Source organism: Suncus etruscus, chromosome 6 (genome assembly GCF_024139225.1).
Source record: "Suncus etruscus isolate mSunEtr1 chromosome 6, mSunEtr1.pri.cur, whole genome shotgun sequence".
NCBI classification, from domain to species: domain Eukaryota; kingdom Metazoa; phylum Chordata; class Mammalia; order Eulipotyphla; family Soricidae; genus Suncus; species Suncus etruscus.
The window spans coordinates 53798544-53870632 of record NC_064853.1 but is presented as its reverse complement, the minus strand read 5'-3'; the positions used below and the strand labels follow the sequence as shown (position 1 = coordinate 53870632).

At 40.2% G+C, this 72089-nt stretch overlaps 1 protein-coding gene and 1 pseudogene across 3 annotated transcripts; one reads left to right on the top strand and one right to left on the bottom strand.

Moving 5' to 3' along the window:
- Positions 1-15365: 15365 nt before the first annotated feature.
- HNRNPR (heterogeneous nuclear ribonucleoprotein R) lies at positions 15366-58066 on the bottom strand. Of its 3 annotated transcripts, none has more exons than XM_049774755.1 (11): positions 57947-58066; positions 54513-54681; positions 52183-52301; positions 51478-51585; positions 44775-44888; positions 29263-29439; positions 27173-27308; positions 22900-23105; positions 17409-17558; positions 16783-16904; positions 15366-16648 (listed from the first exon to the last, which is right to left on the bottom strand). In XM_049774755.1, the coding sequence occupies exons 2-11, from the start codon at positions 54667-54669 to the stop codon at positions 16036-16038; spliced, it is 1902 nt and encodes a 633-aa protein (XP_049630712.1). In that variant the 5' UTR covers positions 54670-54681; positions 57947-58066; the 3' UTR covers positions 15366-16035. The 3 variants fall into 3 exon arrangements, with proteins under 3 accessions (XP_049630712.1, XP_049630711.1, XP_049630713.1); XM_049774754.1 differs by having other exon boundaries at positions 54513-54678; positions 57947-58051; XM_049774756.1 differs by lacking the exon at positions 54513-54681 and having other exon boundaries at positions 57947-58060.
- An 11273-nt stretch (positions 58067-69339) lies between these two features.
- On the top strand, positions 69340-69577 carry LOC126011757 (60S ribosomal protein L39-like; annotated as a pseudogene).
- Positions 69578-72089: the final 2512 nt, after the last annotated feature.

Genomic DNA, 72089 nt, shown 5'->3' with positions numbered 1-72089 from the left:
TTAGTTCTCCATACCACTGAGTTTAGGGTTGAACATACTGTCTGTCCTCTTTAATGTGTAATTCTAGATCTTGAAGGCATGCACGCACATAAACACAGGTTGGTAAATGAAGTTCTTCCAACTCTTCCACCATACGATCTTGAAGACTACAGAAGGGCTGAAATAAAATATTAGATGATGGAAATAGCTCAATATATACTTTTAAAGTGATTTTCATAACTAGTAGTATGGTTTTATGAATAAAATATATTATATTATATATTATATATGAATAAAATATATTAAGAAAAAGCTATACTTATGTGAGAAAGTGGGAACTCAAAAAATGAAGTGTAAATTTGTCTAAGCAAAAACTGGGCTTTCTTAAAGACCAAAATCCAATGATAATCTAACTTTTTTGAAGGAAAAAAAGAAAAACAAATGGGGTCGGAGAGATAGCATGAAGGTAAGGCTTCTGCCTTGCATGCAGAAGGTTGGTGGTTCGAATCCCGGCATCCCATAGGTCACCCAACCTTGCTAGGAGCGATTTCTGAGTGTAAAGCCAGGAGTAACTCCTGAATGCTGCTGGGTGTGAGTCAAAAAAAAAAAAAAAAAGAAAAAAAAAGAAAAGAAAATTCAATGACATTAACACACACACAGCATACTTTTTGTAATCCACTTTAATGGAGAAAATAATTTACCTTAAATTCAAATTCAACTGTCATTTTACGCATAACACAAATTTTAAGTAAAAATTATTTAATATTTAACATTTAGTTCTAATTTCAAATTGTTAAATTTATTTCTAATCTCAGTTTGACAAGACATCAGGAGACAAGTTTGAATGGTCTACAAAAAGCTCTGCTAAATTGGAGATGTGGCAAATAAGAGCATATGCCTAGCATATACAAGTACTGAGTTCCAACCCTGCAAACACATTCCTCCCAACCCTGCTCCACACAAGTGGAAATGCTCCCACTCAAGGAAAAAAAATAGAAAGGTAGTGCCACTTTATAGATAAATGTATCCTAGCTTTATATAACGAATTACTTCATCTCTATCTCTAAGCTCCTTATTTATAATGTAGGGACAATACTATCCAGAGAAATAATTATAGGATACACAGAAAACAATTCTCAACGAAGAGCTTGTGTATATAATATTCGCATAGTAGATACTAAAAAAATGTCTGGTGGGATGAGGCCGGAGAGATAGCATGGAGGTAGCGTTTGCCTTGCATACAGAAGGACAGTGGTTTGAATCCCTGCATCACATGTGGTTCCTCGAGCCTGCCAGGTGCGATTTCTGAGCGTAGAGCCAGGAGTAATCCCTGAGCGCTGCTGAGTGTGACCCCAAAAAACAAAAAAAAACAAACAAAAAAAGTCTGGTGGGGCCAAAGCGACAGGGTGTTTGCCTTGTAGGTAGTCAATCCAAGGTGGCATGGTGGCAACTCATATGATCCCTTGGGTACTACAAGGAGTTAATCCTGGGTGCAAGCCAGGAGTAAGTCCTGAGCACCATAGGTGTAGATGATTTGTTTCCCATTACTTTAAATATTTTCAAAGTAGGGGCCGGAGTGGTGGCACAAGCAGTAGGGCATTTGCCTTGCGCACACTAGCCTAGGAAGGACTGAGGTACGATCCCCGGCGTCCCATATGGTTCCCCACGCCAGGAACGATTGCTGAGCACATAGCCAGGAGTAACCCCCTGAGCATCACCAGTGTAACCCAAAAACAAACAAAAAGTATTTTCAAAGTAAAGTTTGAGTTGAAAATCACTACTGGAGACTACTTTCCTAGTCCTTTGTATTAAACACAGCTATTTCTTCTCTTTGGCATCACTCCCTATAAATTGACCTTAATCTATAAATCATTTTTAAAAGTAATCTTTAAGATTTTATTTATGTGCTGCCTTAGCTTTTCACTGAAGATAGTGCTCTAATATAAGAATGTTAATTCACCCTTCCTTACCAAAGTTAGTTGTTTTAAAAGTTCCCGGGGGTGGGAGAGTAATATTTGCTCAGCAGTCTGATCTTTTTGTTTGATCTATTCTTTTTTTACTTTCTACCCATTACTTAAAACTTTTTTTATTTTTTTTTTTTTTGGTTCTTGCGTCACACCTGGTAGCGCTCAGGGGTTACTCCTGGCTCTAAGCTCAGAAATAGCTCCTGGCAGGATCGGGAGTCCATATCGAATGCCAGGATTCGAACCACCATCCTTCTGCATACAAGGCAAACACCCTACCTCCATGCTATCTCTCCAGCCCCCAAACTTTTTTTTTTATTTTGGGTCACACCCAGAGACACTCAGGGTTTACTCCTAGCTCTGGGCTCAGATGTCGCTGCTGAAAGATTCAGAGGACCATATGGGATGCCGGTATTGGAACCACCGTCTGTTCTGGATTGGCTGCTTGCAAGGCAAACGCTCTACCACTGTGCTATCACTTTGGCCCCCATTTCTTAAAACTTTTTAAAGCCTGTTTTTCCTTTTCTATTTTTTTTTTACGGTTTTTGGGCTGTACAATTTTGAGCACTCAGCAGTGCTCAGGAGTTATTATTCTTGGCTCTGAGCTCAGAAATTGCTCCTGGCAGGCTGGGGGGACCATATGAAATGCCAGGGATCAAATCTGGTTCCATCCTGGGTTGGCTGTGTGCAAGGCAAACGCCTTACCTTTGTGCAGAGCCTGTTTTCTTTCTTTTTTTTTTCTTTCTTTCTTCCTTCCTTCCTTCTTCCTTTCCTTTCCTTCCCTTCCCCTCCCTTTCCTTCCTTCCTTCCTTCCTTTTTCTTTCTTTCTTTCTTTCTTTCTTTCTTTCTTTCTTTTCTTTCTTTCTTTCCTTCTCTCTCTTTCTTTCTTTCCTTCCTCCCTTCCTTCTTTCCTCCCTCCCTCCCTTTCTCTTCCTTCCTTCCTTCCTTCCTCCCTCCCTCCCTCTTTCTCTTCCTTCCTTCCTTCCTTCCTCCCTTCCTGCCTGCGTTCCTTCCGTCCGTCCGGCCTTCCTTCCTTCCTTCCTTCCTTCCGTCCTTCTCTCTCTCTCTCTCCCTCTCTCTCTCCCTCCCTCCCTCCCTCCCTCCCTCCTTCCCCCCCTTTTCTTTTTGTGTCACACCCAGCAGCGCTCAGGGGTTACTCCTGGCTCTACGCTCAGGAATCGCTCCTGGCAGGCTCGGGACCATGTGGGATGCCGGAATTCAAACCACTCTTTCTGCATGCAAGGCAAACACCCTGCCTCCATACTATCTCTCCGGCCCCCAGAGCCTGTTTTTCTTAACTCAGATATTTTTTCTTGGGAACCTAAAATATTAAAACATTTATGGTGAACAGTTTTTAATCCAACTTCCCCCAAAAGTAACAGGATATCATTATAAAATGTTGATGGTATCTTTTCTACTGAGGTCTAAACCCTAATGCCCCTACCTGCCACTTTGTTAAAATGTAGTCTAGAGACAATGGTATCAACTAGGAGTATTATCAGAAACACAAATTCTTGTGCTTGGGCTAGATAGTACAGGGGGTAGGTGTAGGGTACTTGTCTTGACACAGTCAACCTGGTTTTGATCCCCATCATCTGATATGGTCTGCCTAGTTAAGCCAGGAGAAATCCCTGTGTAAAAGCAGGAGTAAACACTGAGTATTGCTGGGTATTAAGACTCCTAGCTCCCAAAAAAGGGTAGGCTCTTACTCTATCTCAACTCTAATGAATCACAAGTATATTATGTATGTTGCTTTGCTTGGAGGCCAGACCTAGCAGTGCTCAGGAGCTGGTTACTCCCAGCAGAATGCTTGCTGGTCATTTTTAATCATTAGTCATTTTTAATGACTATAAGTGACCAGGATTATTAAGTACTAGGATGAACCCCAGGCCACTCTAGTATGGAAAACATACGTTCCAGCCTTTTCAGTTTATCTTCCCTGCTCAAAATATGATTATTTGGGTGGGTGGGATTGTTTAGGCTATACCTATCAGTAATTTTAAGTACGCAGGCTTCAAACTAGGGCCACCCATGTACAAGAAAAACATCTTAACTACTGTAAAAAAAAAAATGCCCTTAAAACAAAACAAAAAAAAATTTCCAGGGATTACTACTTATACAAAGTTTAAAAAATACAGTATAGGGCCGGAGAGATAGCATGGAGGTAGGGCATTTGCCTTGCATGCAGAAGGATGGTGGTTCGAATCCCGACATCCCATATGGTCCCCTGAGCCTGCCAGGAGCAATTTCTGAGCATAGAGCCAGGAGTAACCCCTGAGCGCTGCCAAGTGTGACCCCCCCCCAAACAAAACCCAAAAAAACAGTATAATAAATTTTAATCTGAAATGACTTGAAAATTAGCTACCAGAAATTTTAATAAAATTTTAGCAAGTGCAACGTATCATTTACCTATTTTCATGTTTTGAAAAACTAACTAAAGAAACTGGTTTTGTGGCTTAGCACTAAAATGCATGATTTGAATATGAACTACTCCACTTTCCAACACAAAACATCAAGTAAAAATTTTTAAGAAAACAAAACCTTAATACACCTTTATCATACTTCAAAATTTAGTTTCAACTTTATTCTTTGTATTAAAATAGTTCAAATAGGGCCGGTGAGGTGGCGCTAGAGGTAAGGTGTCTGCCTTGCAAGCGCTAGCCAAGGAAAGATCTCGGTTCGAACCCCCGGCGTCCCATATGGTCCCCCCAAGCCAGGGGCAATTTCTGAGCGCTTAGCCAGGAGTAACCCCTGAGCATCGAACGGGTGTAGCCTGAAAAACCAAAAAAACAAAAAACAAACACAAAAAAATAGTTCAAATAGTTTTCCACCTAGAATACATTTAATAGTGACTAATCTGGTATGATTGTGCTTAACAGAAAGTAAAGAAAGCTTTAATATATGATAAAACAAAGCTAAAAATAGACTATCTAGTCATATCATTACTTGTCAGAGCATACCCAACTCCTCTCAACAAACCAAATTCAGATCCTTTTTAGCAAAATATAATAAATGCAGCATTATGAGTTCAAACAAAAAACAGTATTGCTAATTTTTTTAATCAAGAGATTATTTTAAAAATACTAACCTTTGCTTAATTTATTTAAAAACCTAAGCACTGGAGCCGGAGAGAGAGCACACTGGTAAGGTGTTTGCCTTGCAAGAGCCGACCCAGGACCAAAGGTGGTTCAAATCCCAGCATCCTACATGGTCCTCCATGCCTGCCAGGAGCGATTTCTGAGCAGAATCAGGAGTAACCTGAGCATTGCCTGTTGTGGCCCAAAAACAAAACAAAACAAAAAACCTACGCATTGGGACCGGAGAGATAGCATGGAGGTAAGGCATTTGCCTTTCATGCAGAAGGTCATTGGTTCGAATTCGGGCATTTCATATGGTCCCCTGAGCCTGCCAGGAGCGATTTCTAAGCATAGAGCCAGGAGTAACCTCTGAGCGCTGCCAGGAGTGACCCCCCCCCAAAAAAAAAAAAAACTCCCCAAAAAACACCTAAGCATTGCTGAGAATAACTTGGTCATACCCTTAACACAAGAGGATGGCTCTTATTAAAAAAAAAAAAAAATGAACATGGGGCCAGAGCAATAGTAAGGTGGGTAGGACATTTGTTTGATCCTCAGTACCCCATATGGTACCTGAGCACTCACTTCCAGTGGTGGTCCTCAAATGCAAATCTAGGAGTAAGCCCAGAACATCACCAGCTATGGCACAAAAAATCATCTAAGCCCCCCCCCCCCCCGAAATTTGCAGAATTAAAAGTGCTTGACTGCTATTAAAAAAAAAATCACCCCCCACTCCTGAAGATCAGTACAGAACTGTCTTTGTCTACTAAAAAAAGAACCTGGCATATTGTCTTCAATAATGCAATATTTAAGAAATTATTTTTCCTTTACATACCTAATACCAAATCTTTTGTCAGTGCAACTATACTTGACAACACTGATCAGTATTAACCCTTTTGATCAGAAATTTTTTTTTTTTTTAGGTTATAACTAAAAATAGTGAGTATTAAAAATTCAAGTACTCAGGGGCCGGAGAGATAGCATGGAGGTAAGGCGTTTGCCTTTCATGCAGGAGGTCATCGGTTCGAATCCCGGCATCCCATATGGTCCCCTGTGCCTGCCAGGGGCAATTTCTGAGCCTGGAGCCAGGAATAACCCCTGAGCACTGCCGGGTGTGACCCAAAAAAAAAAAAAAAAATTCAAGTACTCAGGGACTATTACAGGGATAACTGATCAGATGCTCAAGGCAGTGCTCAGAGGATGACCAGGTGCTAGGGATCAAGCTGAAGATGCAAAACTTACATACTAATCTGTGATCTATCTCTCGAGTCCTGGGTCAGAATTTTATATTCATTAAGCTCACTGCTGGTTTTGTTTTGTTTTTTAAGGGTATGGCCAAATTGTGAATGTCATGAAAATTATCTAACAAAATCTGGCTACTTTTGCTTCATTTTTTGGGGCCATATCCTGTGATACTCCAGGGTTACTCTTGCCTGGCATTCAGAAATTATTCCTGGTGATACTTGGGGGTGGAGGAGCAATATGTGGTTCCAGATATTGAATTCCAGTTTGCCATGTACAAGGCAAATATCATACAGGCCATACTATCTCTGGCTACAGACTAATTTTTTGTTTTGGGGCCACATCCGGTGACACTCAGGAATTATTTCTGGCTCTGCACTCAGAAATTGCTCCCGACAGGCTCGAGGGACCACCTGGGATGTTACGAATCAAGCCTGGGTCCAGCCTGGGTGGGCCGTGTACAAGGCAAATGCCCTACCATTCCTCTCCATTCCTAACAGTTCACCTTCAGCACAACTTATGTGAGTGGCACTAGAACGTGTGACTGCTCACTTTCCCCCTGTAAATGATTGTAAATACATACTGTGTTGTGGTTGGTGGAATCCATTTTTTTAAATAGGGTTAAATGGCATTTTCAAAGTGAGCAGTGGATCCTATGCCTGCAGCCTCCAACATAGTATCTAACTAACCTGTCAGAAACAAATACAGGAGAAGGAAGAAAAAAAAAAAAGACAAATGCCTTACTGCTGTGATATCTCTCCGGGCCCTAATTTATTTTAATGCCATATAAATTTGGGCTTTTTATTTTGTTTCTGGGTCATACCTGGCAGCACTCAGGGGTTACTCCTGGCTCTGTGCTCAGAAATAGCCCCTGGCAGGCTCAGGGGACCATATGGGATGGCAGGAATTGAACTACCATTGATATTGGGTCAGTAGTGTACAAGACAAATGCCCTACAGCTCTGCTATCTCTCTAGCCCCCTAAATTTGGAGTTTTAAGTAAAACCAGAAGACTATATCAATAGAGTATAAACTGAAATAACTGTAAATGCAACCGTTCCTTAACAGGAAAAAAAATATTCAATTCAGTGAGCTTTCATACTTCCAAGAACTCTGCCAGCCTTCTAAAAAATGCCCCAAAATCCCTATTTCTTATTACTAGAATATGCCTTCCAGTCCCAATTTTTTCTACTTCTTTTTATCTTTAAAAAATAGGGTAATTAGGGGCCGGAAAGATAGCATGGAGGTAAGGCATTTGCCTTTAATGCAGAAGGATGGTGGTTCGAATCCCAGCATCCCATATGGTCCCCTGTGCCTGCCAGGGGCGATTTCTGAGCATAGAGCCAGGAGTAACCCCTGAACGCTGTCGGGTCTGACCGCTCCCCCAAAACAAAAACTAAAACAAAAAAAGAATAAAAAGAATAGGGTAATTACCTCTTCTTTTCCACAGCTCATATTTAACAATCTTCCTTTCCAAATAAATTAAGTGAGCTGGAGCAATTAAACCAGTCTTTAATTCCCACCACCACTTATGGTCCCCCGAAGCCCTCCTAAGAGTGATTCCTGAGCATATCGCCAGATCCAGGAGTAAGGCCTAAGAAAACCACCGGGTGTGGTTCCACCCCACCTCCCTGCAAAAGAAATAAGCATTTATTTGAAATTTTTTTTACTTGTTTACAGATCACTAACTTTCTATTATCTTGCTCCTAAATCTTGTTATTAATGATAATCTGCAGAAAAACAAGCATCAGAAATTCTAATTTTTTGAATAAGGAACTAAACACACCCACAAAGTAGAAAAAAAAAAGCACTGAGATTATCTTCAAAACCAATCAGAATTAAAATAAAAACTTTTTTTTTTTTTTTTTTTTTTTTTGGTTTTTGGGCCACACACGGTAACGCTCAGGGGTTACTCCTGGCTATGCGCTCAGAAGTTGCTCCTGGCTTGGGGGATCATATGGGACGCTGGGGGATCGAACTGCGGTTCCTTCAAGGCTAGCGCAGGCAAGGCAGGCACCTTACCTCTAGCGCCACCGCCCAGCCCCTAAATAAAATCTTTTAAAGCTTACTTTACTTATTCATTGGAGATAAGTTTGATTTTTTTTTTAATGGGGGGAGCATTGGGGGCTACACCCAACAGTGCTCAGGACTTATTCTGGCTCTGTGTTCAAGGATTACTCCTGGCAGCATTCATTGGACCGTATTTATCAAAAAATCAAACCCAGGTTCATTACATGCAAGGCAAGCACCCTATTTACTATTGCTCTGGGTCCTTGGAGATATGCTCTAACAAAGAACCTAAGTCTTTCTCAACAATTCCTTGTCATTTCATTACTTGTTGGCATGTCAAGGGGACAGAGTCAATAGTGTGGGGACACAAACGGATGACCAGGTTGTCCTTTTGCTCATCTAAGGTTTCTAATGTCAGTATGTCATATCATCAGAAATCATGTTAGCATGTTACTGAAAATCTACTACAGCAAAGTCAACGTTAACTATAGAACCAATTCTAACCCCAAGAAATCTACTTCCTGACAAATTTAGAACCCCCTTTAAGTTTCAGTTCCTGTTTTATTTTATTTTATATTTTTACCAATGCCAGCAATCTAACCAAGGAACTCATATATAAGACTACCACTGAGCCATGTTTCCAGCTCAAGTTGTCTTTTTATTAATTTTCAATATCACATTCTAACACAAAATTTGAAAACAGGAACTCTTTTACTGTAATCTGTCAATTACAGACCTAATGAATGTTTTGAACAATTGAACCCATTAACACCCCAACCAAAATCATCAACACAACATTTTTAACATGTTAAATTTTATTAAAAATATTTAACATTGTACAAATATTTCACAGTTATGGTACCTGAACACGTACCAGAGCATTTCTATTAAACGGATGAGTAAGTGATTTTGAAAATGTTCCTACGTTAGCAGTCTGTTGTTAAATGTATGCTTATCAGCAACATGTTTTCAGAAACTTTTAGCTATAGTAATAACATAATACTAAACATAGTAATATGATTCATTAATGTGTAATTTTCCCTGTATTACTAAAACAAGCTAGAAAATCCCTTTTGTTCGATCCTAAGTGAAGAAAACAAGTTTATGAGATGTGGACAAAGTCACTATATAAAATAAACCCTTATTTGTATGCGAGAAATTAAAAATTTGCCTCCACAATGTCTTCTTTGGTTCCATGAAATCCTGTTTTGATCCAAAATGTATAGGAGTCAACAAAGCTGCATTGCTGTTCCTTAACTTACATGAGCTCTTCAAAAAATGCTTTTGAGTATGCCAATTGCTTACTGTAAAATGCCCCCCCAAGAAGCACATTAAGTGCAAGCCTTCTAAGTTAAAAAATTTGGGGGTGGTGGTAGTGATTTGGGTCATACCCAGACATGCTCTGCGGTATTATTCATGTGATGGTCAGAGGACCCATTAGTGCCAGAGCTTGAACCTTGGCCTCCAATGGGCAAGGCTTAGACTCTAACCCTGTGAACCCTCCTTAGCGCAACCTTAAAAGTCCTGTATACAGATAATTTCTATCAATAAATACATGTCTGAATAAAAGGTACTTTAGCATAATGATATAAACATTGCAATTTAATAGATAGTGCCCTTTTTTTTTGGTTTTGGTTTTGGGTCACATTTGGTGATGCTCAAAAATCACTCCTGGCTTGGGGGACCATATGGGATGCTGGGGACAGAACCCAGGTCAATCCTGGGTCAGCTGCATGCTGACCAACTGCCCAAATGCCCAACAGCCGTGCTACCACACTGATCCCTAATAGACAATGTTTTATACTCATGACAATAACTAGCAAATGCTTGTTTTACACTAAGAAGTTTCTTCCTAGACCAGTAACATCCTATCAAAAAAGATGGTGAAAGAAATATGGAGATTTTTGAGTGCAGGAGCGATTTCTGAGCACAGAACCAGGAGTAGTCCAAGGGTTATCGGGTTTGGCCCAAACCACACACCCCCCCCCCCCCCGCCAAGAAAAAAGAAATATGGAGAGGCTTTTAGAAATGAAAATCCACAATCATTTTTTATAAATGCTTATGCTACTTCTAATTCTTTTTACATGGTACAATCAGAAATGTGCATTAAATTTAATTTCTTTAACATACTTTACCAAACTATGGAATTTACTGAGTATGAGTTATCATACTCTTAGCAATTATTTAAAAACTAGTAAATCTTTTTTTTTTTTTTTTGGTTTTTGGGTCACACCCGGTAGCGCTCAGGGGTTACTCCTGGCTCAATGTTCAGAAATCGCTCCTGGCAGGCTCAGGGGACCATATGAGATGCTGGGATTCGAACCACTGACCTTCTTCTGCATGCAAGGCAAATGCCTTACCTCCATGCTATCTCTCTGGCCCCTAAAAACTAAATCTTAATTCTACCTATGTAGGAGGTTCATGTCTGTCATTTTCAAGGTTCTAATATTTCAGCTGAGTAATTCCTTTAAACATATGTTTATTATTTTTCTTTGGCTGTTCCTGGGTTAAGTTCCATGAATCATATGGTGCTGGGAATTAGATCCAGGTCTCCTAAATGCAAAACATGCAGCTCAAACATTTTTTAATCATGCCAATTTATTTGCCAGTCTTTAAAATATTTTAAAGTTGTATCTTATTTTTTGTTTTGTTTTGGTTTTGGGTCATACCCAGCGGTACTCCGGGATTACTCTGGCTCTGTGCTCAGAAATTGCTCCTGGAAGGCACAGGGGACCATATGGGATGCCAGGATTAGAACCACCGTCTGTCCTGGATTGGATGCGTGCAAGGCAAATGTCTTTCTGCTGTGCTATGTCTCTGGCCCCCTAAAGTTGTATCTTATAGATATTGGAATAGAAAATGGAAGGACCACCCAGTAATACTTGGGGGCTATTCCCTATGATGGCTGTGAGCCACTCCTAGCAGTGCTTAGGAAACTATGTGATGATACAATGGTTCAAATCCCAGGTAATCTATGAGCCATCTACCCGACCCTTACAAATATTTCTTCGAAAGTTAAAAAAAAAAAAAAAAAAAGAAAAGAAAAAGAAAGCCAACACATTCTTTTCTAATGTTTAAAGCTTCTATTCTGAGCCAGAGAACGTTCAAAGGCTGAGAGGCCCAGATTTGATCCCCATGACCACATGATCTCCTTCTGGAAGCAAACCCAGAGAATAGAGTTCAGGATTAGGCTTTGAGCACTGATAAGTGTACTTGTTTAAAAACAAACAAAGAGTGACCAATAAGTTGAACTTTTGCTTTGCATGTGGCTGACCCTGAGCACCACCAGGAGTGATCTCTAAGCACATTATCTGAAGTAAGCATTTTACTAAAACCTGATTTTTACTAATTTTGGTGTGCAATAAATATCTGATGTTTTATATGCCAATCCAGCAAATATGTTATTATGATGATGATGATGTTACTATGATACTAGAGGAAATGAAATAAAAGTAAAATAAAATGTATTGTATCTCCAAGATACCTGACTGAAAGACCTTAAAATGTAACGATTTTCTTAGCATTCCCTACTAATAGCCTTTTCCTGATGTTCTACTAATTTGAATGTATAAAGTACTTATTATATGTTCCTATTAAGAACAGAATTATTTAATATTGAAGTCTTATTTTTCTTCAAAGTCAACAACATAAATGCTCATGTATAGGATAAGGGCATTCTTCCCACTTACTGCCCCACACTACTGATAAAAAAAAAATAGGAAAAATAAAGTTCTTACCAACAATTCCACTGGTTATCGTCCCCAGCGAACCCCACCTAGCAAGTCGACATCATGACATGTCAGGTCAGGGCAGCCTCAACCTCGCTTCCCTGATAGTCAGGTGATAAAAGGAAGGAGTTAAAACAGGAAAAGTATACTTGCAGATTTCTGGATAACATCTGAAAATGATTAAAAAAAAAAAAAAAAACGAAACCAAAAAAAAAAAAAAACAAACAAAAACCCAGAGCTTCTGGTAACCTCTAAATAAAACGTACACACACAGATATTATATATGCTAGAAACAAAAAAAAACTTTAAGAAAGACTAATATTAACTGCTTCAAATTAAGTATTTACATTAAATTAATGACCAATACAAAAATATGCAGTAGTTTTAAAGCTTGGTATTCTTTAAAAATAAAAATTCATAAATAATTTCTAACACAAAAGCCTGGTTGGTGAATTTGTCATTTCAGATTTTTCAGTCACTCATATCACTGGCTTATGGATAATCAAGTTAACAGAAGCTCCCAATCTTAGAGAAACATAAACACACTTGTAAATCCAGTGAACTCTTTCTATAAGGCTTTTCTTCATTTTTGCAACTCCAAATTGTAGATGACAACATTAGTATGTTTTTCACATGCTATAGTTGGTTTTAAGATCTTAAGATAGTCCAGTATAAAAAAAAATGTTTTACAAAATCAAGAGATTTAATATAATTTTTTTTCTTTCTTTTTTCTCTTTTTTGTTTTAAATTATTTTTTATTTGATAAATTAAAAATAGCCTTATAGCAAGTATTTACTGGAAGGGTTTGTTTTTTACAAGTAATACACAATTAATAGAACGCAGGTATGATTATCCAATGGGCAGGAGGCAAATGATGCAATGAGTTTCAAGAATATTATATGGCTTTTTCTAGGGATGGAATTTTATGTCCTTTCTCTTTAAGAATTTTAAAATATCTAATTTATTTTAATGCATACTGTTTGAAAAAAGAGGATCAACTTCCTGAGTCAGATTTCAAAGTCAAATGAGAAAAATTATATAAGATAGAAAGCATTGGGCTTTCTTATGCAGAATAACCTCAGTAACTAAGAAAACTGGGGGGAAAAACCCAAAACAATCAATCATGCTACCACTTATTTAAAAAACTAACTAGAGAACTATAGTAATTCAATTTATCAATTGGTCAAATGAACTTAGATTTATTAAAAATATGGCAACTTTTTAGAACATTTTGCTTTAATAAAATTAAAAATACCATCAAATAAATATTTAATGAACTGCTATAAATGAGTGATCAAATAAAAATTAGAATTCCGTAACAGGGAAGTATATTTATATACATCTCAAAATGGTTCCTACTAAGAGATCTACCTCAATGTATAGTAAATACATTTTCTTTTTTTTTTAAATACATTTTCTAAAATATATTACAGCAGGCTCATAAAACTCTATGAATTATGTTGGAGAAGGAAAAAAAATTGCAGAGCAGGAAATAAAAATTTCCAAAGCTTATAGTATGTACCTATTTTTAAAATATAAATAATGCAATTCTGAAATAAAAAATATTCTTGAACTGACTTTTTAAGATTGATATCAGACTTTAATGTTTATTTCTGTGAGAAGTTGATCTCAATCCATTCTTGTGTTAATGCTGCTATAGCAGTAGTTTACAGGACTTTCCAGAAGAGAAACGCTCTTTATATAAAGAGCTTTTAGTGATATATCTAGTGACATTTGATAGTTATGTTTTTCTGTTAAGAAGCAAAAAAAATTCAATAAAGCAAAATGAGCCTCTATTAGAGATTATCTATATAAAATATATTTTCAATTGCTGAATATAACTTGCAATTAAAGGAATTTCACATGGAATTCTGTAGTAAGTTTGATTTTTATTTCTGCTAGGGTTTCCAGTTGCAATGGGGGAAGCACATAACGTTGTTTTCAAAATCACTTTTTTTTGCACTAGGGTTTGAACCCAGAACTTCATATGTGTAAAGTATGTACTCTACCATTAAATTAAATATCCCTGACCTCAGAAACCATTCCATTTCCATTCTTAAATTTCACTTATAAGCCCATTTTTCTTTCCAGAAAGAAGTCAGGATTTTACTGAAGCCTAATTCAGATGTATAGTTATAGTATTAAGCTGTTATTAAGTTTGAAGCAGAATTTGAAGACTGTTTGGTGTGTTTACTTGAATATATGGGCATAAGAAAAATTGGGTCTTCACTTTATCAAATAGAAACCCACATTAACTTAAAACTACTATAAAGCAGATATAAAAGGAATAGGTTTTTTAAAAGTCTGTTAATTGTATTATGTAATGAATTCTGGCTTTTATCAACAAATATTTTTAGTTAAAATCCAAAAGAACCCAAAATATAACTACATTCTTAATAAATTAAATGACTTTTTTTTTTTACTTTTGATATTTAAATCTAATATTGTTGTTATAAAAAGACACCAAACAGGAACAAAACACAAAATAAAGGTGTGTTCATTATAATTATTCTCAAATGGCTTAATTTTTTGATTTAAAAACACTTTAGACCCACTTAACAATAAGATAAATTGGAAACTTTTACGGTAATTTGTAGGTGATCCAGACTCTTTGCACTTAAAAGTTTAGATTTTTTTTGTTCCTTTTATTCTCAAGTAAAAATGTCTTAAAATAAATCTGAGTTTCTAATAGGAACAGGAAATTTTTTTTAACTGGGCCAACACAAACTTTAGCTATTACGATAGTTTAAAAGAAGTGTGGGGACTTAACAGATAGAAGTATGACCACTATATATTTTCATGCCACATAAGGCATGTGTGTGTCTCAAAGAAAATTTACATGGCAGAAGTTATATTCCTAAAACAGGAACAAGTGGTAGTCACATAACGTATGCTAAAACTGAAGTTTAGTCCTCAGTGCAATTGATGCCACAGCACTAACATTTTTTCCTGTAATACACATTCACTTATGCAGCAAATGAGATTTTCCATCAACAAATAACCCTTTATAGAAAGAAAGTGGGTCAAAATAAATTGCAGTCTGCTTCCCAAACCCCAAATTACTTAACACAAATTATCCAAATGCCTGCAAGAATGTTCAAAGGTCTTTGAACTTGTTTTTATTCTAAAAAAATAAAATTTCAAATTCAGAAGAGACTATAAGAAAACACCATCAATAAAGTGTTATTTGGAATAAATATTCAAATTTAGACTAATTCTCAATCTGATATCCACAATACATTTTGGAATAGACAAGTAATTTTGCATAAATTTGATCACTCACATAGGCAGTTATAGTTTGAAAACAATATTCCTTGTAAGGATTACGAATAAAGTCATGTTTTAGGACACAATTGAATTTGAAATAGGTAATGTTTTGAATAGATTTTTGAGTTTTATTGAAATCTTACATGAACAAGAAATTGAAAATACAATCACATCAAAGAACAAATTGTCACGGCTTTGACGTTTAAGCCAAACAAATTTTGTAGGGCAGATTTCAAAAAGGTGTGAAGTTATAACAATTTAAAAACACAGTTAACCTACTTCTAGGAATGCAAAACATACAATCATAGGTTATTTTCAATACAAGAAAACTTAAATTTGTTTGCTTTAATTTCTTAAAACTACTAAGACAAAGCACTAGCTTGTATTTTTATTTACAGCATACTCCATACTCCTATGAATCTATCCAAATCCGAAAAATGAAACTTTCCAAAACCAAAGGTTCTGTAAAATCATGATTTAACAGTGTGCTCAGTTTGTTTTGAAGCTAAAATGAAGCTTGAAACAATAAAAGCATTGTAACTTCATAATAAGGGAACTCTGCAAGCCCAATAATGTCCAAGAGCATTTACGAAAAAGAGAAAAAATAAAAAGACTTGAGTATATATACAATAGTGATTTCTTCAGCCCAATACAAATGGCCGCAAATTGCTACTTAAAGATGAAACAGTTAAGCCAATTGTTTTTTGTGTGTGAAGAATGTAGATCTAGAGCCAATCGGTCTTGCCAATATCGTTTTCAAGCCCTCACTTGTCTATTTCCACTGTTGCCCATAAGTATCCTGATAAAATTCCTGGTTGTCATTATTGTAACCATAGTTACCAGAATAGTCACCACCTTGTTGAAGCGGCTGCTGAGCGATGGGTTGAGAACCCCAGTTCTGTTGGTTGTTGGTCTGACGGCGCTTGGAATCAGGTTGGTTGTACCCATCTGCCTTTCTCTTGCCTCCTACATTGCCCCCACGATTGCCCCGAGCTCCTCGGGAACCACGGCCTCTCTGCTGTTGTGCAGGACCCCCTCTGCCTCCCCTAGAGCCTCTTGGTGGTCCCAAAGGTGCCCCCCTCTGTGAATAGCCAGCTCTACCCCTTGGAGGTGGTGCTCCCCGCCCCCTTGGTGGCGGTGGAGCACCTCGCCCTCCCCTTCCTCCGCCTCTTCCTCTTACTGCATAGCCATCATCATAGCCGTAGTAGGGATCTTCATAGCCTCCACGATAGTCGTGATAATCATAACCATAATAATCATCATAGTAATCTTCGTAGCCATAGTAATCTGGAGGGTAGCCATATCCACCTCTTCCCCCACCACGACCCCGACCTCTAATTGGAGGTGGCATTCGAGGAGGAGGGTGATAGTAATAATCTTCATATCTAGGCAAGAGAGAAAGGAAAAAAATTTTTAAAAACTAGTTTATTTAGGCTTTTCCTATTTGTCTTTATTAATATGACTTCCACCACCGAGTTAATTCTCTGTTCAAAGATGTATTAGTAAAAAGCAGACTCACGCAGTACTTCTGGAGGCCTGTCTAGCAGCTTGGCGCTCTTTCCTTTTCTTGTCTGGTGGCTTGGCTAAGACTATTTCAATCTCTTCTCCTTCTATTTCTTTACCATTCATTTCATCCATGGCCTATATAAAATTAGAAAATGTATGTTTTACAACAGCACTATACTATAAATATTTGTGTCACTCAATAGTCTAATAAACTGAGTAAAGAAAAATCTATAGAAAGCCATTTCTTCAAAATACGTCTACTGAGTTAGTATACTGTATTGTAAACAAAGTCATGTACACCGTTCGTTTTCTTTAAATAGGTCTACAAATTAAAGCAAGAAAGTCATTATACTTATTGACAGGAGATAATTACTAGACTAAGTAGTATTTTCAACCAATCATGCTACCAAAATTTAGGATCACAAAAATAAGAATTAACTTGCTTAAGATCACAAACAGAATAATCAAACTTGGAAATATGAAGTCTTTCCAATTGCACTATCACCGCTTCAGAGAAATAGTGTTATGATCCAGGTTGGCAAAAAGTTGAAAATCAATTCTAATTCAGGTTTTACAGTCATGTTTGGCAACTATCAGCAAACAAAACTCAAATATTAAGCAAAATTTCAAAATCCCTACCTTGACAGCGGCTCCTCTGTCTTCAAAATGAACAAAAGCATAATCTTTCAACTTCTTCACTCTTTCAAGTTTTCCAAATTCAGAAAATGACTTTTCCAATATGTCTTCTGTCACGGTAGTAGCCAAGTTCCTCACAAATAAAACTTTAACCTATTACAAGAAAATAGAGAAAATTGGCACTACCTACTTAATTTTTTTTGGCCACACCTGCTGACTCTCAGGGGTTACTCCTGGCTGTGCACTCAGAAATAGCTCCTGGCTTGGGGGATCATATGGGATGCCGGGGATCAAACCAAGGTCTGTCCTGGATTGCTCTGACCCCTATCTACTTAATTTTAGCTTGTCTTATATTAAAGCATTTCCTTCCACCTTAGCAGCATTTAGTGGTTTTGCTCATTTTTCTTCTCCCTACTAAAATAACTGTTCATTCCTATCACTCTATGAAGTAACTGCATAAGCAGGTTCTATAGCTCATATAAAACATGGGAAAAAATTCAGATAAAAAGAAAAATAAAGAATAGCCAGAGAAACAATAAGGACACAAAATTTAAAAACCATCCTTACCATTCATAACAAAATATAATACTATTACTAATTTGAATAGCAACCAAAATTTGATTCATACCCGATAACATACAAACAGACCAAAAACTGTAATGGGATAAAACAAACACTTAATGGAATAGTATGAAACTAAAACCTACTGTTAGAAAAAAAAAAGGAACTGGAGCGATAGCACAGCAGTAGGGTGTTTGCCTTGCATGCAACCAACACAGGATGGACCCTGGTTCGATTCCTGGGCATTGCTGGTTGTGACTCAAAAACCAAAAGATAAAGAAAGGGAAAAAAGGTGATTCCTTATTAAAATGTTGAGAGAAGACCTGTGATTTAATTCTTTAAAAGAAATATAAAGGAAAAAAAAAAAAAAAGAAAGAAATATAAAGGGGGGACCGGAGAGATAGCATGGAGGTAAGGTGTGCCTTTCATGCAGGAGGTCATCAGTTCGAATCCCGGCGTCCCATATGGTCCCCCGTGCCTGCCAGGAGCAATTTCTGAGCGTGAAGCCAGGAATAACCCCTGAGCACTGCCGGATGTGACCCAAAAACCACAAAAAAAAAAAAAAAAAAAAAAAAAAAAGAAATGTAAAGGGGGGCCTGAGTGATAGCACAGTGTTTGCCTTGCCCACAGACAACATAGTACGGATCCCAATTCAAATCCCAGCAATCCCATCTGGTCCCGAGCCTGCCAGGAGTGACTTCTGAGCTCAGAGTCAAGAGTAACCCCTGACGCTGCCAGATAACCCCCCCACCCCCAAAAAAAGCCACTATAAAGAAGGGCTGGAGGATTAGCACAGTGGTAGGGTGTTTGCCTTGCATGCAGATGATCTGGGATAGACCTAAATTCAATCCCCGGCATCTCACATGGTCCCCCGAGCCTGCCAGGAGCAATTTCTGAGCACAGAGGCAGGAGTAACCCATAAGCGCCACTCAGTATGGCTCAAAAACAAGCAAACAAAAACCACAAACTATAAAGAGGCCAGATTGAAAGTGATAGTACAACAGGTAAGGTGTGTGTGTTACATGCAGACAACCCGGTTACATACGTTCCCCTGAGCGCGCGCGCGCACACACACACACAAAATAAATGAAAAACTATAAAAAATATATTTTCAAATACTAAAATGACTACTATATGACAAAAAGATGCATAAGCAAAGTTAAAAACCTTTATTTGGTTTTGGGGCCTCACTGGCAATGCTCAGAAGTTATTCCTGGCTCTGCACTCAGAAATTTCTCCTGCCATGCTCAGGGGACCATACGGGATGCCGAGATCAAACACAAGTAGACCAGGTACAAGGCAAGCACTCTCTGCTGTACTTTTTCTCTGGCTCCTAAAAGACTTTTTTTTGGGGGGAGGGCATAGAACCAGGAGTAACCCCTGAGCACTGGTGGGTGTGGCCCAAAAGCAAAAAAAAAATTTTTTTAAAGGAGCCAGAGAGATAGCATGGAGGTAAAGTGTTTGCCTTGCATGCAGAAGGACGATGTTCAAATCCCGGCATCCCATATGGTCCCCCGAGTCTGCCAGAAGAGATTTCTGAGCATAAAGCCAGGAATAACCCCTGAGCACTGCTGGGTGTGGTCCAATAGCAAAAAAAAAAAAAAAAAAAAAGACAATCCTTTCTATAGTCAAGAATTGCATTATAGATTAATTGGCTTTTTTTATATAAGGTACATACAATGAAACAGTTACCATTGCAACAGTAAATATAATGTAGGTTAGTAAATGCAATAGGGTACTAATAATCATTCATACACATAGACAAAGGGAGAAAGCCTGAAAAGAAATCACTAAAAGGATAAGCCACAGACTACAGAAACTCAATGTATATAGAGAATAGAGAGAGATTAGAAGAGGAAATGTGGGGCCGGAGAGATAGCATGGAGGTAAGGCGTTTGCCTTTCATGCAGGAGGTCATCGGTTCGAATCCCGGCGCCCCATATGGTCCCCCTGTGCCTGCCAGGAGCAATTTCTGAGCCTGGAGCCAGGAATAACCCCTGAGCACTGCCGGGTGTGACCCAAAAACCACAAAAAAAAAAAAAGAAGAGGAAATGTAATTTCTTTCTATACCTTTAGATATAATTTTGAGGTCAAAGAAACAAAACAGGGTTTATATTGCTTGCTATGCACAGTAGACCATAGTTTGATGTTGAAATTGAATATGGTCCTCTGAGTGACCCCTAAAACCAGAGCCTTACTGAAGAGATAGCAAGTACAATGGACAAGGTGCTTGCCTTGCATGTGGCAAATCTGGGTTCAATTCCCAGTAGCCCATATGATCCCTGGAAAGGATAACTGGGGACATTTGTGATGAGAAATGTGCATTGGTGAAGAGACAGGTATTGAACACAGTCATGAACAACTTTGTAACTAACTGTATGTCATGGTGATTCATTAAAAAATGTATTAAATAGGGGGCCGGAGAGATAGCACAACGGTAAGGCGTTTGCCTTAGACGCAGAAGGATGATGGTTCGAATTCCAGCTTCCCATATGGTCCCCTGAGCCTGCCAGGAGTGATTTCTGAGCATAGAGCCAGGAGTAACGCCTGAGCGCTGCTGGGTGTGACCCAAAAACCAAAAAAAAAAAAAAAAAGTATTAAATAAATAAATAAAAATGTATTAAATAGGGCTGGAGACATAGCATGGAGGTGGGGCGTTTGCCTTACATGCAGGACAATGGTTCGAATCCTGGCAAGGAGTGATTTCTGAGTGTAGAGCCAGGAGTAACTCCTGAGTGCTGCCAGGTCTGACCCAAAAGCCAAAGAAAAAAAAAGTATTGAATACAAAATGATAAAGAATATAATAAAAAGTTTATTGCCATCACGGTTTTATTTATTCTTACTTGGGGTACAGACAGACTGGAACCATAGCTTGGTATATACTACAATGATATATATTTTTTAATATTTTATAAAGTAATAAGGAAGCAAGAGGCCATGAATATGGCTCAGTGGCAAAGTGTCTTTGCTCAGGCGCAGACTATCCCAATACCTTTTCAAAGTTGTAAGGAATCTTAAAATATTTATGCAGGGACAGAGAAAAAGTACAAAAGTTAAGCCACTTTCCTAGCATGTGGCTGTGACCCCAACCCTGAACTGAATCCCAGTGTAATATATGATTCCTCAGCATAATCAGGTGTGGTTCCAAAAAACAAATATTTACTACAAAGATAAAAATTCAAATTCAATGATCTGACCAAAAACACAAGTGACAGAAACTTTAAAACAGGTGACTGTTGCTAAAGTTTCTTATAATACACTAAAGTTCAGTGCCATCCAACAAAGTGGAGCCAAATTGGTATAAATTAGTGCCCTCTTCCAAACTAATCAGAATGAGGACTGCTTCCAGGATAAAAGCCTCAGGAAGACTTCCTCAGTCCAGAAGAATCTCATCACAATTTTATATCCTCCATAGAGTTGCTATCTCCTTAAAAAAGAAAAAGACACAAAACAAAATACTCATATTACGATAATGGAAAGCGCTCATGTGTCTCCTCATTCCCAGGAGTAATGCAGAAAAGCCTAAGAATCAGGATTCCTCCTACCACCATTTATCAGGCAAAAATCCTGGCAATACATACTCATAATCTGCCAAGTAACTTTTGCCACTACCATGTAACAGCAAATGTGGTAACACTATGACTTTTGCCATTCTTTATCAGAGCAATCATTAAAGAAATTTAATTATTTAAAATAAAAAGGGCTTAAAATAAGCTATACATTGAGAACTACAGAAATAATATTGATGGCAGGATGCTTGCCTAGAAAGCAGCCAACCCAAGATCCAGATCAGGCACCAAGTATAGTCCCTTGAGTCACATTGCACAAGTAATTGCTGAGCACAAAGTCAGAAAAACTAAGTTTTAAGCACCATCAGGTATGGACAAAAAAAACAAATAAAAAGCTAAACATTGAAATAAAGTTCAGTGTCACGTAAAAACAAGTCATAATATGATCAGTGCAGAGTGTAAATAATCTCTAAATAATAATAAATCTCTAAAATGTAACTTTTTTTTCTGCCTTAGAAAAAAGTCTATTGGGGCCAGAGCACAGCGGGAGGGCATTACCTTGCATGTGGCTGACCCAGACTGATCCTCAACATCCCATATAATTAGCTGGAGCACCACCAGGTCACTACCCTGAGTGCAGAGCCAGAAGTAACCCCTGAGCTCTGCTTGGTGTGGTCCAAAAACAAAAAACAAACAAAAATAAAACAACGAAGTATCTGTTGGGGCTGAAGAGATAGTAAAAGGGGTAGGGTGTTTGACCCTGCATGCAGGGTTCAATAGCTGACATCCCATATGGTCCTCTGAGACCACCATGAGTCACTACTAAGTGGAAATCCAAGAACAGACCCTCAGCACCTCCAGATGTGGGCAAAAAAAACAAAAATTAAAAATATATATATTTAATTTAAAATTTCTGCATTTTCTATTGCCTGCACTATAGGAATGCTGTGGACAGAAATATGTAACTGAAAGTATTTCATTTCTGATATTCATATCCATTTATTAAGAAGGAAAAGGGGGCCGGGAAGGTGGCACTAGAGGTAAGGTATCTTGCAAGGTATCTAGTGCCTTGCAAGCACTAGCCAAGGAACGGACTTCGGTTCGATCCCCCGGCGTCCCATATGGTCCCCCCAAGCCAGGGGCGATTTCTAAGCACATAGCCAGGAATAACCCCTGAGTGTCAAACGGGTGTGGTCCAAAAACAAAAACAAAAACAAAAAAAAAAAAAAAGAAGGAAAAGAGATAACTAATCTGGATACCCAGAAAGACTCCTACATTTGTGTGAAACCAGGTTTTGGCCAAAGCAGTAAGATTAAGAGCTACAATTTGTATTTAGATTTATTATATACTTAAAAACTTGAGCTTGATTCTTAACATAAAAATTTACATGATAACCACGCCCCATCCCACATAACTACATTTACCTTAGCCATGACTTCTGGATCTGGCTCTTCCACAGGGTCAGCCCATTCGACTGTAACAACATTTCCCCATACTTTAACTTTTCCACTCATCAGTCGGCGTCTGGCTTGTGCTGCTGACTTGTGATCCTCATATTCAAGGAAGCAGAATCCCCGATTCTTCTTTTTGTCATCAGGTTGATGATAGAGAATCACGTCCACTAAACCCTCTGTTAAACCAACAGCCAGATATATAAGCCAAAAGCATCCACCACACATCTAAGTAGCAACTAGACAGATCTAAATCCATTTGTCACTGCAAAAAATAACTGAAGCAATCTCAAAACGATTGACTATCTAGCAGGCAATTAAATCACTATTATTAGAGATGGAAGCTGAAACAGCACTTTATGCTTCTTTTTAATTTTAGGAATCCTGACGGCACTTATTAAGTCCAACTAACATATTTTAACGTATTTTGTTTTAGAGTGATATAACATGAACTTAGAATAGTACCAACAAAATTAAAAGCAAAATTATTCATTCAAATCCAAGAGAGCATTCAATAACCAAGTTCTAAAAATCTATGGATCTATGTTATATTCCTCTATTAGTTACATACTGTCATTTTTCTATAAAAATTATTTTTAAGTATCAGCTAGCTCCTACTTTAAAATATTATTTATATTTATTTAAATATTATTTATATTATATATGATTTGGATTGGGGACCAGAATAGTACAGCAGGTAGGGCACTTGCCTTGCATACAGCTTACTCAGTTCAATCCCCGGCATCCCATATGGTCTTGAGCCCTGCCAGTAGTGACCCCTGAGCACAGAGTCAGGAGTAAGTCCTGAACACCGCCAGTTGTGGCCCAAAATGTAAACAAAAGAATGATTTGGGTTACTCCCAAATCACAGAGATAGAGCAATAAGCTGGAGCACAAACTGTATACAGGAGCCTGAATTTGATCACAGGCACTACATAGTCTCTTGAGCACCACTGGGAACTATCCCCAAGAAATGAGTTGACAAAGATCCCTAAAGCACTACTGGATGTGGCCCAAAAATTTGAAGTAAAAGAAATGATTAAAGGAAAGTAAAGGGAGATAATAATTCAAGAGTTGGAGTACATGCTGTGTATCCAGAAGCTCTGATTCAATCTCTGGTACTAAGGTCCCCCAACCATCACCAGAAAAAGTCCTTGAGCACTGCAAGGTGTTTCCCATAAAACAAACAAACAAACAGAAACAGGAGGGCCAGAGAGACAGTACCAAAAAAAAAAAAAGTAAAAGTATTACCCTTGCACATGGCTAACCTAGTTCAATTTCCAGCATCTCAGTCACTCAAGCACAGCCAGGAATAAAGTATGAACACTGCTGAGTGTGGCCAGAAAACAAAAATGATGATGGTGATGGTGAGAAGAGGAGGGGGAGAAAAAGGAGGAAAATACTAAGGTATTTCTGGCTCAGACTCAAATATTCCAAATTTTAAAAGAAATAATATTCTCTACAGTTTCCTACTTCATATACAGTATCATATTCCCAGTTCTCAAGCCAGAAATAGACTCATTCATCATTTTTTTCCTTTCACCATTTCCCCTATCCAATTTCATACCCATCAATTTACTTTTCGTCTATTACTCTGCTACACAATCTCCTATCTGAAATACTATGACAATCAACTCATCTATTAATTTCTACTCTTAACTCCCATAAGTCATTATATTATATAATATAGCAGAATAAAAAGTTTTCTCTGAATGTTACAAATGTTATTCTCTGCTTAAAAGCTTCAAATGTGGGGCCGTAGCGATAGCACAGCAGTAGGCCTTGCACTTTGCCAACCAGGACGAATGGTGGTTCGATTCCCAGCATCCCATACGGTCCCCTGTGCCTGCCAGGAGCGATTTCTGAGCAGAGAGCAATGAGTGACCTTGAGCACTGCCAGTTGTGACCCAAAAACCCAAAACCAAAAACAAAAAAATAAAACCCACAAAAAAAAAACAACTTCAAATGTATTAGTATATATACAATAAATTTCAAACGACTCCTTACATTATCAACAAAAACCCTGCTTATCTCACTCCTTATATTCTATCCCCAAATCTACCTTTCAAAGCACTGGCCTTTTCTGTTACTTTAATACATCAAGTTCTTTTTTGCCTTTGAGTTTTAGCATGTATTGTTCTCATGCACATTTCTTTGCTCTTTGTATACCACAACCTCATCAATTTTCTGGTCTTGGCTACAATCTCACATTCAAAGTCTTCAAAGACCACTGAAATAAGGATAATTTCTCTTCTCTAGCAAAATATCCTTTATTTCTCTTTACAAAGTGCCTACCACAATGTAGAAAGTATTTTAAATATTTTAACTGGAGGGAGTCTAAACTTTTTTTCCCCAGAAAGGCAGAGAATAGCTCTTACCCGCCATTGTATCCTAGCACAATAAGCAATTCTAGCACTAATAGATATTGAATAAATACTTGTTGAAGGAGTAAATAAATGGGTATAAAATCAGAAAGGAATTGAATGATTATGAGGTCAAGGAGCCATGCATCAGAGTTAATTAATACAATTGTTACTGACAGTAGCAGTGGTCACAAATATAGAACATCAGAAATCAAAATTTAGCCTGAGAAAAATTTCTGGTGGCAAGATCTAGAAATTATGATTTAGATTTGGAGGAACTGAAATAAAAGAATAATGATAAAAAAATCAGGGGCCGGAGAGATAGCATGGAGGTAAGGCGTTTGCCTTTCATGCAGAAGGTCATTGGTTCAAATCCCGGCGTCCCATATGGTCCCCCGTGCCTGCCAGGAGCAATTTCTGAGCATGGAGCCAGGAGTAACCCCTGAGCACTGCCGGGTGTGACCCAAAAACCACAAAAAAAAAAAAAAAAAAAAAAATCAAAAGGTAAGATGAGGGGCAGGAGAGATGGCACGGGGGTAGGGTGTTTGCCTTGCATGCAGAAGAATGGTAGTATGAATCCCAACATCCCATATGGTCCCCTGAGCCTGCCAGGAGCGATTTCTGAGCATAGAGCCAGGAGTAGCCGGGTGTGACCAAAACAAAACAAAGCAAAACAAAACAAAAGATAAGATGGTCAGGGTATCAAATGGTCTATCTACATAGATGTTAAAGGTTCTAAGAATAAATCAATTTAGGAAAGATGAAGACTGCTGACCATAAGCAATTGCTAATAAATGAAAGATTGAAAGAACACGCTTCAAGGAAGGGAAAAGGATAGAAAGTCTAAATTAGGAATGGTTTATGTGGTTTTATAATGAAAAGTAATAAATGATCTAACTAATGTTTTAATTGCATTTTTGTCTTTCTGATTCAAGTGATAAAACGTAAGACCTCAGCCATACAAAACTTATAGCTTACCACTAAGTTCTACTCCTTACCTACCAAAATCTATAATTGGGAGGCACAGTAGGGGGACTTGGGACACACCCACTGATGCTCAGGGGCTTACTCCTGCCTCTCAGCTCAGGGATCACTCCTGACAGGGCTTAAGGGACTATATGTGGTAGTGGGGATCGAACATGTATTGGCCACATGAAAGGCAGGAGCCCTATCTCTCTGGCTCCTGACCCAATGATTTTTAAATAATAGCTTGCATTTTAAAAAAATAAAATAGGGGTTCACTAGTGATATAGTTTAGTTGTAGAATGCCTGCCTTGTGCATTGGAGGCTCTGGATTCAATCACCACCAAGAACTACTTCGCAATCAACTCCATGGACTTAAAATTGAAATTTTGAAAATTATAATGTAGACAAGGTCACAGGAAATTACGAACTCTCATCCGCTTGGTTCTAAAGCACACTGAATATCAATGAGAAAATGCTTTCACTTGAAGACTGTACATAGCAAAACCCAAAGCTCAATTAAGGCAAAAAAAAAAAAAAAAAGGCGAAGAAAAAATAATAAACATTCTTTTTAAGGTCCCTCATATCCTCAGTTTCTTTAAACATTCCATACTTAGTTCAAACTAATATAAAGCTATAAGTAGGAAAATGACCATCTTTCACTATATAAATGTCACTACTGAATAATCGTTAAAGAAATTTAAGAAATATAATTTAAATACAATTTTAAATGCTTTGCATGATGATCACACCCCACTTATTTTGCAAAAGATCTGGCAGAAAACCTGTGACAATTACACAGTGAAAATGGTATATAACGTAACTCATAATACATACCTCCATTTTGTTTTGCCTTTTTGCATTTATCAATAGTACCACAAGGTTTCCCAAGACTAATCTATATACATTTTTTGTTTTACCTGTGACTTTACTGAATTCTTCCAGAATGTTTTCTTTAGTTTTATTCTTCGGAATTGATCCAACAAAAAGCCTGTTGTTTGCCACAGATATACAAACTCCAAGGTGTTTACCAGGACGAATCTCATAGCTGTCACACTGCAAGGAAGAAAAAACCAGATACCCCACAACCACCCCAAGTTCAGGAAAACTGAACTTATTCTAAAATAGTTCAACAATTATTAAACTTTTATATTTAAAACAATCCCTACTACCTGAACTTACCAAGTTCCCTTGTTTGCCCTGTTTGTATACACATATATTTTTAAACTTCACTGATACTATCACTCATTTTAGTTTGGTTTGATAATCCTCCGTAGATGACAGTTACTGGATTCTTAAACAAATTTTATTTCATGCTAAAATTGTATCTGTCTTACGTTCTTTTCCCCCAGACAATTTCAGAAAAAGTAATCAGTACTGATAATTCAGGATCCTTGGAGAAGAAATTAGATATAAAATAAATCACAAGCAAAATTAACAATACATGAAAGTAACAAAATACATTAAAGCAATCCAACATAAATTTAGAAAATGTGTATTCTATACTATAAAGTTCTAAATAAGCATATGAAGTTTTAAACTGCAAATCAAAAACAATACTTTCAAAGTTATATGAAGTAATTAAAAATGGTTTACTTAAAAAAATGGTTTACTTAAAACACTATCTGCTAGTTTCTTTGATGAACCTAGTGCCATATCTGTATGTTGTCAAATGAGGAAAAAGTGTTGTAAACAACTCAATATTAAATAGATTGAAAGAAGTCCATAATAAAAACCAAAATCGAAATCAAAGTAGAATGAGAATAAATCTCCAGGCAATTAATAAAAGTCAAAAGCCTTGGGAGGGCAGGAGCAATAGTAGACTAGGTAAGACATTTGCTTTGCATGCAGCTGACCAGAGTTCGAGCCTCAGCATCCCACATAGTTCCCCAGACATTATTAACAGACTGATTCCTCCTGAGTGCAAAGCCCAGAGTAATCTCAGAGCCACATCGGGTGTGGCCACAAAACAAAATAAAAACTTGGGAAATGAGGTTAACCATATAAGAAGGGCTAGAACTGGCAAAATATAGCAAAACAAAATGAAATTATAGTAAATTACTGAGATGGTTGTATCTTAAGAATAAAGATATACTTAATTTGCAGAAGTTTGTTACAGGTGCTGCTGCTAATACTAACATTAGTACTACTAGTACTACAATAGAATTAAGTATAAAGGGGCCAGAGTGATAGCCCAGTGGCAGGGTGTTTGTCTTGCTTGCAATCGACCAAGGACAAACCCGGGTTTGATCTCCAGCATCCCATATGGTCCCTCACGCCTGCAAGATCGACTTCTGAGCACAGAGCCAGAAACACCTGAGTGCAGCTGGTGTGGCCCAACACTCCCCCCCACTCCAAAAAGTTTAAAGAGTAAAAGGCATAGAAGGTGTTAAAAGCTTCAACTTAAGGAAATTACTAGAATACTGGTTATAAAATAGTAGAAAAAGAGAGTAAGATTCAAGTCAGAGGGGACTGAAGAGCCTGGAAACAAAAGATAGAAAAGAACAAGAATAAACTTAAAAATATATAAATTATGTGATTAGGTTATGATTAAAATGGAACAAAATAGATACAAGTTCCTGAACTGTGTCCTTAAAAAGTCAGTGTTAGCCAAACGTTCTCCTGAACCCCTTCGAGTTTTTATTACACTGTTATTACATTAGTACTTTATCCGAAAGTTTAAGAGCAAGAATTGACCATTTTTAATTTGTAAAAAAAGAATACAAAAGCACCAAGTACTCAAATAAAACTTAAGACATTAATCAATCTAATGAATTACTTTTTGAAAATTATAAGCTACTTTCTCCTAACACATTTATTTCCTGGGCTATATTTATTATTCACATATATTACTTTCATTTACTTTTACTTTTATAGTAAGAAAAAAAATTCCAAGGACACATAGCAACTTCATTAATATGACTTTCAAATTATAAAACATTTACAATACATTTAAACTGAAGTAATTCTTATTGAATGTGCTCATCAGGGATTTTTATTCATCACATACCAGTTTAACAGCTTCCTGTGCCGCTTCTTTTCCACAGAAGGTAATAAAAGCATACCCTCTATTCTGACCAGAGAGTGGATCCATCATCAGACGTAGATCCCAAATGGGACCAGCCTTTTCAAACAGGGGTACCAATTCATCCTCATATAAATCTCTTGGTATTTTACCTACAAAGACCTGAAATAAAAATCTGTATTACAATTTCAACATAGACATTTGATCTTAGTCCTAATTTTCGTTTTAGCTTATGCAGTGCTGGAATGAAACCTGGCCTCACACATCACAAGCCAAGTCCCCTGCAACCTTTTTGTTAAATGTGCCAGGAAACCATAAAGGATAATGATGGAGGAATAGGATAAATTTAATAACTTGGAGTTTTGCTAATTTTTACTATATTAGTCATCAACAAAGAAAAATATTCCATACTGGGGCCGGAGCGGTGGCACTAGAGGCAAGACATCTGCCTTGTAAGAGCTAGCCTAGAACAGTTGCAGTTCAATCTCCCTGCACCTATGTGGTCCCCCCAAGCCAGGAGCAATTTCGGAGCAGACAGCCAGGAGTAACCCGAGTGTCAAATGGGTGTGGCCCAAAACAAAACAAAACAAAACAAAACAAATTCCATACTGAAAATGAAAGAAGTATATAAAATCTGTACCAACAACTGAATTTTGAATTTTTATAATTTCTCTAAAAGAAGACCTTAGGGGGGCCGGGCGGTGGAGCAAGAGCTAAGGTGCCTGCCTTGCCTGCGCTAGCCTTGGACGGATCCCCCGGTGTCCCATATGGTCCCCCAAGCCAGGAGCGACTTCTGAGCGCATAGCCAGGAGTAACCCCTGAGCGTTACTGGGTGTGGCCCAAAAACCAAAAAAAAAAAAAAAAAAAGAAGAATTTAGGGCCGTAGAGATAGCACAGCAGTAGGGTGTTTGCCTTCCACACTGCTGATCCAGGACAGACTGGTTCTAATACCCATGTCTGACAGGAGTGATTTCTGAGCTCAGAGCCAGGAATAACCTGAGCGGCACCAGGTGTCACCCAAAATCCAAAAATCAAAAAGAAAAAAAAAGAACTTTGAGAGGATAAAAGCTAGTACATTAAGTAGAGTACTTGGCTACAAGCAGTCAAAGCGGGTTTGACCCCCAGTACTCCATAGAGTACCGGGCCCCACCAAGGATTCCTGAGGACAAACTAGGAGTAAGCCCTGAGCACCACCATGTATGGCCCAAATGATGTGAGGGGAGTGGGAAGCAGGGAAGAACTCTTTAAGTTCATGCATGTATAATATGGAAATGATATCCGCATTAACATATATATATAATTTTTGGGGCTTTGGCCCACACCCAGGGGTGCTCAGGGATTACTCCTGGCTCTATGCTCAGAAATTATTCCTAGCATGCTCGGAGAATCATATGGGATGCCAGGGACTGAACCCAGTTTAGTCCTGGGTCAACCTCATGCAATGCAAACACCCTACTCTCTATGCTATCGCTCAGGCCCCCGTTTTTTTGTTTTATTTTTTTTTCCTTTTTTGGTTTTTAGGTCACACCCGCCGCCACTCAGGGGTCACTCCTGGCGCTGTGCTCAGAAATCATTCCTGGCTAGCTTGGGAGACCATATGGGATGCTGGGTCTGTCTGTCCTTGGCAAGTGTTAGCCGTGTGTGCAAGGCAAACGTTTTTACCGCTGTGCTATCGCTCCAGCCCCCAGACCCCCATTTTTATAATTGAATAAACTGATGAAATCATTTGTTGTTTTTTTTGGGTCACATCCGACGGCATTCAGGGGTTACTCCTGGTTCTGCACTCAGAAATCGTTCTTGGTGGGTTAGGGGAACCATATGGGATGATGGGATTTGAACCACTGTTCGTCCTGGATCTGCTGTGTACAAGGCAAACACCCTACCACTATGCTATATATCTCTGATGTGATCATTTCACGTCATTAAATTTTAGGAAAACACATGAGTATGGGAAAGACTTAGATAAGGAAGATAAGGTTTAAGTACATTGGTCTGTGTTTGAACAAAGAAGCAATTCCAAGAGTTGGAATTGTATGAAGGTGTTTTTTTCAAAGGCTCTAGGCTGAGCACATACTTTGTGTGCAGGATTCAAGGTTCAATTCCTGGCACCGTATGATCCCCACGTACTACCAAGACAGATCCCCACAAGTAACTCCCAAGCATCACTGGGTGAGGCCCCAAACAAGAACTATTCAAATGTCCTAACTTAATAGTAGTTTCCAGAGGCTGAAGTGGTAGCATAGTGAGTAGGGCACTTGCTTTGCACATGACTGACCTTAGTTCAATCCCTGGCATCCCATATGTCCTCAAAGCCCTGCCAAGCGTGATTCCTAAGCACAGAGCCAAGAGTAACCCAAAGTTCATGAGATGCAGCCCCAAAACAAACATTTTTTTCTGCCTCTTCTGCCTCTATTCCTAAAAAAAAATTATACCCAAAAAAAAAAAAAGTCACTGGTTTTATTACTTTTCTTCTTGGTTATAAAAAACTTCCCTAAGTATCTATTTCCACTTCTTTCCTTTATACCTGAATGATTTACTTCCTTTCCAAGGCTAAATACTAAGCCTTAATATATATACAAGCCCATTTTTCCTTTGAAAAATCACTGTAAACCTTTGGTCTTCGATTGCCATAATTTGCTGATATATCCTTTCCTTGATTCCTTTCTGTCTTCAATTGGATAGATTACCTATAAATAAACTGTCTTAAAACACTCTTGGGGCTGGAGAGATAGCATGAAGGTAAGGCGTTTGCCTTTCATGCAGAAGGACAGTGGTTCAAATCCCGGCATCCCACATGGTCCCCCGTGCCTGCCAGGAGCTATTTCTGAGCGTGAAGCCAGGTGTGATCCCTGAGCGCTGCTGGGTGTGACCCAAAAACCAAACCAAAACAAAACAAAACAAAACAAAAAAAACACTCTGAGTCTTCCCAATCCTTTTGGCATGAAACTCAAGCACTTAACAATGAAGGGGCAAGAGCAATAGTAAGGTAGGTAGGGTGCCATTGAGCATGCTGGCGACCATTTGATCTCCAGCACTCAATAGGCTCCCCAGAGTCCTCAATGCATGATACCTGAGCACAGAACCAGGAGTAAGCCTTGAGCACTGCTCCAGAGTGTGGCCTAGAAACTAAAACTCTTGACTTAACAATGGTTTAATTTAATCTGAAGCTATTGCCTCTTTCTGCTTTCTCCCAAATGGCCCTAATCATTCATCTATTGCTGTTCTAAAATGTTGTACCACAATCAAACCCTTTGTATACCACCTAATGAAAAAACATGTGCTCACCACAATGAGATATCTCTCTGGTCAAAGATTTTTTGTTTTGTTTTGCTTGCTTGTTTGTTTTTGGGCCACACCTGGCAGTGTTCAGGGGTTACACCTGTTCTGCACTCAGAAATTGCTCTTGGCAATTGCTCTTGGCAAACCATATGGGATGACGGGATTCGAATCAACTTCAGTCCTGTGTTGGCTGCTTGCAAGGCAAATGCCCTACCACTGTGCTATCTCTTAGGCCCCCAAATCTTTTAGTTTTAACCTTTATTATGAGAAAAAAGATCTAGGGCCGGAGAGATAGCATGGAAGTAAGGCATTTTCCTTGCACACAGAAGGTCGGAAGTTCAAATTCCAGCATCCCATAGGGTACCCTGAGCCTGCCAAGAGCGATTTCTGAGCATAAAGCCAGAAGAAACCCCTGAGTGCTGCCAGGTGTGACCTGAAAACAAAAAACAAACAAACAAACAAACAAAAAAGGCCAATGATTTAGTTACCTTAATTTTTGTTGTTGTTGTTGTTGTTATTGTTTCTGGATGACACCCAGCAGTACTCAGTGGTTACTTCTGGCTCTATGCTCAGAAATCATTCCTGGCAGGCTCAGGAGACCATATTGGATGCTGGGATTCGAACCACCATCCTTCTGCATCTAAGGCAAACGCCCTACCGCTGTGCTATCTCTCCAGCCCCAGTTACCTTGATTTTTGAGAAAACAATGCTACAAATACATAATATTCTCATCATAGACTATTTAAATACATAGACAAGGGGATTGAATCAGAATATTAAGTAGTCTACATTCAAAAAATAAAAACTGGCATCAATAGATTCATTGACGATTTGAGATTCAGAGCTATCATGAGAAAATGCTGATTGTGCATCTGGAAACAATTAGCTCTTGGGATACAGGTCTAAGATATAACTATAGCTAAAGGTTTTGGGAAATGGATATGATTTTAAAATCTGAAGAATTTTAGACAGAGATATATAGCTGTGTTATACACTAACACAACATGTGCTTCCAGAGTATAAAATCCTGGGTTTGGACCCTGACAATGAATATAAGAAAATAAAAGAATGGTGGGGAAAGGGGAGAGAATACAGAATAGGCAGTAGATACATGATGTGGAAAGAATCACCATGGAAAGGCTAGAGAAATAACTGAAGCTGAGAAAAACACAAATTAGCAGATAATTTAGGAAAATAATTTTTAGACAGCCCTGAAGAGATAGTATTAATAAATAAGGAGCATGTCATGCATGTTGCTAACTTAGGTTCAATCCTCAGCACCACACAAGATTCCTTGAGCCTGGCCAGGAGTGATCCCTGAGCAGGGAGGTAAGACTGAGTGCTGAGCAAAGCTGGATGTGGCTCATAAACTCAGAGGGAGGGAAGGAAGGAGGGAAAAAATACAAAGTAAAATAAAATTAATAAATAAGCCTGGGGGCCAGAGTGAGAGAACAGTAGTAGGGTGTTTGCTTTGCTCGCGGAAGATACAGGACAGACCCAGGTTCAATCCCCAGCATCCCACATGGTCAAGCCTGCTGGGAGTGATTTCTGAGTGCAGAGCCAGGATTAAACTCTGAATGCCACTGAGTGTGGCCCAAAACCTATATGTATAAAGCCATTCAGTCAAAGCTTTTGTTTGTTTTCGAATCATTTATTTTGGCCATTTTTTGGTCAGGCGGGGAGAGGAAGGTTTGGCCACATGGCTTATGAGATTCTACATAGCAGATTTTTCTCTTATCTCACTGGATTTCTTCTCAGTCTTTTTACTAGTTCTACTTCTTCCCAGCTCTAAAAATTTAATTATAGGGTCACAGATCTCTAGCTAAATACATACTTCCTTGTTGAACACATCTAACCAGATCAACTAGGGTCAGAAAAATAATACAGAGGGTAAGGCACTTGACTTGCATACTGTCTACCCAGATTTGATCCCTGATACCCCATAGGGTCTCTGAGACATGATCCCTGAGCAGAGCCAGAAAGAAATTAAGTCCTGAGCATAGCAAGGTATGATGCAAAAATAAAAGAAAAAATTCTCCACTCAGAGCTCTCTTTCTGAACTCCAGAACCATAAGCAACTACTAAATCATCAGTTCTATTTACATGTCTGAGACATCTAACTCATAACACATCTTCCAGAATTGAAGTTGAAGATGTAACTTCAAGATGTATGTGATAATTAGAAATCCAACATAAATATTTTAGTACAAAAAAGGTTTGAGCTGGAGTAACAGTACAGTGGGTAGGGTGCTTACCTTGTATGAAGCCAATCTCAGTTTGATCCCTAGCATCCCACATGGAGTCCCAAGCTCTGCCAGGAATGATTCCTGATTGCAGAGCCAGTAGTAGCCCCTGACCACTGCTGAGTGTGGCTCTCCCCCCAAAAAGAGTATTTGTTCAATTCTAGAATAGACACTAATAAATGTTTGGTCAGCGGCATCCGCCATGTCCTCGCCAACTAGTAGCAGCAAGTGCTGTAGCACAACATGGCGCAGGAGCAGCAGCAGCACGGGACTGGGGAGGGGGGTAGTGACCCCTTTGGACCTGGCCCTGCCAAGAATCCCAAACGAGGTCCTTGTGGACGCTGGTCAGATACTTGTGAACAGGGGCTCAGTACAATGGAGGCCATGCCCAAGACATCTGAGGATGGCCCCTCCCCTGTACGTTCCCCCAATAAAGTTTCAAATGGCCCCCCCAAAAAATTAAAAACAAATAAATAAATGTGTGGTCAACAAAATCCCTAGTATAAACACTAGGAATCCATGTCCTAGGGATTTTGTACTTTGAGTGACCTCAGTATCACCAGGTTTAGTCCAGTCCCCACCCCACCCCCAAGAATTAAGCCAAAAGTTGTAGTTTATCTAAAAACAAGAGATGAAAATAAATAAATAAATAAATAAACAAATAAAAACGAGAGATACTCTCATTTTAAAATCAGCTTAACTGAAGACATCAAAAGAACTTAAAGCTGGGGCCGGAGAGATAGCACAGCAGTGTTTGCCTGCAAGCAGCAGGCCCAGGACCTAAGGTGGTTGGTTCGAATCCTGGCATCCATATGGTCCCCCATGCCTGCCAGGGGCTAGTTCTGAGCAGATAGCCAAGAGTAACCCCTGAGCACCGCCGGGTGTGGCCCAAAAACAAAAACAAAAAAAAAGGAACTTACAGCTATATGCTTTTTAAAGCTCATTTTAAATTAATTCAAATAAAACAGAAATGTTTTCCTTTCATTAACCTGTTTATTTCAACTGCAGTCATTCTGGCTCAAGATAAGTTGTTTAGAATAAACAGTCATACGTAGGTAATCCTTGCACTTCAGAATTAACACAATATAATAAATAAAGATGCAACTATTTCTCCCTCTCTCACTCAGCAATTCCTTACGCAGTACGCATCAAAACTAAAAAAAAAGTCTTATCCCAAATACTACTTTAACAGTAAGTAATAGAGGTAACGTTCAGATTGGAGGAAATCAACAGAAACAAGCAGTTGGCTCAACTGTTCTCAATTCTAAGAGGATTTCTCCATTATTCATCTTACTTGCTACTCACAAACTCAACGTAAGTAATTCAATTCGGATACTACGAAGTAAATATACTTTCAGGCCTCTGTTAAATACATTAGTTCTATAACAGCTCCATTAATTAGTAAGCCAAAGAATTAGATCAAGCTACCATTTTCTTTAAATAGTTCCACAAACCTTGGTAATCTGCTCTTTAAACAGGAGTATTATACAGCCACAATCTCCATGGCTATTACATCTGTCATGGAAACAAATTAAAGAATCAACGCAAACTAAAACATACATTTTAAAAGAATTATTCTTATGTATTTATTATCAGATCAATACTTAGCAAGAATGTTAATGAATGAATGAACTTCTACAGAATTAATGGACTCTGTTAACTACAGAGTTCATCTACAAATGTTATCCAAAAATAAAACTTTGGTCTTGGACTAGAGAGGCAATACAGGAGAATAAACCATTTGCCCTGTTTCCTACAGTATCCTACAGATCCCAGTTAGATCTCCCATAAACCATAAGGTTCCAAGAACAGCCCAAGAAACCTGGGTGAGACCCAGCCCCAGCCCCAGCCCCAGCAAGGCCCAGAACAGGATCCATCTCTGACAGTGCTAGGGCTTGAAAAGCAGATGGTACTGGGGATTGAACTCAAGAGTTTCCCTTGTGTAAGAAAGTATTCTTTGTTGATTGAGCTATCTCCCCAGCCATAAGTGATAACAATGTTTTAAATTGCTAACAATAGGGGGCCAGAACGATAGTCTTGCCTTAACAAGAGTTAAGGCACTTGCCTTGTGTGTAGCCAACCCGGGTTTGAGACCCTAGCATGCCATAGGTCCCCCGAGCACTGAGATGTGACCCAAAAACCAACAAAAAACAAAATTGCTAACAATATAAAAACCTAAACTTTGTGGAACGCGCTCTCGCGCACGCGCACACACACACACATTAAACTCAACTTATTAAAGCTGTGGATAACTTAAAGAGCCAGAGAGAGCATAAGCCCTGCATTAGCAGGTGCCAAATTCTTCCCCCTGCACTAGCATTGATAGGTATGACCCTCATGACCCCAGCACTGCTGGGCCTGAGCAGGAGAAATATTAGCCCACAGTCCAATACCACCTAGAATAGGCCCATATCCCTAAGTACTGCTGGGGAAGTCTACCTCCTCCAAAAAAACCAATTTATTTATTAAATAAATCAGTAATCCAATAAGTTAAAACTTCTTATTTTACTGTTTTTTCAAAACCTCAATTTTTAACAAGTTACATCTTAAAGCCTAATTGTATGAAAGAAATTAAGACCTTTATACCAAACTTTATTGTAAGAAATACAGAAATAGCTTAAATTGGGGCCAGAGTGAGAGTACAGAGAGATAGTACAGCCTTGTGAGTAGTCAACTGCATCCCATGTGGTCCCCTGAGCAATGACTGCCAGGAATGATTCCCGAGTGCAGTGACAGGAGTAACCTCTGAACACTACTGGGTGTGACCAAAAAAACAACCAAAACAACAACAACAACAACAACAAAAAGAAATGGTTTAAACTGGTGAAATCAGATATTGCAATTTGGTTAGATATTATATACAACATATTGCTGTATATAACATCTAATATAAAGAAAAATGTACATTTTCCTACAAAATTATACAAAAAAGTATGCAAAATAGTTATAACATTTTTATAACTTGTCTTTAATCAAATATTTACAAATTATTAAATTGTGGGCCGGGCGGTGGAGCTAAAGGTAAGGTGCCTGCCTTGCCTGCGCTAGCCTTGGACGAACCGCGGTTCGATCCCCCGGTGTCCCATATGGTCCCCCAAGCCAGGAGCAACTTCTGAGCACATAGCCAGGAGTAACCCCTGAGCGTTACCGGGTGTGGCCCAAAACCAAAAAAAAAAAAAAAAAACAAATTATTAAATTGTTTAAATGGGGTAAGAAATATGGTTCAAGTGGCAATACATGCATTCTATATGCAGGCCCTGGGTTTGCTTGCAATATTAACTTATCTTTATACAGCACAGTTAAGTAATCCTAGCACCTGCTTCCTTCAACACTACCAGCCCAAACCAAAAGTGGTCCTAACATTAAAAAAAATTAAATATAGGGGCCTGAGGGATGGATAGCACAGTGGCAAGGAGTTTGCCTTGCACACAGCCAACAGTGAATGGACTCCAGTTTGAATCCTGATATCCCATATGGTCCCCTGAGCCTGTCAGGAGCAACTTCTGAGCTCAGAGCCAGGAGTAATCCCTGAGCATTGCCAGGTCTGATCCAAAAATTAAAATAAAATAAAATATTAAAAAAATTAAATATAGTAACATAAAGGGGGGGCAGAGTGATAGCACAGTGGAAGGGCGTTTGCCTTGCACATGGCTGAGACAGGATGGACCGTGTTCAATCCCAGGCATCCCATATGGTCCCCCGAGCATGCCAGGAGTGATTTCTGAGCATAGAGCCAGGAGTAACCTGAGTACCTCTAGGTATGGTCCAAAAACCAAACCAAAATAAATAAAATAAAATAAAAACATTAATAATAAATTGAATGTCTTTAAGTTAAATCTTTTTGTTTTGTTTTTGTTTTTGTTTTTTGGGCCACACCCGGTAACGCTCAGGGGTTACTCCTGGCTATGCGCTCAGAAGTCGCTCCTGGCTTGGGGGACCATATGGGACACCGGGGGATCGAACCATGGTCCGTCCAAGGCTAGTGCAGGCAAGGCAGGCACCTTACCTTTAGCGCCACCGCCAGGCCCCTAAGTTAAATCTTAAGAAACTAGCAAACTCTTAGTTTATCTAAGCAAAGAGAAGTTTAAGCCTCCAATAAATTCATTAATCAAACTAATCTTATGGGTTAAAAGAGTTCAATCCTGGGGCCAGTGAGGTGGCACTAGAGGTAAGGTGTCTGCCTTGCAAGCGCTAGCCAAGGAAGGACCGCAGTTCGATCCCCCGGCGTCCCATATGGTCCCCCCAAGCCAGGAGCAATTTCTGAGCGCTTAGCCAGGAGTAACCCCTGAGCATCAAATGGGTGTGGCCCGAAAAACCAAAAAAAAAAAAAAAGTTCAATCCTATAATTATAAAATTATAACCCATTGCATGAGTAAATATATTTCAGGCTCTCCTAAGCACTGCATAAAAGGCATTGTTTTATGGATTTAATTCATGTATATAAAGTGTATAACCAACTGAAAACAAAACTAATATTAAAGCAAAATATTAAAGTAAAAACTAAAATTAAAGTAAAAAATATTAAAGTAAAATAAAAGTAAAATTAAAGTAAAAAAAGTAAATTAAAAAAAATAAAAAAAACTAATATTAAAGTAAAAAAAAGTAAAATGGTAAATATAGGGATTTTCACATGCTGCAAGATATACTATACTCTTTTCAAATAATATTCCTCTCATGGAAATCTTCAGAATACCTCCAAACAAAGAAAAGATAAAGAGCAATTTCGTTTTTATTGTTTAAAAAAAGGACTTGAGAGGGGGAAAATAAAAAATAAACATACCTAATGCCAAAAATAAAATTTTAAACTACTGTAAAAATAAAATACATTTGGTGGACTTCAAGAAAGCCAAACTGTATTTCTCTTCTATTACAAAGTAAATAAAAGGGGTAGGAAATAGCATAGTGGTAGGGCGTTGCATTTGCCTTGCATGCAGCCAATCCAGGACGAATGGTGGTTTGAATCCTGGCATCCAATATGGTCCTTTGTACCTGCCAGGAGTGACTTCCGAACACAGAGCCAGGAGTTAACCCCTGACTGCCGCCGGGTGTGACCCAAACCCCCTCCCCCAAAAAGTAAATAAAAGGGGGGAGCCTGGAGCAATAGCACAGTGGGTAGAAGCATTTGCCTTGCACGCAGATGACCCAGTTCGATCCCTGGCAATCCATCTGGTCCCCAGAGCCTGCCAGGAGTGATTCTTGAGCACAGAAACAAAAGGAACCCCTGAGTGCTGCCAGATGTGACCAAAAAGACAGTACTAAACAAACAAAAAAAGTAAATATATGATCTGGAAAGAGTACAGTGAATAAGGCATTTGACTTGTACAGCTGATTCAGGTTCAATACCCAGCATCCCATCTGGCCCACCAAGCATTGCCAGGAGTACTTCTGAATGTAGAGCCAAGAGTAACACTGAGCACTGCTATTGCTGGGTGTGTCCCAAACACCCACACCCCTCTAAAAAGAAGTAAATACCGGTTGGCCATGCACAGGCTGACCTATCAAGATCCCCAAGCATCCCATATGATCTCCTGAGTCCTAACAGAATCCCTGAGTGTAGAACCAGGAGTTAAGGCCTAAGCATTGCTGACTGTGGCTCAAAAACAAAAAAAGTAAATACCAGTATATCAAAAATGTAGATCTGAATAAAAGAGTTCACAATTAAGAGAATATTAAAGATGTAGAATGGCAGACCAAGAAGATGGCTCCAAGTGCATGCTTTACATCTGTGAGTCCTGGTTTTTATCCCTGGTAGCAAATAATTCTCCAAGCTGAACACCATCAAAAGCCCTCTATTCCCATATAAAATACAAGACTGTGAGGGAAAGTGATGAGAGCAAAGGGAAAAAAATCCAGCAAAATATGTACTTGAATATGTTTCAACAGTTCCTATTCCTGTGAGGAACTTACATGGTTGAGTTTCAATTCAAACTTAAACAATAATTATGTAACTAGGAATCAAATACGTAGTTCAATGGTAGAGTCAATGCTTCTCATGATAAGGCTCTCCGTTTGATCCCCAGCACCTACCTCCTCCCCTCAAAGGTAATAATTACTTAATATTAAATAATGTATAGTAGTGACCATAATGTATAGTAGTAGTTGACTACTATCATGTAAAATTACATCCCTTTTAATTATTTTAATATTAGTAAACAATATCAACCTAATATTCAAAAGAAATTTAGGGAACAAAGAACAATGAATGAAAATGCCATTCTATACAGAGAATAAGACTAAAATTAGGGCCCGGAGAGATAGCACAGCGGCGTTTGCCTTGCAAGCAGCCAATCCAGGACCAAAGGTGGTTGGTTCGAATCCCGGTGTCCCATATGGTCCCCCGTGCCTGCCAGGAGCTATTTCTGAGCAGACAGCCAGGAGTAACCCCTGAGCACCGCCGGGTGTGGACCAAAAACCAAAAAAAAAGACTAAAATTAGCTCTAACAGAGAGCTAAAGTTAGATCATAGTGATGTTTTCATCTATTCACAAACTAAAAATAGTAATTAGGGCCAGAGGCATAGTACAGCAGGTAAGGTACTTGTCTTGCATGTAATCAAAATGGGTCAATCCCCGGCTTCCCATAATGGTTCCTCAAGCCCACTAAGGGTTATTCCTGAGTACAGAGCCAAGAGTAGCCCCTAAACACCAAAGTGGGTGGCCCAAATACCCCCCCCAAAGCAAAGTAGTAATTGCTTTCAGTTACCTAAAAAATAACTTTCTATTTTGGAGTAATCAAGAAGTTCATCTAGGGGCCGGGCGGTGGCGCTGGAGGTAAGGTGCCTGCCTTACAAGCGCTAGCCAAGGAACGGACAGCGGTTCGATCCCCCGGCGTCCCATATGGTTCCCCCAAGCCAGGGGCGATTTCTGAGCACATAGCCAGGAGTAACCCCTGAGCGTCAAACGGGTGTGGCCCAAAAACCAAAAAAAAAAAAAAAAAAAAAAAAAAAGAAGTTCATCTAGTTGGGGCCAGGCGATGGCGCTGGAGGTAAGGTGCCTGCCTTACCTGCGCTAGCCTAGGACGGACCGCGGTTTGATCCCCCGGCGTCCCATATGGTCCCCCAAGAAGCCAGGAGCAACTTCTGAGCACATAGCCAGGAGTAACCCCTGAGCATCACAGGGTGTGGCCCAAAAACCAAAAAAAAAAAAAAAAAAAAAGAAGTTCATCTAGTGGTGCTCAGGAAACCATAGGGAGTACCAAGGACCAAACCTACACCAGTCCAATAAGGCAAGTACCCTACCACCATATTATTGTTCCAATCCCAAAAAAGTAACTTTCATAGCACTTAGGAGATATCATTTGATATTTTATGTAAAGCATCACTTTTTCCTTTTTAGGTCGTTTGAAGAGTGGCAAAGAGGTTAACACAAAGAGCTTTGCCTGGTTCCCAAGTAACAGGCTAGGAGTAGCTCCTAAGTATCACCTTGTATGTACCCTCCCCCCCCCCCACACACACACAAAAAACATTCATTGGGTAAAGATTTTGAATAAATAGCATAAAGGCATTTATGAAAGCTGTATGGAGTTAGAATTGCTTTTTTGTTCAAACACAAATGTACTTATCTGATTCTATAGTCTTCTCTATATAAACCACTCCAATTAATGAATCAGTAAATACTAAGTACTTTCTATGGTTGTAAGGGAGAGGTAGAAGATGAAGAAATAGGGGCTGAAACAACAGCACAGTGGATAGGATGTTTGCTTTGTACATGGTCGACACAGGTTTGATTCCCAGCACCCCATATTTTCTCCCTAAGCCTGAAGGAGTAATTTCCTTTTTTGGGAGTGGGGGTGGGGTTTTGGGCCAAACCCTGCCCAAAGCACCAAAATGGTGGTGTTTGTTGGTCATGCAGAATTAGCAACCAGCTCTATTAACTCTCTTTACAGAACTTGATGACAGACCTGACACCACAGGGTACATAGAGGAAAATACAGGCAGAACGCTCCATGACAGAAAACTAAAGACAACTTAAGGATGAAACACTGCTGGCCAACCAAGTGGACTCAAAGATAAACAAATGGGACTACATTAAGTGAAGCTTCTGCACCTCAGAGGACACAACAGCCATAAAATAAAGTAGCCATGGAATGAAAGAAATTATTTATCCAACACTCATCTGATAAGGTGTAACATCAAAGATAGGTAAGGCACTGGGTAGAACTTTACAAGAAAAGCATATACAAATCCATCAAAAAAGGGGGTAGAAGAGATGAACAAAAACGTCCTCAAAGAATACAAATGGTCAAAAGGCACATGAAAAGATGCTCCATATATCTAATGATCAGGGAGATGTATTCAAAATGACAAGATATCTTTTTCACACAACAGAGACTGGCAAACTGCAAAAAGAATAACAAGTGTCAGCAAAGTTGCAGGAGAAAGGGAATCTTATACACTGGTTGTAGGAATGTCAAGTGGTCCAGCTTCTTAGGAAAACAATATGAACATTCCTCAAAAATACAGAAACTGAGCTTCCATACAAAAGCAATACTGTTCCTGGGAATATAACCTGGGACCTCAAAAACAATAAAGACGGGGCACCTGCACTACCACGTTCACTTCAGCACTATTCACAAAAGCCAGAATCTGGAAACAAACCAATGCTTGAAATAAGTAAAGAAAATAGTACATCTACACAATGGAATACCACACAGCCATTAAGAAAAGTGAAATCATGAAATTTGCTTAGACATAGATGGACACGAAGAGTATCATGTTGAGTGAAATGAGTCAGAAGGAGAGAGAGAGTAGTCATTTGGGGGTAATGGTAACCAGTATGATAATAATACCCAAAAACAACAAAAATGAGGTTTAGGAAGACTGGTCCATGGTAGAAAGCCTATCACAAGAAAGGGAGTGGGTGATTGAGAGTGAAGTTAGGACAGAGAAGAGATCACTATGACGATGGTAGTTGGAAATGATCACTCACTCAAGACAAAAACTAGGTGCTAAAAAGTAGAAAAGTGATATGCATGAAACCCTTTTCAGAACAGTATAGCAAACCACAGGACCGAAAAGAGAAAAGGTAAAGGAGAAAAAATGTCTGCCATAGAGGCAGGCTTGGTGGGGCCACACACACAGAGAGAAACTGGGGATATTGATGGTAAGACCTGTCTGTGCACTGGTGAAGGGTTTTATACATTGTATGACTGAATCCTAATCATGAACAACTCTGTAACTGTGTATCTCACAGTGATTCAATTTAAAATATTTTTTTTAAAAAGAAAAAGAACTCCCTTTACAAGGTGCCTGGATATTTACCAGTCCCTTGACTTACCTTGCTTTTGAGTTTTACAAAATACAGATGGGTATCGAAACAATAATACACTTTAAGGGGTCAGAAAAACAGCTCAAGACCAGACAGATAGTAAAGTTGGTAGGCCACTTGCATCGAATACAGCCAACCCAGGTTTAAGCTCTGGCACCTTCTGAGGTCCTCTTACCACCACCAGAAGTGACCCTGAATGTAGAGCCAGGAGTAGGTTCTAAGCTTTGCCAGATATGGCCCAAACACAAAACAAAAAAAAAAAAAAAAAAACAAGATATTACGGTTGAGTATATACTTGCATCCATGGAAGCCAGGTTTCGTTTTGGGATTTTTTTTTTTTGGTTTTTGGGTCATATCCGGCAGCGCTCAGGGGTTACTCCTGGCTTTATGCTCAGAAATCGCTCCTGGCAGGCTCAGGGGACCTATAAGATGCCAGGATTCAAGCCACAATCCTGAATGCAAGGCAAACGCCCTACCTCCATGCTATCTCTCCAGCCCCGAGGTCAGGTTTTTGATTTCCAACACTGCACAAACCCTTGAGCTTTGCTGGGAATGACATAAAGCACTGGCAGGTGAGGCAAAAAGCCCAATTCTCTGTCCCACATATTCACTTGAAAATAATTAAGTATTTTTGCCCAGCTTTTATAAAACAGAATAATTTACAATTTGGGAAAATTTTGACAAATTTTGACAAATTCAAGAATACTTACTTCTGTTCCAATTCCAGGTTGCACGCCAGAGTACACACTATCTGGAGGAGGACCACCATACTTCCTCTGTCCAGTGGTTACATCCAGAGTATAACCAGTCCTCTCAAGCAAGGCCTAAAGTAAATATAAATCAATTTATATCTGAAATTAACACACATACAATCTAGCTTATTAATATTTTCCAAAGGTATCACCAAATATTTGAAACTACATATTTCTTTTGTTTTGTCTTTGTTTTGTTTTCGGTCACACTGGCAGTGCTCAGGGGTTACTCCTGGCTCTATGCTCAGAAATGGCTCCTGGCAGGCTCAGGGGACCATATGGGATGCCGGGATTTGAACCACGAACCTTCTGCATGCAAGGCAAACGCTTTACCTCCATGCTATCTCTCCAACCCCCGAAATTACATATTTCAAAGTAGGTAAGAAAATATCAAATTCACATTGATACTTAGCATTTAAAATAGCCCCACCTCATTTTATTATTCATTTCCTACAAGTAAGAGTTGTAGAGAAATTAGCTAAGCAAACAAAATTCTTCTATCAATGACAAGAGAAAGAAATGCAAGGATTTGTAAAAATTCAATATACACTGACCCTAGGCTCCTTAGTCTTATCTATATTCTCAATATTTTCCATTTTGCACCCTTCTACCTCAATTGTTTTCCTTTCTTGTTTCCTTTACAAACTATACATAAAGCGGTGATTTTTTCCAAATAAAAGCTTTGTAGACTTAAAAAAAAAAAAGGGTATTAATAAAAGTCATACTTTAGGCCAACCTAGGTTCAATTCCTGGCACTCTATCGTACTGCCAGGAGTAATTCTCAATGTAGAAGAACCAAAAATAACCCCTACGCATCACCAAGTGTGGCTCAAACCCCTCCCCCAAAATGGTTTACTTCTAATATAAATCTTTTCTATCTTGAGTCGTTCCTACTCCACCTTGAGTGTAGTCAATTAATCTAATCTTTATTTTATTTTGTATTTGTAATCATTTTGTATTTCTTCAAAGCAAAGTAAGATTTGGCATTACTCAAACTTTCAAAATCTTATGATTTCTAATTATAAACCTTCATATTATAAAGAGAAATCACCAAAAATCTTTGCCCTCAAGAGAGTCTATTAGGCCAAAGATGTAATTAGTGACAGAGCACATCTGTAAAGCCCTTGGCACCAAAAAATAAATTTATTTCCTATCAAAGGTCTATAGAAAAAAATATATAATCTACCTATTAGGGGAGACCTTTACACATAACAGGATTTTTTTGTTTTTTTTTGGGTCACTCCTGGCAGGCTCGGGGGGGCTATATGGGATGCCGGGATTCAAACTGGGGTCCGTCCTATGTTGGCCACTTGCAAAGCAAAAGCCTTACTGTTGTGCTATCGCTCCAGCCCCCTACAGAATTTTTAATATGATAATCATAAAGTTCAGAGGTTTTCAAAAATATCTTTGAGAACTCTGAGATTCTAATTATCTTAGTTCTCCATTCCTCTACTACTGACTCAGAAGATACTTGACTTTTAAACACAGAATTTTTTTGTTTTGTTTTGGGGCCATATCCAATAACACTCAGGGTTACTCCTGGCTATGCACTCAGAAATCGCTTCTAGCTTGGGGGATGAGCCGTGGTCCATCCTAGGTTAGCCATGTGCAAGGCAAAAGCCCTACTGCTGCACCACCGCTCCAGCCCCTAAATATAGAATTATATACAATACATATATACTCAACATTATTACACATTACTTACGTACCATATAATGCAGATATATTACACATTTATCAAAAAAATAAAAAGTTAGCTTCAGACCTATTCCATGAGTATTAGTTAATTTTTTTAATAATCATGCTTGGGCCAAAGAGAGAGTCCAGGGGCCGGAGAGATAGCATGGAGGTAAGGCGTTTGCCTTTCATGCAGGAGGTCATCGGTTCAAATCCTGGTGCCCCATATGGTCCCCCGTGCCTGCCAGGAGCAATTTCTGAGCCTGGAGCCAGGAATAACCCCTGAGCACTGCCGGGTGTGACCCAAAAACCACAAAAAAAAAAGAGAGAGTCCAGCAAATAAGGCACTTGCCCTTGCAAAAGGCCAATCTACATTTGATTCCCAGCATCCCATATAATCCCCCAAATACCATATGAGTCTTATGTAATACCATAATAATACTGTATTAATATAATACCATGTGAGCATTACTAATTACAAGGCATAAAACTGAGTGCAAGGCCAGGAATATCATGAACATCACTGGGTGAGGCCCAATAACCAAAAATAGGGGCCGGAGGGAACACATCTGCTTTGCACGCAGACGATCCAGGACAAGACAGTGGTTTGAATCCCGGCATCCCATATGGTCCCCCGTGCCTGCCAGGAGCAATTTCTGAGCGCAGAGCCAAGAGTAACCCCTGAGGGCCGCCGGGTGTGACCCAAAAACCAAAAAATAAATAAATACAGCAAATTCTACAATATTTAATTATCAATATATATGAACAGGATTATGCTATTTCATAGAAAAAAGAAAAAGGTACAGAGGCCAGGGTATGATAGCGTGGTAGAGGGCTTGTCTTGTGAGTACGAGGCTCTGGGTTCAATTTTCAGCAACGCAGAACAAAAGGTTTATTTCATAAAAGCCTTTCTATGAAAAAAATTACAAGCTATGTTTCTTTTTATTATATTTCTCTTAGGTGTTTGGGCCACACCTGACAGCATTCAGGGTTTATGTCTGGCTCTGCCCTCAGGAATTACTCCTGGCAGGCACAAGGGACCATGTGGAATGGAAGGGTTTCAAACCCAGATCAGCTGCATGCAAGGCAAACAAAACACCTTACCAGCTATGCTATTCCCTCTGACCTTGTGTTGGGGAGCACACCCGGCAGTGCTTACCCAACAGGGGTCACTCCTGGCCCTGCACTCAAAAATCATTCCTGGCAGGGTTGGGGGACTATACGGGATGCCAGGGATTGAACCTCTGTCCATCCTGGGTTGTCCGCATGCAAGGCAAATGCCCTACTGCTGTGCTATCTGCTCTGGTCCCTATTTTTAATTTTTATTTTGGCTCTTGGGCCACACCTAAAAGTGCTCAGGGATTACTTACTATTGACGCTGCTGGGGGGGGAGTACATGTTATACCAAAGATCAAATCTGGGTTGGTCACAAGCAAGGCAAATAATTTACTTGCTATATTATCTCTGGCCTCTGTCTTGCTCTTCTAAACATAAAACTGGATAGTGTACTTGTATAGCACTTGCCACAAATCCCACTAACCCCAGCTGAATCCCTGGCACTGCATATGGTCCCTGAGCATGGCCAAGAGTAATCTCTGAATGCAAAGCCAGGAATGAACACTAAGGATCACTGGGTATGGCCCAAAAAAGAAAACCAAGAATCAGAGAGGTAGATAGTACAAGGATTAAGGCACTTACTTGCCTTGAATGCTACGGTCTCTAGTTCAATCCTGATAACTATGTATATCAAAATAATCTACTTAAGTTTAACCCCTGCATTCATATATGGTCCCCTGAACACAGAGCCAGAAATAAGTCTGAACACTAACTGCAAGTGTGGCCCCAAAACCAAAAAAATTAAAAGAATAAACTTTGTTATCTGGGGCTGAGAAATTGTATAAGGGTTAGAGCAACCAATCCATAACCCACAATGTATTGCCCAATTCCCAGCAGCACATGGTTTGCCACTAAGCAACATTGGGTATGGCCCTATGGTCGCCAGCAATACACAGCACTATTATCTTCAGGCCTCAGCAATGAACCACTTAGCACCGTTGGACAAGAATCACCTGACCAAAAAAAAAAAAAAAAGAATCACCTGACCCTTAGGACCACAAAATACCACTTGAGACACCTCCAAAACAGAGAGATAGTACAGCATATAGGGCACTTACCTATAAGTAAGTAAGGGCACATGCTTTGCATGTTGCCCACCAGATTGGAGATATATGACATATATAATATGGTCCCATGAGCCCTGCCAGGAGTGATCCCTGAGCAGAGTCAAGAGTAAGCCTTACACACTGCAAGGTGTGGCCAAAAAACAAAAATAACAACAAAATATGGGGGCTGAGGATGTAGCTCAATTAAAAGCACTTTGGGGGTCAGCGAGGTGGCGCTAGAGGTAAGGTGTCTGCCTTGCAAGCGCTAGCCAAGGAAGGACCGCGGTTCGATCCCCTGGTGTCCCATATGGTCCCCCCAAGCCAGGGGCGATTTCTGAGCGCTTAGCCAGGAGTAACTCCTGAGCATCAAACGGGTATGATCCGAAAAACAAAAAACAAAACAAAAAACAAAACAAAACAAAAAAAAACACTTTGATTTGCTATGGAAAGCACTGGGTTCAATCTTGGCCAAAAAATAAATAAATAAATAAATAAATAAATAAATAAATAAATAAATAAATAAATATATAAAACAGAATAATATTAACCTTAAAACATTTGGAGCTATATTCATAACAACTTTAACATTTATAAATCAGTTAGACATTCTTGTTATATCCAGGAACTATTCTAACTATATCTTAGTTTATTTAGTCTTTACACCCCACTGAATCAGACACTACTACCATTCATTCCCATTTTATAAAATTTTTTTCTTTCTTTTACATTATTTTATCTTTTGATTTTTGGTTTATGGGTCACGCCTGGCAGTTCATAGGGGTTACTCCTGGCTCTATGCTCAGAAATCACTCCTGGCAGGCTCGGGGGACCAAATGGAATGCCGGGATTTAAACTACTAATTTTCTGCATTCAAGGCAAATGCCTTACCTCCATGCTATCTCTCCGGCCCCCTTTTTGTAAAATTTTGTTTTGTTTTGTTTTGAGTCACACCAAATGGTGCTCAGGGGTTATTCCTAGCTCTGGGCTCAGCAATTACTTTTGGCAGGTTAGGGAACCATATGAGATGCCCAGGATAAAACCCAGGTCAGCCACAAGCAAGGCAAAAACAACCTACCCACTATTTTCCAGTATATAAGACAGCTGGGCGTATGAGATGACCCCCTACTTTTCCTGTTAAAATATAGGATTTGGGCTATATTTGCCATATAAGACTACCTCTTTTAACGCACACCAAATGGAAATTAAAAAATGTAAGATTTGAATTCAACATGAAAATTTTAATTCAAATGTTTATGTCATGCATGTACTTAGCTGGAAAACTGTCACTTATAAACATAAGGCTATTTGTCATCAAACATGTAAATATAAAACAGTGATCTACATTGAGAGCAGGGAGAGGGCTCCTCCAAGAGCAGCTGGCTGGGGTGCAGTGATTAATAAGACAGCTAGAGGGAGACAGAGCGCCACCTCTGTGTCCCATAAAAACTGAACAGAGGGGATGCTGCATTAAGAGGGGGTGGATTGTTTCAGCTGGATTGTTTCAGCATGCAGTATACTGGCGTATAAAACGACACTAGACTTTTAAGAAGTTTTTCATGGGTTAAAAAGTCATCTTGGGCCCGGAGAGATAGCACAGCGGCATTTGCCTTGCAAACGGCCGATCCAGGACCAAAGGTGATTGGTTCGAATCCTGGTGTCCCATATGGTCCCCCGTGCCTGCCAGGAGCTATTTCTGAGCAGACAGCCAGGAGTAACCCCTGAGCAATGCCGGGTGTGACCCAAAAACCAAAAAAAAAAAAAAATAAAAAAAAAATAAAAAGTCATCTTATATGCTGAAAAATACAGTATTTTAAATGAAGTGAATAAAATCCAGAGGGCTTGGAAAGAAGGTATAAATAAAAGCATCTGTTTATCAGAGAAAAAAATTAACAAGAAAATATTGAATCGGGCCGGAGAGATAGCACAGCGGCGTTTGCCTTGCAAGCAGCCGATCCTGGACCAAAGGTGGTTGGTTCCAATCCCAGTGTCCCATATGGTCCTCCATGCCTGCCAGGAGCTATTTCTGAGCAGACAGCCAGGAGTAACCCCTGAGCACCGCCAGGTGTGGCCCAAAAACAAAAAAAAAAAAAACAAAAAAAAAAAAAAAAAAAATCAAGAGACATGAATAAATCAATTCAAGAAACTTAACAGGAATGTCAATTATGCACATTAATAGAACAAGGAATTATTTTTACCAAATATACAATTAAAAACTTGCTACACATACAAAAAAAATTTTTTTTGTACCAAAAATTCTTCTGTAGGTGCTGGAGTGACAGTACAGCATAAGGCATTGCCCTGCACGTAGCAGACCTGGGACAGACCCAGGTTCCATCCCAGGCATCCCATATGGTGCCCTGAGCCTGGCAGGAGCAACTTCTGAGAGCTGCCAGGTATAACCCAAAAACAAAAACAAAAAAAAAAAACTTCTGTAGGGCCAAAGTGATAGCACAGCAGGTAGGGCATTTGCCTTGCATGTGGCAGACACGGGTTCAACTCACGGTATCCTGCCAGGAGTGATTTCTAAGTGCAGACCTAGGAGTAACCCCCTAAGTGCTGCCAGGTGTGGCCCAAAAACAACAAAGCAAATGCTTCTGTAATTTCCCCTAAATAATTCTATATCTAAACACTAATTTATAGTTTACCTGTTTTTCTCCCTCAGCATCAGGGATCAAATTCAAGTCTCATGCTTACAAGGCTCATATACTTTTACATTACTGAACCTGTAAACACCAATTCAAAAAGGCTGGACTATATGAACTGCTTTAAGGAAATCTAAAAAAGACATTCAATGTTTTATTTACATTTAAGTCAAGTTTTACCTTGATCTTTGCTTCATCAGGTCCCTTTGTGGACTCTTGCACCTTGCTCCCCTGTTTCTCCCTTTGCCTATAGGTCTTCATAACTCCACATAAAAATGCACTTTTGTTCTACAACAGGCAAGAAATTTAATTAAAAAGAATCATCACAAACCACTAAAGAGTTTACAATTAAATTCAAATTTCAGAAGACCAAAATTTTAGTAACATGTTTATTCCCTCAACAAGTATTAGTGGCTACTATATGCCCAAGACCGAGGCAGACAGAAAGTAGTTAAAGACTTCAGGAAGCTTACTTTCTACACTGGCAAAACAATCTTCCATTTGTTGATTTTTAAATGCATCTGACCTATCTCTGCCAGATGTTCTGGCACTATTCCTCCCACCTCCATTATTTCCTGCCAAGATAATAAAACAGGATCAGAAATTCCAAGAATTTTTAAAAATCTGAATAATTTAAACTCACAAAAACCTATAGACCAGCAAATCTTGGTTTTTTTAAAGTAATTTCTTTGCACACAGAGGAACGTAAGGAGACTTACTTTATACTTGTGCTTCTGAAAACTCTGCCATAAGTATTTTCCCTTTCAAACTAAAGTTTTTAAAGAAGTAAAAGTAATCCAACAAAAAATAGTATTTCTCCACAGGAAAAAAATTGTAAATTGTTCCAGTTCATTTGTTCAAAGGTATTTCTGAATAATGCCTTACCTGAACATGTGATAAGTCACTTTCCTTGAACTGTTGTAGTACAGACAAAGCTCCTTCTTCATTAAATTCCCTGAGAGCATCAATTGCTCTTTCATCAAGATCGACATAAGCTACCAATCCTAAAAATCAAATTGAAAAAGGGTAACATTATTGCAACGATTAAACTGGGTTATATGTTTAACCAGGAATTCTCATATTTATTACTATCACTAAAACTACATTTCAGTTAATAAGCATTATGAAACCTTATACATCAGAGTTAATACAATAAACTACTATACAACATATATTGTATATACATATATAATATACAATATAATATAGACATTACATTATAAAACTGGAGTACAGTAAGAAAATGAAAAATAAAATATTAACATCTAAGTATAAATTTCAACTCCCATGTCTTAAAGAAAAAAATAGGGAAAAATATAAAATCCTAACCCCATTTCCCACTCCCCCAAATCTTTAAGACTGGGAAATTAAATCTGAAGTATACACTACAGATTAAATATTAAAATAATAAATTATATAGACTGTTGTCGCTAAGCAATCAAAAGTGGGGGAGGGGAAAATTTTTGAGAGAACAACTTTTACTTAGTATTTCATTCTACTCCCCCAAAAGTATCAGGCTTTTTAACCTCCTTAGCACCAAAGATAGACTGAAAGGAATCTGAGCATCTACTTTGCTGCAGTCAGAATGTGGAAAGGCAAAACTTTAAACTCTATTACAAATTCAAATGCAGCTTGAATAATCAATTCTGAAAGTCATGTTTTAAAGCATTTTTGTAAATTCTTTTGAGGTGTAAGATTACAGCATGATGTGGCATTTCAACACTAACAATGACATTATTTTTCTCAAACGGCATTAAGGACTTAAGCATGAGACTTAAAACTACATAGAAAATATATGCATTGCATTCCATAATGTTATACTATATTTAACTGCACACAGAACACCTACCAAGTTTATAATTTAAGTTTATAAATTTATCTATATCGCTATTTCAGAATTGATTTAATGTAAAATTCAAATACTTGTCACTTAAAACCTCAGGTTCATATGAACTAATATCAAAAAGTGATTCCATTTTGATAAAACCAGAACAAACTTTTATTCCATGTAGTAAATTTTTATTAACTGTAATGCCACTTAGCAAGTTACTTTTTAAAATGTTCTCATGATTTGTTTTTAAAAGCTCAAAATGAGCATACCTAAATAATTTGAGTTTCCTTACTTGAAAATTCCATCCACTATACAAAGCCACAACTTAGGACACCTATCAATCCATTCAGTCAAACCAAGCCTACACCCAAACCATCAGCCTATCAATAACAAAGCACTCTCTAAGAGCATCTCTAAACCGATCACTGCCAAGACTCTATGGCAGAATGTCACAGAAATTTCCTGAGGACAAATTTTCAAATGGGACCATCACCCAGGAGTCATTTTTAGAAGTAACTGTAATGATCTAAAGTTATGAGTTTCTTAGGTTTGATATCTTTTTTTAAGAATCAAAAAACAGGTATTTGTACTCCTAAACTTAAGACACATTTGTGAGACGATTCAGTTCTCTCTCCCAGAATATGGATAGCACACAAAGCAAGAAAGAAAGTTTCCATCTATAGCCCCAAAGGGGAGAACACATTTATTTATGAGCAACACTCCCTAAGGGTAAACATTTCTCTCCCTCTTTAAAACTTCAAACCACTTACAACCAACCATTTTAAGATATTCAAATTTGCTTAAGTACTTAACCATGGGACTCTTTATATATACATATATTTTTAAAGGCAGCTGTTTACAAACCAAACACTTCCAAATTACTGAGAGATGTGGATTTCTCTCTATTAGAAACTAGACAGGCCACAAACTCTCAAGGAGTCTTGATATTTATTATCATTTCAGACACTACAGTCTAACTAGTCCTCTTATTATGTTACCTAATCAGACCTAAGCTGGTTTAACAATCACTTTAAGAAGCTAAAAGTAGAAAAGTAAAAGCAAAATGACAACTGATTTTGATTAAGAAAAATATGTAAACTTTGCTATGCTGAAACATACATTTTAATTGGTGATAAATCTAAGACAAATTGACATACTATTCTAAAACAACTACAACTGCACATTCAACACGAAGAAGGCATCAAAATAATGAAATAAGAATATCAAAGTCAAACCCAATATGCCCTCAATGAAGGGAAAGTAAACATTCGCTCTGCATAGATCAGAAACGGTTAAGTATTATTTAACCTTACAAATCTATAAAATTCAAAGTGGTTTGCCCTCGCTTTCATAACCAGTCAGAAACAAGAAATGCATATTATACCTGTCTGAAATATTTCATCAAGTCTTTCTGCCACCTTCTGTGGGAGGCCTGCCTCTATCAGTGTCTTGTAGTGTTCTGTGTGAGTTACACTGGAAGTATCCATTGGTTCCTCCTCTTCTTTTAACTGTACCGCATTACCATTCACCTGATTAGCCATTTTATTATGCTGCTGGAAAAAATTCAGGAGCTATATTACATTAAGCCAGAAAGAACTAGTTTGTAGGACAATCATGATTTATCTAAACTAACTTGTATACATGCTGCTAATAACCTCTATCAAAATAATATTTTATGCTTTTTGTGATGTAACTAATCTAAATTTGCAATTATAATCCTATAAAACCATTAAAAATGTACATTGAAGCATTAGAGCTTTAAGAAACTTCATGTACACTAGGTAAAAAATTAAAGATTTGAATGTACTGAAAGTAGAATCGATGATTAACAAAAGCAGCTGTTGTGTCCTGGAGAGCATTATCAACAAAACAACAAAGAACCCTAAACAGCCCCTCAGCTCTCAATTTTTATACAGTTAAAAATTTGGTTCAAGAACAGTGAACACCCACAGATCACTTAGTCAAGGTATAAGGACTTTAAATTTTTTCCTAGCTCTGCTTCAGATTCAAGCAGATGTAAAATAAAATGCTGTTATCTTTAAATCAACATGCTGGTGGTTTGGGTTTTCTCCACTTCACATAAAGCAAAACACAACTTGACATTAGTATTTGTTCTAAAATTAACTGCTATTCCCATTCACAGATTTAAAAGAAAAAATGACCAAAATGTTTAAAAGCTAAGCAATTCATTTTAAGTCCACATTAAATCAAAAGTGAGCTATAGTTGAAGTTGCTTTCTTTAAAACAAAAATCACAAAAATAGTATTGAATTTTTCAAATTAGTAAAATAAAGCTGTAAAAACAAGAATGGACAACTAACTTATTCCAAATAATTTCAACAAATATGACCTAATTAGGATAAGCTTATATCATATTTCTCAAATTAACCTACCAAAATCATTTTATATGTTCAGCTTGTATGTAACGCTGAAATGGACCAACTCCCTACAGAGATTAATAACATTATGCAAGGTCAGTCTCTATACTGCCTCAAAAGACTGGGAATTTAAGGTATATTTATTTGCCTGTAGTAAAGTCACAATGAAGATAAAAGACAGCAGAATAAAGAAATTGCAACAACACTGAAATAAAAGACATGGAGGATCTTCAGAAAAAGCTTTGGGGGATGAAACTGAAAATACCTATTCTCTACCAACAATCCAAGAATCCAAGTTTCCCTTAAAAGTACTGGAACCCCTGAAACAGTCACACTTCCAGTTTAATCTAACATTGTGCAAGTCACTATATAGTTTCTAACTTAAAACCAACATTTCACTTCTAAGTCCACCGAGATTTAGCAGAAGTTAATGAAAAGGGAAGACAACCCAAAGGGAGGAGGTAGGAGTAGGAAGAGAATATAGTGTAGAATGAGTTATTCTGAAATGAGATAAATGTCTTATGATTGCAAAATAAGACTTTACAACTCAGTACTGTCTATACAAAAGCACACTGGTAAACTCTGGTGGACACAGGTCTCTCAAGGTAAGTCTTAAGTTCTAATGACTCCCCCCCCCCAAAAAAAAAAATTCCAAACTGGCGCACTTATAGTTAAGAAACTCATAGAAGAATATGTTTACTAATAATACAACCTAACTATATAAAGATGCATCCTGCAGTCCAAAATCTCATAAGCACAGTTCTGCTTTCCCATGTTCCCACAACCCCAAATACCACCATAAATTCATCAGAACTAAAAGATACTTAAGTTATCACAAGACCCTCACAGCACTGCAAGTGGGAACACTCTAAGTCACAGAACGAAGCAAATTTTTCACTGAGAAGTTCAAAGAACGTCTGTCAATTTTTTTAAGTATGGATAAAGCAAAGACAAATTGTGTATTGAACATACAACAGAAATATTTATGACTCCCATTTCAATGGACCAGTTTCCTACGTGATTTTCAAAAAGAAAAAAGAAAAACCAAGTCTGTAAACTTAACAAAACAAATAAAAGTAAAGCAGGCAAGAATAAAACTGTTCAGATCAAAAAGGGGGGTGGGGTGAGATATCTAAAGACCTTTCTTCAACCCCAAACTAAGATACTCCTTTTTTGTGACCTTAACATCCTGAGTGACATTTGAAACTCTTTCATCAATTCATTCAAACACAATGCCACGAGGCCAAACCATAGTTCTGGATGCAGCAAATGTCCTACTAAGTTGTCATTTGAGCTCAACATTTTTGCAAAAAATAAATTTTAAATTTAAAAAAGGTAGAGACTTAGGATTTACAAGGAATATTCAGAAAACGCTGGATCTGACTTTTTTCCTAAGATACGCTGCTGTGCAAGTTCTTAGTGTAAAAAAAAAAAAAAAACTAAAAAACGGGCTTTTAAAAGAACCAACGAGAAAAAAAAGAAAAACTAACGGTTATCTCCGAGCTTAGGAGCGCCAAGCCCTTATCTTAACTACGACTAACTCCAGAGGCATAATAAAATTCCGGGGATGGGGGGGGGAGGGAGGAATAATCCGGGGGGGGGGAACAAAATAAATCTCAGCTACTCAGGAAGAAGCGTTCAAGGAAAATTCCTGGCTTTAAATTTCAGCGTTGAGCAAAAGAAAGAAAAAAGGTTCCGGCCGTAGAAGCAAAGGAAAAAAGATGACTCGCTTTTGCAACTCAGCGCAGCCAATGCCACGCGCAGAATTGGGGCTCGAAGGCGCCCAAAAAGGCGTGCCCAAAAAAGCCCGAGTGTGCGTGGCCTCTCGGGGTCCCTCTTTCCTTCCTTCCAGTCTGGGCTCGCAGCGTGCAGAAGGCGGCCGGGGTGGGGGAGAAGAAGAAGAGACGGATGCGGGGCTCCCTTTCCCTTTGCCTTGGCACTGGGCTCCGGGCCCAGCAGCGGAGCAAAGTTTGCTCCCGGGAGCCTCACCTGCCTCGGGGGTCGAGCGGCCCCGCGCGGCCCAGCCCGCCCGCCCCGGCCTACCCCGCGCCCACCAGGCCCGGCCCCGCGGCCCTCCCTCCGCTCGCAGGCCCGAAAGGCGGCAGCCCCGGCCGGGCCCGAGCCGGCCGCGTGCGGGGCGGCAGGCGGAGGCGGGAAAAGGAAAAAGCACGGCCGGGAGCCGGCAGCGGCCTCGCGGGGCATCAGCAGCCCCGCGGGGCGGGCGGGCGGGCGGAGGAGCAGCCGGGGCTCGGGAGGAAGCGCCTCCTCCTCCGCCGGGCTCGGGCCCGCAGGCCCCGCGAGCCCCCAGCCGCCCCCGGCCCAGCCTCCCCGCCCCCCACCCAACTGTGCGACTGAGCGGCGGCGGCGAGCGACGGGGCCGGCCGGGTCGGGTCGCTCCGGGGCTCCCGGCCCCACCCCCCACGGGCCCGCGCGACACTCACCCGGGCGAGAGCAGGGGCCGGCGGCCAGGCCCGGGCGGAATCAGCGCGAGGGCGCTTTGAAAACGACTAGAAATGGCGCGCGCGCCACCCCCTCCCCCCGCCTCCCGGCCCCGAGCCGCGATCCCGGCAGCACGCGGGGTTTCCCGGAACTGCTTCCAGGGACTGACTCCCGGCGGCGGGCCAATCGTCTTGCGCGGCGGGCGGAGTGACAGCTCGGCGGGCCCATAGGAGCGGGGAGAGGGAAGAGACGCGCCGCTCGAGCGCCAATCGGGGAGGCGGACGGCGGAGCCAATCAGGGGGCTCAGCGCCGCCGGCTGGGGCGCCTCCGGGGCGGGGGCAGGAACACAAAGGGGTCCGTGGTGAATGAAGCCCCTGAGCCCAGGCGAGGCCTGCGGGCGCCTGGCCCTCCCGGAGCGGCAGCTCTGGCTTTCGTTCCCCTGCCGCCTTCTTCTCCAGGCAAGGCGACGTAGGCCTCGCCGTCCTCCGCCGTGGCGCTCCGAGGTGGGCTTTCCGCCTGCTTTCCTCGGCCCTGACTCCCGCTCCAGGCACGCCCACCGCCACGCGGTCCAGCCGCTCTCTCTCTCTTTCTGGGCCGCTGGACTCTAGTTAGACCCCGAGTTGTGGGACCTTGGGATGCGTCCTGTGCCTGCAGGGTTGCGTGCAGAGAATCCTCATCTCTTGCAACAATTGGGGCTTTGCCACATTGTCCACTTCCCTGGCACCCTGCAGAGGGCGGCCCAGGATGTGAGGAAAACCGCTCAAGGAGACTGGAGCGGGATGGTCCCCGCGAATGATGGAGTGTGGGTGTCTCCTCCAGGATTCAGAACTCATGAGCAGCCATCAAGGAGATCGGGTAGACCATCTGAATTTAGATGACAACTAGGCGAGTTAAAAGGCCAACTCCCAAAGGAAGCTAATTTGCATTATCCCTAAACCCTCCATTGTTATTGATCTGTTTTCTGTGCTCTTCCCTCATCCAAATCACCCCCAGGCTCTTCTCGGTAGAGACCTCCCTTTCTCCTACCCTAACATTCACTGTCACTCTGACCGAGAGGGTTTGGAGGGTTTCTGCTTCTAGTCAAAGTTCATTGAAATTTCCAGGAACGATTAGCCAAAAATGTAATCACTGGAACCACACTATGTAGTCAGTACTCGCCTCATTGTCTCTGTGGATTTATAGTTTGTGTTATGAGATTGGAACATACAAAAGTGTTGGAATATGAGATAGTTCTTCCGCTTGCACCAACCGACCCGGGTTTGATCTGATCCGCGGTGCCTCCTATGAGGGAACTTGGAGCCCACCGGGAGTGATTCCTGAATGCAGAGCCAGAAGAACACCCTGAGTGTGGCCCCCAAAATAAATAAATGTTCTTACTAGGCCCTTCTATCTTTGTCTTGCTTGACCCTTTCTTGTAGCTAAAAGAAACATTCAGGATTCCATCCATTTAGTCTCTTCAAAATTGTCGCTTTGACCAAAGCTACAATTGAATCAAGGCTGGATAGAAAGTACAGGAATTAAGTGGCTTACTTTGTACACTGCTGACCCTGAACCAGCCCCAGCATTATATATGGTCCCATAAACATCGCCAGGAGGGATTCCCTAAGCATGGATCCAGGGGTAAGCTCTGAGCACCAAAACATAGTAACTAAGTAAATTTGTTGTTTGTTTTTTTGTGGGGCCACACCCAGTGACGCTCAGGGGGTTACTCCTGGCTACGCGCTCAGAAATCGCTCCTGGCTCGGGGACAAGGTGGAACGCCAGAGTTTGAACCCAGGTCCATCCTCGGTCAGCCGCGTGCAAAGCAAATGCCCTACCGCTGTGCTATCGCTCCAGCCCCGAGTAACTAAGTAAATTAAAAAAAAAAAAATAGGGGCCTGAGCGATAGCGCAGTGGTAGGGCGTTTGCCTTGCACGCCACTGACCCAGCACAGACCTCGCTTTGATACCTAGATTCCCATATGGTCCCCTGAGCTAGGAGCAATTTCTGAGCTCATAGCCAGGAGTAACTCCTGAGCGTCACCGGGTGTGGCCCAAAAACTAAAAAAAAAAAAAAAAAGAGAGAGAGACACACACACACACATACATCTGACAAAGTTGATAGTCAATGTATCACAGTATCTTTAATGACTGCTTTATCATTTTACTATAGTTTTATATTGAAGAATATCCTTGAGCTGGTTGGTTGAAATTCCTTATTGATTCAAAGCAATTTAAAATGGAAAATAAGTTTATCTTCATCTTAATGGCACAGTGTGAATAATCACTCCTTACTGTTTACTAGTTCTTAAAATGTCAAATGTTTTAGATAGTTATTTTGATCCTTGATGTGTGTCAGGATAGTAAAATTATCTCATTTTATCAAGGAAACCAGATTGAAGTTAAAATATTTTCCATAAAAAAATTTTGCCATGGGGCCAGAGAGATTGCACAGCTGTAGGACGTTTGCCTTGCATTCCACTGACCCAGGATGGACCCCGGTTCAATTCCCGGAATCCCATGTGGTTCCCTGAGTCTGCCAGAAGCGATTTCTGAACTCAGAGCCAGGAGTAATCCCTGAGCACTGCCTGGTGTGGCCCAAAAACCAAAAATAAACCTTTTTTTTTTTTTTTTTTTTTTTTTTTTTGCCATGAGGCCAGAGCAATAGCACATGGCCAACCCAAGTTCAATTCCTGGTATCCATACAATTCCCTAAGCCTGCCAGGAGTGATTCCTGAGTGCAGAGCCAGGAGTTGAGCACCATCAGGTGTGGCACAAAAATTTAATTAATAAATAAATATTTGCTCAAAAATCAGTTAACAGGATTTTTTTTTTTTTTTGGTTTTGGGCCACACCCGGTAACGCTCAGGGGTTACTCCTGGCTATGCACTCAGAGTCGCTCCTGGCTTGGGGGACCATATGGGACGCTGGGAGATCGAACCGAGGTCCGTCCTAGGCTAGCGCTGGCAAGGCAGACACCTTATCTCTAGTGCCACCACGCCAGCCCCAGTTAGCAGGATATTTGTGTGACTACAAAGGTACTGAATAAACTACTTTTCTTTTTCTTTTTTTTTTTTTTTGTTTTGTTTTGTTTTTGGGTCACACCCGGCTTTGCTCAGGGGTTAAATTCGCTCCTGGCAGGCTTTGGGGACCATATGGGATGTCAGGATTTAAACCACCGTCCTTCTGCATGAAAGGCAAATGCCTTACCTCCATGTTATCTCTATGGTCCCTGAATAAACTACTTTTCAAACGTCATAATGTTGGCAGATTATTTTGTGGGCGGGATAGGGAGAGTCAAATCTGGCTATGTTTGGTTATTACTCCTGGTGGGCTTGGGAGGCCATTCACAGTGCTAGGGATCAAACTCTGGTTGGTGCAAGGCAAGTGCCCTGCCTACTGTATTATTGCTCCAGCCAAAAGATGTTGGGTTTTTTGTTTGTTTGTTTGTTTTGAATTTGGGGCCAATCTGGTGATGCTCAGGAGTTACTCCTGGCTATGCGCTCAGAAATCGCCCCTGGCTTGGTGGGCCATATGGGACACCGGGGGATTGAAACGCACTCCATCTAAGTCAGCACATGCAAGGCAAATGCCCTACCACTTGCACCACTGCTCCAGCCCCCAAAGATATATTTTTATCAGTTAAATCAGGGAGTTGGGAAGGCAGGAGATAGCTCAAAGGGCTAATAAACATGCTTTGCATGCCAGAGGTTCAAGTTCCACAGCAACTCCTGGTCCTCTGAGCCATAAGTGACCCCTAAGCATCAAGTAAATATTTGGGGTGGGCACACCCAGCAGAGCTCAGGGGTTACTCCTGGCTCTACGCTCAGAAATTGCCCCGGCAGGCTCGGTGGACCATATGGGATGCCGGGATTCGAACCACTGTCCTTCTGCATGCCAGGCAAACGCCTTACCTCCATGCTATCTCTCCAGCCCCATCAAGTAAGTATTAATCCCTCAATATAGCCAGGTATGACCAAATCACAAAACAAACAGAAAGCAGCATAGTCGATCTTATAGATAAATTATAAAATACAATTTAGAATTCAAAGCAAACTATGAATAATGAGAACATTTTCCTTACATAGTCTGCAAATTAGTTTCACTATGCAATTTAAATTTGTTCTAAGAAATGACACATCTAAGAAATAAACTGGCTTCACAAAGTTTTAACATTGGACAGCAATAGTCCTTTGTGTAGGATTCTTTGAATCCTCAGGCCAGAGCAATAGTATAGCAGGTAGGGAGGATGTTTGCCTTTCATATAGCAGACCAGAGTTTGATTCCCCAGTGTCCCATATGGTCTCCTGAGCCTGCCAGAAGTGATTTCTGAATGTAGAGCCAGGAATAAGCCAGTGCACCACAGGTGTGACCAAAAACAAAAAAAGAAAAGAAAAGAAAATGTTGGGGCCGGGCGGTGGCGCTGGAGGTAAGGTGCCTGCCTTGCCTGCGCTAGCCTAGGACGGACCGCGGTTCGATCCCCCGGCATCCCATATGGTCCCCCAAGAAGCCAGGAGCAACTTCTGAGCGCATAGCCAGGAGTAACCCCTGAGCGTCACAGGGTGTGGCCCAAAAACCAAAAAAAAAAAAAAAAAAAAAAAAAAAAAGAAAAGAAAATGCCTCACAAAATAGGTACAGCTAGGTACACACCCAGGTTTGATCTCTTAGGTTAATCATATTGGACTATCCAATATAGTCCCTCCAAGACCCACCATAAGTAATCCCTATTTCTCTGACGAAAGATACTATTCCCTTTTGCAGATAAAGAAACTAAGGCCAAGTCAAAGCTGAGGTTCAAATTCTAGTTAAATCTAAATTCCAGAGGCTGAAGAGATAGTACTGCAGGTAAGGCACTTGCTTTGTATTTAGATGACCTAGGTTCAATACAGGTACTGCATAGGGACCCCTGAAAACCATCAGAAGTGATTCCTGAGTGCAAAGTCAGGAGAAAATGATCCCTTAGTGCAGAAATAGCAGTAAGGCCTAAGCACTGACAGGTGTGGCCCAAAAGCAAACAAAAACAGTAACCAGAAAATGAACATAAGCCATAGGGCATTTGCTTTGCAGGCAGATGATCCAGGTTCGATCCCTGGCATCACATATGGTCCATTGAACCTTCCAGAAGTAATTTCTGAGTAATTTCAGGAGTGACCCCTGAGCACTCGCAGGTGTAGACCAAAACAACAACAACGAAAAGAATTGCTATTCAGCCAAAAGCAATAAGGCAAAATCAATCAACATCTTTATATCATTTTTCTTTATAGGGACCATATCCAGAGAGTTCTAGGGTACAGTACTGAATGGCCACACACAGCAGAGTAGGGAGGTCATGTAATAATGGTATGTGGGGGCCAGAGAGATAGCACAGCGGTAAAGGCATTTGCCTTGCATGCAGAAGGACAGTGATTTGAATCCTGGCATCCCATATGGTCCCCTAAGCCTGCCAGGGGAGATTTCTGAGCATAGAGCCAAAAATAACCCCTGAGCGCTGCTGGGTGTGACCAAAAACAAAACAAACAAACAAAAAATAATGCTATGTGAATGCTAGGTATATGCTCTATCATTTGAGCTATTTCTCTGGCCTTAAACAAATTTGCATTTGTTTTTTTGTTTTTGGGTCACACCCAGCGCTGGTGGTTCTCAGGGGTTATTCCTGACTCTTCACTCAGAAATTGTTCCTACAGGCTCAGGGGACCATATGGGATGCTGGGATTCTAATCACCATTCGTCCTGGGTCGGCTGCATGCAAGGCAAATGCCCTACCACTGTGAAATCGCTCTGGCCCCAACATACTTGTTTTTAAGTCATACTTCCATACCTAGTATTTGTTGTCTCTGATTAAGACATTATTTTTGTCCTTTGGGGGGAAGGGTACACTCTGAGGTAACCAGGAATTACAACTAGCTCTGCACTCAGAGATCACTCCTGGCAGTACACAGGGGACCATATAGGATACCAGGAATCAAATCTAAGTGGGCCAAGAACAAGGCAAGCAAATGATACGCTCTACTATCCATTATTCCTCTCCTGTTTTTGTCATTTTCTCTCATAAATTCTGACCTTGGATTTTATTTAAGGATTATGGAAAAAGTGAAAAAGAAAGATAGAAAAGTGTGTTCTTTCAAAACAAGAAACCAAGAAACAACTTTCAAGTTGCTTGGTATAAGGCATAACAATTGGCATATCACGTTAGGATTATTAAATTCATTTCAGAAGTTATGAATGGGGGCTGGAGAGATAGCATAGAGGTAAGGCGTTTGCCTTTCATGCAGAAGGTCATCAGTTCGAATCCGGCTTTCCATATGGTCCCCCGTGCCTGCCAGGTGCAATTTCTGAGCATGGAGCCAGGGGTTTCCCCTGAGCACTGCCGGGTGTGACCCAAAAACCACAAAAAAAAAAAAAAAAAGCAAAACAGAAGTTATGAATGCTGGTGCTGGAGAGATAGTACAATAAGTAAGATACTTGCCTTGCACATGGCCCAACATGGATTTAATCCCCAGCATCCCATATGACTTCCTGAAGACCGCCAGGAATGATTCCTGAATTCAAAGCCAGGAGTAATACCTGAGCATTGCTGGGTGTGTGATTCAAAAACAATAAAACAACAACAAAAGTTATGAGTCCATAGTCTCATGATGGAATTGAACACAGACTTCTACTTGGCAACAGTAGGATTCTCTGCTAACATCTACCTATTAATAATGAAATCTATAGTAATTTAAATGAACCATCACAGAAAGTAGTTGCTACATTCTTTAAAACAAATTCTAGGAAACTATTGAATATAATACCTGGTCCAATGAGTTTTAATTATTTTTAAGATTTCTCTATAGGCAGTCAGAAGATAAATATGGTGTAAATATTTAATAAAAGTGTTATTCTAGGAGCTGGAGTGATAGTACTACCTTGTAAGCAGCTAACCCAGGGTTCAATTCCCAGCATCCCATATGGTCCCCCAAAGCTGCCAGGAATGATTCCTGCATGCAGAGTTAGGAATTACTGAACAAAGCTGGTTGTGGCTCAAAACAAACAAAAAAGTTACTCTAAACTTTAATCAAAACCCAGATTTGCATTTTCTGTTTGTTTTGGGCTATACCCAGCTATGCTCAGGGGTTATTCTGTGTTCAGGGATCACTCCTGGTAGTGCTCAGAGAACCATATGTAGTTTCCAGGAATCCAATGAAGGTTGGAGTCCATACAAAACTAGTGTCTTACTTACTGTACACTCTCCAGCTCCAAATCCAAACACACAAACACATGCTTTCATATGTAAGTGCATATACACAGGAGGAGATCACACTTGGATGTGCTCAGGGCTTACTTCTAGCTCTATGCTAGGAGTTACTAGCATAGTTATTCTATGCTCAGAGATAATATAGGTAAGACTCAGGACCATATAGGGTTCCTGGAATCAAATTCAAGTTAGCTGAGTGCAAAGGAAGTGTACTACCTGCTGTACTATCTCTCTGGCCCCAATACAGTAAAATGATTTTGTTTTAGGCCACACCCGGTGGCATTTAGGGGTTACCCCTGGCAGACTCAGGGGACCATTGGGATTCTGGGCATTGAACTCAATTCAGCAGTATGCAAGGCAAACACCCTACTGGTGCTATCTCTCCAGCCCAATTCAGTAAATATTAAGGTATATATTCCATATTATATGTGTGTACATTACACAAAGTATATATACAAGCTAAATATATTATTCTGCAAACCAGATTCAATAGGGACTCTGAATCTTGTGAATCACTGTAGTGTCAGGACTTATATATGTCATATATATTTAGTTTTGGATTTTTATTTTAAATATTTAAAGAAACTATTTGCACATTACTAAATTTTTATTCAGCTAAGTTTAAAAATCCAAGATCCTGGGCCCGGAGAGATAGCACAGCGGCGTTTGCCTTGCAAGCAGCCGATCCAGGACCAAAGGTGGTTGGTTTGAATCCCGGTGTCCCATATGATCCCCCGTGCCTGCCAGGAGCTATTTCTGAGCAGATAGCCAGAAGTAACCCCTGAGCACCGCCGGGTGTGGCCCAAAAAACAAAACAAAAAAAATTCTAAGATCCTTTTTTCACTAATAGTAGTAATAATACATTAGACTTACACAGCCTTTCCATTTTCAAAGTTTGAAATATAACACTGCTTTATGCAACTTTGCTATGTTTGGTTTATACATCTGAAATGTGCCATGTTCTTTTTTTGTTCATATTTTGCTCAGGGATAACTCCTGGCTCTGCACTCAGGAATCACTCCTGGAATAATATGGAATGCCAGGGATAAAACACGGGTCAGTTCCATGCAAGGCAAACTCCCTATTACTGTGCTATTCTTCCAGCCCTATCTGCTATGTTCTTTGCCCTGTAACAAAATTTTCTGGGAAGGGTTAGGGGTTGAGAGTCTCAAGCAATGTTCAGAGAACCCAAGCACTACCCCTTGATGACAATAAGTCCAGTTGTGTAGACTTAAAAGTTTCTGTGTTCGGGCCCAGAGAGATAGCACAGCAGCGTTTGCCTTGCAAGCAGCTGATCCAGCACCAAAGGTGGTTGGTTCGAATCCCGGTGTCCCATATGGTCCCCCATGCCTGCCAGGAGCTATTTCTGAGCAGACAGCCAGGAGTAACCCCTGAGCACCGCCGGGTGTGGCCCAAAAACCAAAAAAAAAAAAAAAAAAAGTTTCTGTGTTCAAGCTCAGAGGTGCCAGAGACTATCAGGACTAGCTCAGTGAAATTTTGGGGCTCAGAGGGCTATACCCAAGCAATGCTTTAAAAACCATCAAGTGCTTGGCTTCTGATGCCAAGAATGAGGCTCAGAAACCAAATGAGGCTGGAGAGATGGTTCAAATGGTAGGTACAAATTGTTGCAAATGGCTGACCCAAGTTTGAGCCCAAGTCTCCAGGAGTGATCCCTTAGCATAGAGTCAGGAGAAAGTCTTGAGTACTGATGGGTGTGGCCCCAAAAATAAACAAAAACCCCATAAATGATAACATTAACAAAGTAAATAAAAATTTTAAAGGGTAGGACTGAGAGAGGAGACCCTACTCCCCCAATCTAATGGCAGTACTGGGCTAAAACACAAAAACTTAATAGAATTTTGTAATTAAGCTCAAGTTCAAAAAGCATGGTTCTAAGACTGTATTGATAGCACATCAGGTAGGATACTTGCTCTGCACATGGCTAACCCACATTCTATCCCCAGCAAGTCAGGAGTGATTACTGAGTATAGAGCCAGGAGTAACCTGTGAGCATTCCAAGTTGTGACCAAAATAACCAAAAATCGGGGGGCTGGAGAGATAGCATGGAGGTAAGGCGTTTGCCTTTCATGCAGGAGGTCATCAGTTTGAATCCCGGCACCCCATATGGTCCCCTGTGCCTGCCAGGAGCAATTTCTGAGCCTGGAGCCAGGAATAACCCCTGAGCACTGCTGGGTGTGACCCAAAAACCAAAAAAAAAAAAAAAACAAAAAAAAACAAAATAACCAAAAATCAAATAAATGGCATGGTTCTTCCCTACTTTTTGGTTTTGGGTTCACACCCCAGGGGTTACTCCTGATTACTCCTGACTGAAGGGTTACTCCTAATTCCACACTCAGGAATCACTTCTGACTGGTTCGGGTTACTAACAGGTTAGTTGCAAGCAAGGCAAGCCCCCTACCTGCTGTACTATCTCTCCAGCTCACATTCTTCCTTCCTTCCTTCCTTCCTTCCTTCCTTCCTTCCTTCCTTCCTTCCTTCCTTCCCTTTCCTTTCCCTTCTTCCTTAAAGACTTATGTTTTTTTAATTTTTTTCAAATTTTTATTTGGGTGGTAAGCCACACCAGGCAGTGCTCAATGATTACTCCTCGCTCTATGCTCAGTGATTATTGAAGCAGTACTCAAGGGGTACGGCCACATGCAAGGCAAAGCACCTACTCAATGTGATATCTCACCATTCTCAAATATTTAATTTTCACAACTCAAAAGCTATCAATGGAGATTGAAGAAATAGTACAATGAGGGGCCGGGAAGATGGCGCTAGAGGTAAGTTGTCTGCCTTGCAAGCGCTAGCGTAGGACGGACCGTGGTTCAATCCCCCAGTGTCCCATATGGTCCCCCCAAGCCAGGGGCAATTTCTGAGCACATAGCCAGGAGTAACCCCTGAGCGTCAAACGGATGTGGCCCAAAAACCAAAAAAAAAAAAAAAAAAAAGAAGAAGGTGAGGGAGGGAGGAAGGGAGGAGAGGGGAAGAAGGGAGGAAGGGATGGAAGGAGAGAGAAAAAAGGAAAGGAGAGAGAGGGAAGGAGAGGATGAAGGGAAGGGAGGGAGGGTGAGAAAGAGAAAGGAAGGAAGAAGGAAGAAAGGGAGGTTGGTTTTAAAATAAAGAACTTTATTTCTTTTTTATTTTATTTGGGGGGGGACCCACCAGGTGGCACTCAGGGGTTAGTCCTGGCTCTGTGCTCAGAAATCGCTTCTGGCAGACTTGGGAACCTTATGGCATGCCGGGAATTGAACCACCATCCGTCCTTGGTTGGCTGCATGCAAGGCAAACACCCTACTGCTGTGCTATCTCTTCGGCCCCCAAATAAAGCACTTTAATAAACTAAACATTCAGGAAAGTAACAGTTTGGGAAACAATTCCACTTTATAAAATTAAAATTCATAGGGCCAGAAAAATAGCTCAATAGATTAGAGCCCATGCTTTATATACAGCACCATATATGGTTCCCTGAGGATCAACAGGAGTTATCCATAAGCAAAAAGCCCGAAGTAGTCCCCAAAGCACCACTGGGTATGCTCCCACCACCAAAAAAAAGGAGAAAGTTTACATGTATCAAAAACTTAAAATTTGACTCTTTGAAATACCATTAAGAATTAGCTTTTACTGGGCCAGAGAGATAGCATGGAGGTAAGGCATTTGCCTTGCATGCAGAAGGACGGTGGTTCGAATTTCGGCATTCCATATGGTCCCCCCGAGCCTGCCAGGAGTGACTTCTGAGCGCAGAGCCAGGAGTAACCCCTGAACGCTGCCGGGTGTGGCCCAAAAACCAATAAAGAAGGACGGAAGGAAGGAAGGGAGGGAGGGAGGAAGGGAGGGAGGGAGGGAAGGAAGGAAGGAAGGAAGGAAGGAAGGAAGGAAGGAAGGAAGGAAGGAAGGAAGGAAGGAAGGAAGGAAGGAAGGAAGGAAGGAAGGAAGGAAGGAAGGAAGGAAGGAGGGAAGGAGGGAAGGAGGGAAGGAGGGAAGGAGGGAGGGAGGGAGGGAGGGAAGAAGGAAGGAAGGAAGGAAGGAAGGAAGGAAGGAAGGAAGGAAGGAAGGAAGGAAGAAGGAAGGAAGGAAGGAAGGAAGGAAGGAAGGAAGGAAGGAAGGAAGGAAGGAAGGAAGGAAGGAAGGAAGGAAGGAAGGAAGGAAGGAAGGAAGGAAGGAATTAGCTTTTTCTCTCCTTTTCTCCACCATCGCCGCTGTGCAAACGTGGCCGGTGTTCGCCACGTCTTCCCACAAGACGTTTAGGATCAAGCAGTTCCTGGCCAAGAAACAAAAAGCAGAAGCAGCCCATTCCTCAATGGATTCGGATGAAAACTGGTAATAAGATCAGGTACAAATCCAAGAGGCGGCACTGGAGAAGAACGAAGCTCGGTCTGTAAGGAATCCCACGAGATGCGCATGTGCTCATATGTGCTGACAGGGTGCAGCATATTGCACACACAAGGTGCAGAAACGAATGGGAATGTGATGGGAATGTCTTGGTTTAATGTGATGGGAATGTCTTGGTTCAATCATTGTTTCCTCTTCTAGAAGCTATACTTGGCTTGCTGACTCAATAAAACTGGAACCTGTACTTGGCTTGCTGACACAATAATAATAAATTATCTTCAAGAAAAATAAAAAGAATTAAAAGACGGGAGCCGGAGAGATAGCATGGAGGTAAGGCGTTTGCCTTGCATACAGAAAGATGGTGGTTCAAATCCCAGCATTCCATGTGGTCCCCCGAGCCTGCCAGGAGCGATTTCTGAATGTAGAGCCAGGAGTAACACCTGAGCACTGCTGGGTGTGACCCCCCCCCCAAAAAAAAAAGTGGATTGAAAGATAAGTCAGGGCCCGGAGAGATAGCACAGCGGTGTTTGCCTTGCAAGCAGCCAATCTAGGACCAAAGGTGGTTGGTTCGAATCCCAGTGTCCCATATGGTCCCCCATGACTGCCAGGAGCTATTTCTGAGCTTACAGCCAGGAGTAACCCCTGAGCAACGCAGGGTGTGGCCCAAAAACTAAAAAAGAAAAAAAAAAAAGAAAGGAAAACAAGTCAAAGACTGCAATATTGCAGATCATGTATCTGATACATAACTTATATCCAAAATATGTAAGGATGTCTCAAAACTCAGTAAGAATAAAAGATCTGGCGGGGGGGGGGGGAGATCTAGGGGTCAGAAAAAGAACATGGAGGTAGGGTGTTTGCCTTCTATGCAGAAGCACGGTGGTTTGAATCCTGGCATCCTATATGGTCCTCCAAGCCTGCCAGGAGCGATTTCTGAGCGTAGAACCAGGAGTAACCCCTGAGCACTGCCGGGTGTGACCCCCCCCCCCAAAAAAAAAGAATGAAAGATCCAAATTTTTCATTAGATTTGCAAAAAAAATCTAGATGTCTCCCCCCACCCAAAATTAACAATTAATTTATGTGCTTGGCATGGAGAATTCAGAGACTGAATGTCAAACTGAAAAAAGGGAGTTTAGAATTCTGCCCAAACTTCCTGTACTGAGTTTTGATTGAGCAAAAGGATTTTGGGGGCAGAGCATCAGTAGAGTGTGCAGGACACTTGCCTTGCACAGCCAGGTCCCCTGAGCCACCAGGAGTGATACCTGACTGCAGAGCCAGGAGTATGTCCTGAATGCCACTGGGTGTGACCCACAAAAATAAATTAAAAATAAAATAAAATAAAATAAGGGGCAGGAGACATAGCACAGAGGTGTTTTCCTTGCAATCAGCTGACCCAGGACCTAAGGTGGTTTGTTCAAATCCCGGCATCCCATATGGTCCCCCGTGCCTGCCAGGAGCTTTTTCTGAGCAGATAGCCAAGAGTAACCCCTGAGCACAGCCGGGTGTGAACCAAAAATCAAAAATAAATAAATAAATAAATAAAATAGATCTTTTTTGGGGGGGTTGGGTCACACCCGGCAGCGCTCAGGGGTTACTCCTGGCTCTACACTCAGAAATCGCCCCTGGCAGGCACAGGGGACCATATGGGATGCCAGGATTCAAACCACCATCCCTCTGCATGAAAGGCAAACGCTTTACCTCCATACTATCTTTCCGGCCCAAAATAAATAAAATTGATCTTAATTTTTCAAACTGTGGTTATATTCCCATATGGTGTTATAAAGTTTTTTTAATTTAAAAATAAATGTCTTGACTTATTATCAGTAAATATTTGTTATTCTTTAATATATATTTGGTTTTATGCAAAAGTTTCTCAGATTGGGGCCAGAGAGATAGCATGGAGGTAGGACATTTGCCTTTCATGCAGAAGGACGGAGGTTCGAATCCTGGCATCCCCTATTGTTCCCTGAGCCTGCCAGGAGCGATTTCTGAGCACAGAGCCAGGAGTAACCCCTGAGCGCTGCCGGGTGTGACCCAAAAACCAAAAAAAAAAAAGTTTCTCAGATGAGAGGGGTCATAAGTGGAAAAAGTTGAGGAACCCCTTTTCACAATAAATCTCCAAAGACAATTATTCTTTAATTATAAGAGCAGTTGAGATGGGTGTCTTACCTGAGGGTAGAGGAGTGGTATCTTATTAACTCAGAGAACTTTCTTTTTCTAAGGTCCCAAGACACAGAGGCAGAATTTCTATAGTTATTTTATGAGTAGCTTGTATTGAAAAATCAGAAACAAGTCTCCAAGTTTGCTGAAGGGAATAAAGATTATTGTCTCCTCTCATTCAAGAAATACTTGTCTGCTTACTGTAAGTAAAATCTTTGCTAGGGGCTAAAGATACAATGGTGAGCAACAAATAGGACTTCTCAAGGGTATCAAAGTCTAACAGAGAAAAAGAAAAGGTAAATAGGCAATTACAAAGCAGGGATAAAGTGTTCTGATTTGGAAAACCTAGGAAACACTAAAAAAAGAACACCTGGCCCGGGTGGAAGCACAAGTTTTCTTAGAATAATTGAGGTGTAAGGGACCAGAGTGATAATATAGAGGGTA

What these genes read in the sequence shown, in the direction of transcription:
- HNRNPR (XM_049774755.1), bottom strand. Translation starts at nt 54,669, where the DNA reads ATGGCTAATCAGGTGAATGGTAATGCGGTACAGTTAAAAGAAGAGGAG. An exon ending in TGATGAAATATTTCAGACAG is followed by an intron (nt 52,302 to 54,512) that starts GTATAATATGCA and finishes TTTGATTTTTAG; the next exon opens with GATTGGTAGCTTATGTCGAT. An exon ending in AACCTGGAATTGGAACAGAA is followed by an intron (nt 29,440 to 44,774) that starts GTAAGTATTCTT and finishes TTTTTATTTCAG; the next exon opens with GTCTTTGTAGGTAAAATACC.